General features: G+C 34.7%; 1 protein-coding gene across 1 annotated transcript; it reads left to right on the forward strand.

The window, feature by feature from the left end:
- Positions 1-13,318: 13,318 nt before the first annotated feature.
- Positions 13,319-59,936, forward strand: LOC149531623 (uncharacterized). The gene is made up of 11 exons (XM_089808376.1): positions 13,319-13,386; positions 13,539-13,626; positions 16,992-17,213; positions 17,358-17,480; positions 17,827-17,864; positions 17,959-18,115; positions 31,408-37,257; positions 37,407-37,544; positions 57,115-57,225; positions 57,350-57,492; positions 59,326-59,936. The coding sequence occupies exons 1-11, from the start codon at positions 13,319-13,321 to the stop codon at positions 59,555-59,557; spliced, it is 7,170 nt and encodes a 2,389-aa protein (XP_089664502.1). The 3' UTR covers positions 59,558-59,936.
- Positions 59,937-72,089: the final 12,153 nt, after the last annotated feature.

The raw sequence follows: 72,089 nt of genomic DNA on the forward strand, positions 1-72,089 counted from the left end.
TGAAGACCTTTGATAAGGAGTTCACAACTTTAGTTGAATTAGCAACAGCACAAGTGCATACACAACATGATGCATCACTACTTGACAAAGTATGCAAAAATGTTAGGAATGATATGAAAACCTTAGATGTATGTATAAAAGAGCTAAGAAATTTCTTATATGATGGTAAGAAGTTAAATGGATAGTGCACAGTATCTTACAATTACTTATTAGATTTTGATGGAAAGATCAAAGGCCATATGAGTGAGCTTTAGACACTCACTACTAGATTATAGCAAGAAGAGGTCAAAATTGAAGATTCTAAAATCAAAATTGAGAAGATTCATAATGCTATCAAAGGAATTGAGTCTAAAAAGGATAAGGTAGTAAGGATATTCTTTGTTCTTAGATAATATTTGACACCCAAAGTTGTCATTTTATAGAGGCAGTTGGAGGAATGTCTTGCAGTGAAGACATCCTATGACAAAATTGCTTATACTAACTTGAGCATAATTGAAGTGGCATATTATGCACTTTGCACACACATCAGTATATTAGATACAGTCCAAGACAGCTGGAAGAAGGACATAGAAGGCTGAAGATTGATTTTGTAGATTGTATATCCAAAATGACAAGTTGATCATCAACAAGAAACAAGTTTTGTGTTACATTTTTGACACCTTTGTCATTGATGTCAAAGGTGGAGTATTATGTAGATAAAATTGTATAGATGTAAATGTATGTGTAAGGGGGAGCTTATGTATGTATCAATGTAAAGGAGTAAAGGAATGTATGATCCATCAAAACATGAATAAAATTGTTATGTTTTGGAGGCATTTTTCGTAGTTACTTTATTTTTGTTTTTTATGTATGACATCATTTTGAGACTTAGCCAATTTTCGCAAATGTTTCCATCAATGCCAAAGGAGGGGATTTTTGAAAATATGGTCAAATAGATGTTTTGATGGTTGTCATTTATGGAAACATGTATTCAATAGTTCATTTATGCATTTAGTGTTAGAAAATTGTATAAGTGTTAGACAATTTACAATAATATAGAGAATGAATCTTAAGAGTATGGATGACTCATTAAGAGTTAGCTTATTCACAGTTAAGGAAAGTTTTGTGACACTGTCATGATGATGTGGCTAAGTGCACAAATGTGTACAGACAATATGGCACAAGATATGATTCAAATACTAGTGCAAGTATTTAATAGAGAAGAACAAATCATATCAGTAAATAGAATTGTTCAACTTGAGGAATCATTTTGGTTACAAAATAATTACTAAGTTATGATGGGCCAACTTTGTGGATATTAATCCATAAGTTATTTTATATCATGTCAAGCATGTGAACACATGAAGGTCGACTAAGCTGAATTTTGTGAATGTGCAAGGTATAAGTAAAGATCTTATATTGTGCAATTAGTGTAAAGTCGTGAGATGTTGTAATTGTGATGCAAACTATTATGAAAGCCTTATGTGATGCAAGATCTGATGTTTTATTAGAGCAAGTGTGAGTTACAACAATAAAGCAAGTATTATATGTATACCTATCTTGTGAAGAACTAAATTGTATTATTGCATGTTAGGGTAGTGGGCTCTTTTTGCGTACATTGTATTTGTTCTACCAACTCCTAATAGGTTTGAGGCTTCTAACAGAGACTCAAGACACTATATGTATTTCATAGACTCCTAACAGGGTCAATATCCTTAACAGGATCCTATTGTTTAGTGAATCATCTAGTGGGTATCATCCCCATTGGGGTTCTCTCTTGGCCAAGATTTCCCTAGTTAACAAATAATGATGTTATGAGTTATCTATGTGCATGGTTATATTTATTGCTCAAAATTTTTGGTTTACTTTCATATGCTAGTTATAAAGTAATTAACAATATACAGTTGTGGGAAAAAGTTTGGAGATTACTGATTCAATCCCCCCCAACTTCGTATTACCTATTTCTAACAACTGAAGCATAAGAAGAAAGATTGTTGGACTCTAAAGAACAAGGAGACAAATAAGAAGGAAACAAGGAAGAAAATACATTAATTAACAAATTTGAAGATGATTCTTTTCTTCTTTCCTTAGAAAATGTTAACAATTCATGAGTTTTAGAATCATGGATTTCATTTCATGCTACTCCTGATAGAGGCTATTCTCTTGATTATATCTAAGAGGATTTTGGGCTAGTTTATTTGGGAGATAATGAAGCCTCCTAGATTGTTGGAAAATGAAAAATTAAGATTAAGTTATTGAATAAGAATCATTGGCTAGTGCAAGAGGTAAGACATGCTCCAAGATTGAGCAAAAATTTAATTTCAGCAGGGCAATTGAGTAATGAGGGTTGCACTATTACTTTTAATGATAAAAATTGTAAGGTTTCAAAAGGTTCCTTATTAGTAGAAAAATGAGTGAACATAGTCACCTTACATCTTTGTACACTTCATATTGTTCCTTATACTTTAATTGTTTCAGAGAAAGATATTAAGAAATAATTGATGTAGTTGAGTAGGTAGGACAAACCATTGTTGTAGATTCTAAAAAAATATTGTGGCACAACAAACTTTTGCACATGAGTGAGAAAGGTATGAAATTACTTCATTCAAAGAAAGTTCTACCAGGACTTAAAATTGTCAATATGGATTTCTATAAAAGTTATGTCTATGGAAAATAAAAGAGAGTGAGTTTTGTGAAGAGTGGGAATGATAAGGAAATGAGAAATTAGCGTTTGTGTGTACAGATGTATGGGGACCACCTCATGTATCTTCCCTTGGTGGCTCTCATTATTATGTAACATTCATTGATGACACGAATTAAAAATGTATGAGGTAATTCCCTCAGACAAAAATATGATGTATTTATAACTTTAAAGAAATGAAAATGTTTGGTTGAGAATGAGATTGGTAAAAAGCTAAAATGTCTCAGATCTGATAATGGCGGTGAGTATTGTAGTAATGAATTTGAAGATTATTGTTCCTCTAATGGTATCCATAGACAAAAAAATTGTTCTAAGGATTCCAGAAGAAAATGGAGTGGTTGAATGCATGAACAAGACAATAATAGAGTGTACAAGGAACATGAGGTTGCATGTTGGTCTACCCTTAAACATGTAGGTAGAGGCTGTCAATATTGTTGTATATTTGATCAATAGAAGTCCTTGTACTCCTTTGGAACAGTGTTCCAGAAGAAGTATGGACTGGGAAGAAGATGAATTATTCTTTTCTTAAAACCTTTTGTTGTGAAGTATTTGCACATATAGATTCTAAAAATATAACCAAACTAGAAGCTAAGTCAAAAAAATTTATATTTGTTTGATATGAAATTGATGAATTCGGTTGTAGGCTTTTATATTTTGAAAATAAAATAATTGTAAGAAGTGGGGATATCATATTCAATGAGAAAGTATTATACAAAGATCTGTAGCAAAAGCATGAGAAGAATAAAAATAGTTATGTAACTTGTTGGATGATACTAAAAAAGATGATGTTCCAATACTTCCTTATGCTTTGCATCAATAGCAACGATAAATATCACAAACCCCACAATGAATGTTAGACAGTTGACAAGGCTAAATAGACCTCCAAAAAGATTTTCTCCCTCATTGTATTCTATTATATTAACAGATGCTAGTGAACCTGAATGTTATGATGAAGTTGTGCAAGCAAATATAAAGTTTTAGTGGGAGTTTGCAATTACAAATGAAATAGACTCTTTGTTGAAAAAGAAGATTTGATATTTATGTAGTTTGTCTATAGGTAAAATGATGCAAGAGCATCCAGAGGTATAAGGGCAATCCTGTGTCACCCAAAAAAATGTACTTAGACTTAGTTTTTGTTTCATGTCTTTATATTTTTGGATACCCATTTAGGTCAAATAAAGGTTCCAACTCTCACAGTTCAACTATCAGTGTGCTAGAAAATCCCAAAAAAATAGGAGCATGCAATTTGGCCATCATTTTGGCGACCTAGAAGGTGTGAATTGGCCAGATGAATGTAATTGTGATTTAGAGCATTCCAGAAAAAGAATCAGGTCAAAAGGCCCCATAGTTTGAAAGTTATTGCAGTTTTTTGGGTTTTGGAGACCTCCTAAGAATGCTTCAAAGTCAGGTTAGGGGCATTAAATGACCTCGAAAAGGGCCAAAAAATGGGGGATGAACTAAGCTAGTCCATAAGGCTATAGAGCGCTTCGAGAGCTTTCCAAAAATGTAAACAGTTCGTCAATCGGAGCTACGGTTCAAAAGTTATGCCTCCCGAAAGTTCGGTTACCGTTTCTAAATTCTTCTAGATTTGCGCCAACTTCTACTGCAGCTTCCAGAACCTTCTATTTGGTCGGTGGCTACCTACTAGCACTTTCTAGAATGTACTCCTAGTCCTTAACCCTTCGGGGTCTATTTAAGGAGATTTTTGGCATTGTAAAAGGTAGTTCGGAGTGGAGTTTGAGAGGAGGTACTGAAAGGAGAAATTATCTCCAGATTTATGCTATTGTAAGCCCTTAGGGCATGTTTTGAAGTTTATTTTCCTGTACTGTTTGTACTAGCTTATTTTCTCAGTTAATATAATTTTCCCTTTCTGTTGTGTCCATTCTGTTCTTGGGTTGTGTCCCCATCAAGTGGTATCAAAGCTGATTTTCCTGAGTGTGTAGACAAAACGCCGACTGTGAGGCAGTTTGCACCAGGACTATGTGGTTGTGGGTTCGAGTTAGAAGATGCCTCCACGAAGAGAGCATGGTAGAAGGGCCAGAGCTATTAATCCTGAGGAGGTTAGAGCCCTCCAAAGGCAGGTGCAGGCATTGCAAGAGGAGCTTCATAGAGGAGCAAATGTTGCCACAAGTGACAATAGTGAGGATGATAATGAAGAAGAAGTAATGGGACTAGAAGAGGAATTTGACGGGGAAGTTCTGAATCATGCAGAAGAAAGGCTTTTTAGGGCCATTACTAAGTTTGGGAAAAGACCTACAATTGAAGTGGGTGTATTTTCAGGAAATCTGAAACCAGATGAGTTGATCGATTGGATCAATGAACTGGAGGAATACTTTGAGTATGAGGATATCAGGGACCCAAATAGGGTTAAGTTTGCAAAGGCCAAACTGAAAGGCCATGCCAAAATATGGTGGAAAGAGGTTCAATTAGAAAGAAATAGAAGAGGAAAGGAGAAGATCACAACATGGGATCGCATGGTGGACAAATTGAAGAAGCAGTTCATTCCTGTGGACTATGAGCTTGATTTGTTTAAGAAGATGCATGGTTTAAAGCAAGCAGGAAGATTAGTCCAAGAATATACAGAGGAATTTTACCGACTCTTGATTAGAGCAGGACATGCAGAAGCAAATAAGGAGAAGGTTGCTTGTTATATCAATGGGTTGCGACCTAGCATCCAGGAGGAATTAAGTCTGGTAAGAATGACCAGCGTTGAAGAGGCATACCAGTTTTCCCTACGAGTTGAAGAGAAGCTGAATAAAAGGTTTGAAGGAAGACAAAGAGGGCGCGGTCAAGGAGGAAGGGGAAGCGGTAGGTCATCTGGAGGCCGCAATGAAACTCAAAAGAAAAATGAAGATGTGGGTACTAGCAGGAACCAGAGGAATGAGGGTTTCAACCGCTCCCATGATCAAGACTTTGGAAATCAAAGAGGAAGAGGTAGAGGACAAGGAAAAGGAAGAGGAGGCTTCCATGGTACCTGTTTCCATTGCAATGAAGAAGGTCATCGTGCCTTTGAATACCCTCAACGACAAGGAAGGACAGATAGGAGAGCTGAGGGCCAAGCTAAGGTTGCTCACGTGGATGAGGATGCACAATCATCACATTCAGAGGATGCAGAAAGAGGAGAGACCTTGGTAAATGAAAGAGTCCTACTAAGTGGTGAGATTGAACAAGGACAATGAAGGAGTTTTTTCTGTACCAGATGCAAGTGTGAGGATAAATGTTGTGACGTGATCATTGATGGTGGTAGCACTGATAACTTGGTATCAGAAGAGATGGTCTCTAAGCTGAAGCTCAAGAGGGAGAAACATCCCCAGCCCTATCGGATTTCTTGGGTAAAAGATGATCATAAGGTCCTGGTAAGTGAACAATGTTTAGTGAAATTCAAAATTGGGAGTTACCATGATGAAGTTCTCTATGATGTTATTTCGATGGATGTTTTCCATCTACTATTGGGTAGACCATGGCAGTTTGATAGACATGCAGTACATGATGGACATGCAAACACATACTCTCTAACAAAGGATGGAGTTCGCCACAAATTGAAGCCCATGAAAAAGGAAGATGAAAAGGTATGTAGCAATGCTAGGATTTGTCTTGTTGATGGAAGGAAGTTTTTAGATGGCATGAAACATCAGCATATGTGCTATGCTTTGATTCCTAGGAAAGATAAAGAAGGTATTAGTGAAATGCCACTTGAAGTTTCAGATTTCCTAGGGGAGTTTGGAGATATTATCTCTGATAATGTTCTAGATGGATTGCCACCAGTAAGGCAAATCAGTCATCAGATAGATCTGATTCCTGGAGCTAGTTTGCCTAACAAGGCTGCTCACAGGATGACTCCTACTGAAATAGAGGAGCTAAATAGACAGGTTCAGGAGCTGTTGAGGAAGGGCTTGATTCGAGAGAGCCTGAGTTCGTGTGCAGTACCTGCAGTACTCGCACCAAAGAAGGATGGAGAATGGAGGATGTGTACAGATTCTCGAGCTATAAATAGGATCACCATCAAGTACTAATTTCCTTTGCCAAGGATGGATGATATTATGGACTTCTTTAGTGGAGCTCAGTACTTCACAAAGATAGATCTGAAGAGTGGCTATCATCAGATATAGATTTGAGAAGGAGATGAGTGGAAAACAGCCTTCAAAACCAAGGAGGGTCTTTATGAGTGGTTAGTCATGCCCTTTGGATTGACGAACGCCCCAAGCACCTTCATGCGGCTCATGAATGAGGTACTTAAGAAGTTCTTGGGAAATTTTGTTATTGTCTATTTGGATGATATTTTAATTTTCAACAAGACTTTGCAAGAACATTTATTGCATATTCGTAGTGTCCTTGAAAGGCTAAGGGAAGAGAAACTGTTAATTAATCTAAAGAAGTGTAACTTTGCAAAAAGGGAGTTAGTCTATTTGGAGTTTGTTATATCACCTGAAGGTCTCAAAATGGAACTGGAGAAGGTAAAAGCCATCTTGGAATGGCCTACTCCAAGGTCTGCTACTATGGTAAGATCATTTCATGGTCTAGTTAGTTTTTATAGGAAGTTTATTAAGAATTTTAGTGGCATATGTGCACCCTTAACTGATACAATAAGAGGGGATAGAAAAGAGTTCAAATGGACTGTAGCAACTGCGAGAAGTTTTGAATTGTTGAAGAAGAAGGTAATAGAACAGCTTGTATTGGCACTTCCAAATTTTAGAAAGGTTTTCCAGGTAGATTGTGATGCCAGTGGCAGCGCTATTGGGGCTGTATTAAGCCAAGAAGGTAAGCCTATTGCATATTTTAATGAAAAATTGAATGATGCAAAGAAGAAGTATTCTGTTTATGATCAAGAATTCTATGCAATAGTTCAGGCCTTAAAGAAATGGAGGCATTATTTATTGCCAAAGGAATTTGTTTTGTATATTGATCATCAGGCATTATAGTACCTAAATAGCCAAGGTAAATTGAATCAGAGGCATATGAAGTGGGTAGAATTCTTGCAGAGTTATACATTTGTGTTGAAGCATAGAAGTGGAAAATCTAACAGGGTTGCAGATGCACTAAGTAGGAGACAGTTGTTACTTACAGTTATGCAGGTTGAAGTAGTTGGGTTTGATGAACTCAAGAATTTGTACCCCAAGGATCCTGATTTTGTTGAAGCATGGAAAGCTTGTAAAGAGCCTGTTGTTGTAGATAGAACCAAGTGGTTAGACTATTTGATTCAGGATGGCATGTTGTTCAAGGGTAGTCAATTGTGCATTCCAAGGAGTTCCATGAGGGAAAATCTGATTAAGGAGAAACACAGTAGAGGGATGGTAGGACATTTTAGTCGAGATAAGACCATTGCCATTCTTAGAGAACATTATTTTTGGCCTCAAATTTCACAGGATGTGAAGAAGTTTGTACAGAGTTGCCAGGTTTGTCAAGTTACCAAGGGGTTTAGTCAAAATACTGGCCTATATCAGCCATTGCCTGTTCCATCAAGGCCATGGGAGGACATAAGTATGGATTTTGTTCTTGGATTGCCAAGGACACAAAGGGGTAATGACTCAGTATTCGTGGTGGTTGATAGGTTCTCCAAAATGGAACATTTCATTCCATGCCACAAAACTCATGATGCTGTCCATATTGCAGACTTATTTTTCAAAGAGGTGGTAAGACTACATGGTCTTCCAAGGAGTATAATTTCTGATAGAGATACTAAATTTGTGGGGTATTTCTGGAGGACATTGTGGAAAAAGTTGAGAACAGACTTGAAATTCAGTTCCACGCATCACCCACAAGCTTATGGCCAAAAAAAAGTGGTAAAAAAAAGTTTGGGCAATTTGCTGAGATGTTTAGTTGGGGATAAGCCCAAGGGATGGGATTTGATTCTACCATAAGCAGAGTTTGCTTATAATAACTCTATAAATAGGAGTACTGGAAAATCACCATTCCAAATTGTATATGGGAATAGCCCAAGGACTGCACCAGAGCCGAGGAAGATAGAACACGGGGAGAGGACGAGTGCTGAAGTTGAGGAATTTGCTGAACATATCAAGCGTCTACATGAGGAGGTTCAGGCACACATAACCAAGATGAATCAAGAGTATAAAGCTAGGGCTAATCAAAGGAGAAGACATAAGGAATTTCAAGTAGGGGATCTAGTCATGGTGCACTTGCAAAAAGAAAGATTTCCAGTTGGTACTTACAACAAGCTAAAAATGAAGAAATTTGGCCCTTGCAAATTTTTAAAGAAACATGACTCAGGAAATGCATATGAGGTGGAGCTGCCAGATGGTATTCACATTTCTCCCATTTTCAACATTGCAGATTTAACAGAGTATCATGATGATGGTGCAGATGAGGAGCTGGTGTTAGAGCCATGTCCAATTCCTGCTTCTAAGAAGGAGGAGATAGAAGACATTCTAGATCATCGTGTGGGTAGGAGTACCAGAAACAGGTAGTATGAAGAGTATTTGGTCAAATGGAAAGGACGACCAATCGAGGACTCAACTTGGATTTCAGCAACTGAGGTTTCCCATTTGAAACTTCCTCTACCATTCATAAAGTGACAGGGTCACTTTTCAATCTACCCTGGGTGTCTGATGCAGGAGCATCCAGAGGTATAAGGGCAATCTTGTGTCACCCAAAAAAATGTACTTAGACTTAGTTTCTATTTCATGTCTTTACATTTTTGGATACCCATTTAGGTCAAATAAAGGTTCCAACTCTCACAGTTCAACTATCAATGTGCTAGAAAATCCTGAAAAAATAGGAGCATGCAATTTGGCCATCATTTTGGTGACCTAGAAGGTGTGAATTGGCCAGATGAATGTAATTGTGATTTAGAGCATTCTAGAAAAAGAATCAGGTCAAAAGGCCCCACGGTTTGAAAGTTATTGCAGTTTTTCGAGTTTTGGAGACCTTCTGAGAATGCTTCAAAGTCAGGTTAGGGGCATTAAATGACCTTGAAAAGGGACAAAAAATGGGGGACGAGCAAAGCTGGTCCATAGGGCTATAGAGCGCTTCGAGAGCTTTCTAAAAATGTAAACGGTTCGTCACTCGGAGCTATGGTTCAAAAGTTATGCCTCCCGAAAGTTCAGTTACCGTTTCTAAATTCTTCTAGATTTGCGCCAACTTCTACCGCAGCTTCCAGAACCTTCTATTTGGTTGGTGGCTACCTACTAGCACTTTCTAGAATGTACTCCTAGTCCTTAACCCTTCGGGGTCTATTTAAGGAGATTTCTGGTATTGTAAAAGGCAGTTCGGAGTGGAGTTTGAGAGGAGGTACTGAAAGGAGAAATTATCTCCAAATTTATGCTATTGTAAGCCCTTAGGGCATGCTTTGAAGTTTATTTTCCTGTACTGTTTGTACTAGCTTATTTTCTCAATTAATATAATTTTCCCTTTCTGTTGTGTCCATTTTGTTCTTGGGTTGTGTCCCCATCATAAAATGGCTTTAAAGAATAAATGTGTTTACAGGATGAAAAAATAGGATGGAGGTAAGAAAATATTTAAAGTCAAGTTAGTTGTCAAAGGATTTGCACTAAAAAGGGGCATTGATTTTGATGAGATATTTTCTCTCATTGTTAAAATTACTTCTATTCACATTATTTTAAGTATTATGGCTACTGAAGATTTACATTTGGAGCAACTTGATGTTAAAATAGCTTTTTGCATGGTGATTTGGATGAAAAAATATATATGGCACATCTGCGGGGATTTGAGGTCAATGATAAGAAGAATTTAATATGAAAATTGAAGAAAAGTTTATACAGCTTGAAACAAGCCCTTCGGCAAATGGAATCTTAAATTTGACAGTTTTATGTATGAAGATGGATACACTAAGTGTCATTCGGATCATTGTGTTTATTTTAAGAGGTTGGATGATGGCAACTACATTATTTTATGTTTATGATATGCTGGTACCTATGTCTAACATGGATCACATTAAGGGGTTAAAAAAATAGTTAGAACATTCATTTTCTATGAAGGATTTGGGGGTAGTAAATAAATTTTTGGTATGAAAATTTCAGAGATAGGAAGAACAAGAAATTGACTTTATCTTAGGTTGATTATATCAAGAAGATGTTACAACATTTCTCTATGGAGAATGCCAAAGTTGTTAGCATACCTTTGGCTATTCATTTGAAATTGACTAAGAAAATATTTCCAAAGACACAAGAAGAGGATGATAAGATGTCCAAGGTACCTTATGCTTCAGTTGTAGGAAGTTTCATGTATGTTATGGTATGTACTAGGCTAGATATTGCTCATGCTATGAGAGTCGTCAGTAGGTATATGTGTCATCTTGGGATTGAGCATTGGAATGTAGTCAAATAGATTCTCAGATATTTGAGAGGCACATCTAGTACATATTTACATTTTGGGGGCTCTACTACTAATTTATAGGGCTATGTTAACTCAGATTTTGTAGGGGATCGTAATGTCATGTGGAGTACTATAGGTTATGTATTTACTATTGGTGGGACAACAGTGATTTGGATTTCTTAGTTATAGAAAGTGAATTCTTTATCCACTACAAAGGAAGATTGTGTTCCTACTATAGAGGCAACCAAGGAGATGATATTGCTTCAATTCTTCATTGAAGAATTGGAACACCCATATAGTGACAATTATTTGTTTACAGATAGCCAGATAGTCATTCGTCTTGTAAGGAATTATTCTTTACCTTTAAAGACAAAGCACATCTAGTTGTAGTACCATTTCATTGGGTCAATTTTGGATGATGGACTATTAAAGCTAGAAAAGATACATACATATGATAATCCAGTAGATATGTTTACAAAGGCGGTGACAAGGAAATAGCTAACCTCCTCTTCAGCTTTAATTGATCTTCTAGAATGAACAAAATAAAAGAATAATAGAGTATGGTGTGGTTTTACATTCCAGTGGGAGCTACAAGTTTAACGGTACTATGATCAGTCTCCAAGTGGGAGGTTATTGTTTTGGAGTCTGATAAGTCTCCAAGTGGGAGATTGTTGTTGTGTGAAACCTAATCATACTCAGAGGTTAATTTTCTCCACTTTATTTGGCACGGTTTCCCCCTAGATTTTACTACTGGGGCTTGGAGGCAATGCCCTTAAGACAAGGTCAAGGGGAAGCGCCACTTGCGGGGTCTTGAGGTAGAGCCCCGAGTGCACTCCTCGTCGTAGTATATGGTGGGGTCGAGGGGCAACACCACCGAAGGTTCAATTGACTTTATTATTGTAAAAGACGTCGACAATTATTTTTTTATTGGACGACTTATTTTAGCCCTAATTTTGTAAGCAACAAAAATCTTTTATAAGATCGCTTAGGGTTAGGGATTTCATAATGTATGATGAGATTGTAGCTTCTTGCTAAGTTGTAAGGGATTCCACATTGTAATCAGGTTGTAATCACTAGATAATAAGAATATTGGACTCACTGTTGGTGGATGTAGCCCAAGGATTGGGTGAACCACATTAAATCTTTGAGTCTTGTGTTCTCTGTTAGTGGTTTATTATTTTCTGATATTGATTATATTTGCATGTAATTGTTATTTATGTCTCTTTAATCTTACCAATTATTTTATTTTACTAAACATCACTTGTTTAACCTAATTGTTAATACTTGTTTTCATATCGATGTTGAGTAGTTAGTTTTTATATATCACATCCTATATTTAGGAATTAGATATTTGTATTATCAATACATTCAAGTTTATATGCTTAATAAATTAGTATTATATCATTTTCTAAATAACACAAGCATTATGTTTAATATATTAATTTTAAGTTGTTCCATTGTTATACAGCGCAAACTGTGTTACGAACTCAAGAGGACACAGTTCATGAAATCATCACATCAAAAGATTCCAACAAAAATGTCTTCCATTCCTAAATCAAGTTATCTCCATTGTTTCAAAATAATAAATAAAATATATTGAATATATCTCCTCATATGTTATTCAATTTGACTTTTATATTAATACTTCATTTTAACATATCGATGTAAATATTCATCATAATAGTATTTACCTAATCTCTATACATATTTAGTTGTCTTCCATTCCTAAATCAAGTTATCTCCATTCTATCAAAATAATGAATAAAATATATTGAATATATCTCCTCATATGTTATTCAATACGACTTTAATATTAATACTTCATTTCAACATATCGATGTAAATATTCATCATAATAATATTTACCTAATCTCTATACATATTAGTTAACTATTCCATATGCTTTCTAACACAGTTATTAACCTTGCCATAATTGTTGTTTGAAACTAAAATTGTGTCTGAAATGGATCTTGTTCTCCCTTTCAAACATAGACTATATTACATTATTGTTTATTGCTACGAGCCTTTGAAATATACACCCGACAAGAACTGAGTTTAAGAGTTCCGCAGATTTTCAGACGTGAATGAGGAAACAACTCTGAACGCAAATTGTGGACGGCAGAAAATGTTGTCAAAGGTGGACTCAGTTGCTGTAATTATTATTATATACTCTGTTAACCCCAATTTAAATTTTGTATGCCGGCGGTCCATTGTTTGCTTTTCAGCCGGCCATCCAATTAGCCGTTTCCCTCCTTTGATATTGGCTCCATGTTCATCCGAACCAAAATAAAAACCAACACAAAATGTTTTAAAAATTACAAGAAAGATCAATGTGGCTTATTTGTTTATATGACCTTTTCTCGCCATATGAGTGTCGATATTGCCGACGAAATATCGTTGGGATCATCCCTTCCGAGGCAAATTCATTCAAAACGCAGAATAATCTCTCAAATTTACCTCAACATTGCGTGTGTTTGGGGAAATTTGGGGGTTGCCTCTTGAAACTATTGAATTCAGGGGATCAGATCATTTTATTTTGTTTTGGCTGGTAATGACATTATGCATTCAGAATGTCGAGACAGCAACGGAAGAAAACTAGAGCGGAGAAGCTTCCAGAGATTGTGGACTTCAGGTTTTTGCAGTTCCATGCCACAAAGGTGCTGTACTTGTTTCGGAACCCATGCATGTTATGTTTACTTAGCTTCTTTATAAGACTTAATATGATCAGATGAGGAATGGTGTGGAATTTCTTTCAGTAAGCCACTTGATTTTGCGAGCTTTGTATTTGCACTCATAGCTTTCATAAAAGGAAATCTTGGAGACTTTAGTTTGAAACTAGCATCCATTTAAACAATCATCCCGGCGAGCAATTATACTGTGGTTGGTCCTCCAGGCCACCATTTTTGGTATCTTAAAGTAATCTTATGTTATTATGTCATTAGGTTTTAGAAGTTTTCCAATTTATGTAATGAAGAAAAAGTCAATTATAAGAATAGCCATTCTTTAGAAGAATTTAATTACAAGAAGAGTCATTCATTACGTTGCAATGGTAATGGGAGCTTATCTTCACTAACTAGGTGATGAGGATTAATTAAGCGAGCAGAGTGAAACCTGAATTAACCAAGGGGCTGGAAAGGTAACACTTGTGCATAACGAGATGTGGATTCTACGGAAATCAGGTGAATCGAGAATTGGGAGTCAAGAAGAAGTGGTAAGGTTGTAGAGGAACAATTAAAAGGTGAATTCCAGTTGATCCCTGCTAACAAACCACAAACATGCAGTCCAAGCTTACACCGATTCATTTAAGGCATCCCACAATTTCACCCGAAAATTTTGCGAAGCCCTCCAGAAGGTGAACCTGGATCTAATTTAGTAACTAACTTTTAATTAACCTCAAGCTTACCCCAGTTAGCAGGCCATTTCTATCAAACCAGTGATCTAGCACCTCAATTTCTATATACATTGTTCGCATTTACGACTGCCAATAGCAATCTCAGGGGCAATTAAATAGGTCAGGGCAGAGGCAAAACTATGTTATAGTTCTCTATATGCTGATGAAAAGTGAGCATGTTTGATGTTTGCATTTAAGCTTTATATAACAAAAACACAAACAAGGTTAAGAACAACTTTAAGAATTCTGGTCTGCCCTATTGCTTATCTTAATCGCACGTAAAGCATATCCACATTATACTGTATAGAGAGAAGTGTTGTGCCTTTCGACCGGAATATTAAAGTGTGCATGTGCAGACATCAACTGGTAAGATATATATCTTTCCTTCCTCACTAGTATCATGTGATCTTGTAGCTCAGTGTGTTATTCTTCCGTGCAAAACATGGCGCCCACAATCATTTAGTAGCACCACAAGATTCAGCTCCAGTCTTACTGACTTCACTTAGCTATCGGTAGGCTTTCTTCACCAGTTTTCCCTCTTTGACGCCCTCCCTTTATACTACAATGGATAGTTGCCCTCAATTGCTAAAGCAGCAGAGCACATAAAAAGAAAGAAAGATAAGCGTTTTGTCCAATGGAACCTGAACAGATATCCCACAACCATCAGAGCCAGGGACTATAAATACTAGGGCCACCACACCACTATAGAGATAGGGTTGTCGACTTTAGAAGGACTGAAGAGACACGAGCAACACTAAAGCATGCCTCATTTATACAGGTGCACAGAGATTGATTAAAGTAGTTGTGCTAAGAATTGGAGAAAAAATAGCACTCTCTCTTTTATAGATAGTAGGCAGCCCTCTTTCAGACTTTCGATGGAGGTTGGTTGAGACGAAAGGAAGAAACCCAAATAAAAACAGTTTCACCTACCAAGTTCCGCCAATCCACCATCTAGACCTCTGTGAGGAATGCACTTTTATTGCCATTAATACAGGACAATCTTCCTCAACCTGAATGCCCCTTGAAAAGCTCAAACATTAAGAATTCGTTAGCGATGAATATATAAATTTACTTCGTCAGTAATCAAAGCAGTATGATTTTGGGCATTCCCTAATGAATCTATCATACGTCCCCTGCAATCAAAATCTATGGAATAGCATTTGTTGTTATTTTGATGTACGTTTTCCCCTTCAAATGTCTTGTTGCTGGCCTTCTTATTGTTAGCAGGGATAGTTTTGTTATTTCTAAATATAGGCCCAGACTGTATCAGACTTGTTCAGTCCATCTTAAAAAATGCCCTGTATTGGATCCGGACCATATCTGGCAGATCTATAAGTGTGTGCAATAGAAACTAGATCCAAGAAGTAAAAACTAGACTCTATCAAGGAATTCGAATGGAAAAGGAAAATGTTGTACACTCGTGACCTTGTGTAGTTTATTACAAATGGTAAAAGCCAACCCAACGACACTAATACTTTGGATTAAACCTTGCTCGACATATATTCATTTCCAGTCATTGTATCAACATCCTCTGTTAAGATTTCTATTAGGTCAATGTACATTAGGCAATCAAAGGTCTTTTGTTACAAATATGAAAATGTTACATTCTAAATATTTTTCAAGAAATCGTTTGGTTGTAGGTATAGGAATTAAGAATAGGAATGCATATTGAAAATAAGAATGGTCTATTTTTTGGAATGGACATAAGCTCATTTTAGGGGGCAAAATAAGAATATGTATTCCTATTTCCTATTTCAATTGGTGCACCAAACGAAGAATAGAAAAGTATTTCTAATTTTCTATTCCTATTCCAACAACCAAACGGACCTTAAAATTAAAAGGCCATCTGAAGCTGTGGTTCATGGAGGAGCTTCCGAACTACTTTTATGAAGTAGAGGTAACATAAAAAAATAGTATAAATAAGAATATTTTCTGATAGATAGGATCCCCTACTCTTTAATTTGTAGTATTCTGCAGGTGCATTGGGTTCCTCAAATCAGATTATTTTTTAAATTGCTTTGTATTCATTTTTTAATTATTTAATATTTATATTTATATTTTATTGAATGAATATGCAAAATAATAAAAGTCACCAAACTATTTAAACTTTTTAACTCAAAATATATAGTAGAATTCATTAAATTACCGACTTAAAAATATTCTCTAAAAATCTCAACGACACCCATCCAAATACAATCATCAAAATGATTGTTTGGAAAACAACACCCTTTAAATGAAATATGATTTGAGCCCTGGTATTGCAACGACACCCATCCAAATACAATCATCAAAATGATTGTTTGGAAAACAACACCCTTTAAATGAAATATGATTTGAGCCCTGGTATTGCAAAGACTTACTTCCAGTATGCAGTATGGATGATAATTTAGTACCACATATTGTAAAGGCCATATAATTTTGATGAATACAAAGATTTGTTTGCATTTATTTTTCGAACAAGCATTGTTGGATTTCCTTTATCTCAAGGCCTAGTTCATAAAGTAAGAGGATAAGACGCTGGGATAATTGTGGCATCTAGGGACTGTGAAGTTGTGAGATTCATAGGCATGAAAAGTGTGCTTATCATTCTGAATTAGTACTTGTGCCTGACCACCTTCCTTCCAATTACAGATTCCCAATGACTGGGACAAACTTGTTATCTCCGTTATTTCCGTGGAAACTGGAAAAGCTATTGCCAGAACAAACAAAGCAGTCGTGCGTGGTGGAAATTGCAAATGGTTAGAAGATGTTTCTGAATCTGTACGGTTTCTACAAGATGACATCTCAAGAGAGCTTGAAGAAAAACTTTACAAATTTGTTGTTTCCATGGTAGGTTACAAGACTGTACTTTGGGTTTGTGCTTTTTCACACTATTTCACTTTCTCATTCATATTCTGGAATCTTAGTTGCTTTCTTCCATTGTACGGGTATATATTCTTAAGATTGATATTTCAAGATTGTAGAACCCTTCTTATTTTCCTAACCTTGTTTATCCAGGGATCAGCACGGTTAGGCATTCTTGGGGAAGCTACTGTAAATTTGGCCGATTATCTGAATTCAAAGGAGTTAATCTGGATTAAACTGCCCCTGAGAAAATGTAATCACGGCACAATCTTGCATGTAAGTTATTGATTGTTAAATATATACAACATTCCTAGGCATTGAGACCATTAACAATTAAGTTGATTAACTGAAAGTCAGCCGCTATGAATATTACAATGTTAAGAAGCTGATCTTTACAACAAAATTTTAAATTAGTCAGATGGCATATGACCTTAGGGTATGGAACTTAATACATTTTTTTTTGTAAGGATGGCAGAGGTTGCATATTTTAATTTACCTTACAGAAAATGCACCCAGGTCCCAAACCTATTGACGCTAATTTCACACAAAGAAAATGACTGGAAGAAACAATGTAAACACTTAATTATCTATACAGATGAATTAACATCTTCATTTGTTACAGGTTAAAATACAATGCGTTACTCCAAGATCTAGCTTCAGGTGCGAGGATTTTTATTTAGTTATAAAGGTCCTTTATAATATCAAAAGTATTCTTGTGGATATGCTAAAATTGTATATATGCATTTAATGGCAGACAATCAGAATTCAGCAGCACAACTGGGAAGGAAGAGGCTGAGCAGGTTTCAGTCTTTGATGAGGAAGATGCTCGGTCTGAAGGCTCTGTCAGGAGTCAAAGATCACTTAATGGACAATCGAAAAGCACTTTTCAGCAAATGGAATCAAACTATCAGGTGAGATGTCAGGAACTTGCACATGTACAGAACAATAAATTGTGCTATGAAAAGGATGATTACTATGTGGTTTATAAAGCCTTTGCATGATTAACGTCTAAACCTCGGACCTGAAAATAAAGATTGAAAAGAATTCTGACCAGGCAACAAAAAGAACTATCAGATATTGACCCTACGTGATTGCAGGTTCTCTAAACCCTCGAATGTTATAGGTTCAGCATATTTACAAATGGTAGTGAAAAGCAATTTTCTTTTAACAATTATAAGAAGTGCATGCAACTGAACCTACAAGAAAAATCGTGGTGTTGAAATTATTTAGCTCTTACTTTTTGTTAGGAAAGCTATGTGCAGAAACATCTTTCTAATGTCAATTTATAAGGGAAATAAGAAAGATTTCAATGTTACTTCATCAATATTGAGATGCACACGAAAAATAAGAAAATAGAAAATACAATGTACACAAGATAAACAAAGGAGACTAGATTTAACGTGAGAAACTCTTTGGGGAAAAACCCACCACCCAAAAACCCCCGAGCAACTTTGTATTACAGTAGACAATTTACACACAACAAACTCTAGTTTTTGGATAGGCTCACAAGCTCAGATTGCCTTTACAATCAACTTGAATTTCACTTTTAACCCATTCCATTCCTAACAAATCTCGCAGACATTTATACACTTTGCAATTCATTATGGAATCTGGTGCATTAACTATCATAGAACAAATCGGTTACCGACAGCCTTGGAAGTCATCCATCCAGCAGTCAATCATCCATCCGATGGTCACTTCTTCAAGGATCAGATGTCTCTGGTCACTTGGACGCCTCCAATCATGCGGATGCCTTCAATAACATTCCCTTCGTCTCAGAACACTCCCTTTCCCCTGAGAATCTTCCTTCACCCTGAGAATCATTCTTTACCTTAGGACATTCCCTTCGCCTTGGGAATCTTTCTTCACCTCGGGACATTCCCTTCGCCTCAAGACACTCCCTTCGCCTTAGAAATCTTCCTTCGTCTTGGGAATCTTTCTTTACCTTGGGACATTCCCTTCACCTCAGAACACTCCCTTCGCCTCGAGAATCTTTCTTTGCCTCAAGAAATCTTCCTTCACCGTATGGTGCACCCAAAGTTTCCTCACCATAGTTTGAGCATTGTACAGTCAGAGTCATTCCTAACAGTTTTGTCGAATATTGTTTTCTCTATATGTTATTATTACTTTTACTTCCATTGCCTTTCTCATAATCAAGGACCAGATATCTCACTAGGACTGTCATCAAAAAAGTTGGCAACAACTGGAGACTTTGGAGAGCCCCTTGTGTGAAACACTCATTTTTTAAAATTAATAAACAATTTTAAAAATATTCTTCTTAAATTTGTACACATATTATTCTTTGCAAAACAACATAACAACATTGGCAATGTGTGTGTGTGTGTGTGTGTGTGTGTGTGTGTGTGGGTGTGTGTGTGAGAGAGAGAGAGAGAGAGAGAGAGAGAGACTAGTGAACACGAAACAACATTAACTAAATCTAATAGTTTCAACCTTAGCTACAGCTTCATCAAGGTGTAGGAGTGTTGTGGATGAAGGAATATAGCCACAAAATTCATTTAAGTGTCATTCCATTGTCTTATGACCTTATGAAAAGGACCCTTTTAATTCAAAAAGAAAAAATGTGAAATTATTAAATAAAGAAACAATTAGGAGTAGTAGAGTAAAGTTGTGTCCTATTCATAAGGCGTTTAAAAGGAAGCTACATTAGAGGATATTATGATCTCACATGTTAAATGAAGATATGCTTGCATAAACAAGGTCTAAGGGTGTGTTAATGTTAATACAACTCACAAAATTAACTATACCTATATTATCAATGATTGCTAGTGTTGGTGATGATATCCCACAAGAGAAAAGAGAAGGACTACTGGTAGTGAGAAGTTGAGGATGGTTGCAAAATATACAAGCACATGACATGGTGGGATCTTCCGTTGTCAAATTATTTTATGCCCATACCATCCCATATTATGTGGTACATTCTTACTTAAAACAAATTTCTAAAACTATAGCTTAAATGTTAGTCCCTCATTCACCTCGTAAAGAAAATAACTACTCAGTACCTACCTTGAAAAAGAACATTGTAAGGACCAATATTAGAAATCCACACTTTTATCTATCATTTTCTTTGAGCTATTAATTGTTTAAGGAAATGCAAGGATTTGGGATTTCAATCATAATTTAAAAAGGTTGATGCTTCAAGTGTTGTACACATGGTTATTAGTTTGGAACTCATATGCAAACTAGTTAGCATGACAATATAAGGCAGTTATGAGTACATTTTTTAGACCTCGTGTCATGTTCACACATTGAACAATGCATTGAAAGGCATAGAAATGATAGATTAAGTGGTGGTAGAAGGTAAATATAACACTTCACTTTCTCTCTTCATGATGTTTTCAAAGAATGAAGCTCTCAAACCTATGGAGACTGGATACACTAGGTCTTTTGTACGGTTGGAGAGAATTCTTGAATTGTGGGGGACTACATTTAATGACATTGAGTTCAAAGTGAAATAGATAGCATATTACAAATATTATTAAAGGTGAATCCTACCAAATGAAAGATCCTTGGTGATGATTGGTGATTTATTTTGATGTAAATAATTGTTTATTTTAGTCTTAAATTTATGATTTAAATGTTTCTAATTTTATAACTTGTTATTTGATTTGGATTCTTGAGCCTTGTTCTTTTCTAAAATACTTGTTTGCAAATATTTTTGCTCATTCATATCACCTATCGTATATATTAGATTTGTTGATACATGCCCTCATAATGTTGGAGAGATTTACAACATATTTGACTACATGAGAGGGTGGATGAAGCAAACAATTTATAACGAGATCTAATTTGGAATTTTATGAGTTGCATATTAAGCCCATTGTGATTCAATAATGTAATACTATGAACACCCCACTTCATATGGAAACTTTTGCTCTAAATCATAAATGGTATGCACAAAACACTAGAAGATTGCCTATTGCAATAACCAAGAGGTGAAAGAAGTGATAAAGAAGGCTTTACAAAAGATGCATTTGAATGAAGAGTTGGTTATGCTTTGCACAAAATGACTTAGAAATGTTAATAAACAAATAATCCCTAATGGAACCCTCCTTGTCTTTGTCAATATATCATGCAATTCATTCAGAGGCATAATCGATGTGAAAGTGAAATGCTTCAATTTGGACCCTACATATAGATTAGTTCGATTGATTCTAATAGTTTTAAGCAAAGATCTCTATTGTGGATGATGAACTAGTGTTGTGAATTTATCTTTATCTATCTTGTCTTTGTTATCTTTCTCATCTTTATTTTTACTTTCTTTATCAATTTATTGTTCAGTTTTAGCTTATATGTGTGTTTATCAGTTTTATTTTCTATTGTTTAGTATTTATTTGGTCGAGATTTATCCCCTTGTCCTACTTGATTGCTTTTAGTAGGTATATTGTGTAGTGAGATGGATTGAAACAACAATAGTAATATGAGAAGAAAGGGGAGGTAAGATTTGACTAATTATAAGTATGGAAGGAAAATATATAAAGTTGAAAAATAATGAGATCTCTAATCCATTTAAGCAAGTTCTCACAAATGATGAAAGGTTTAGATTGATGAATAAGTTTCTTTTGAGAGAGCAAGTAGAGATACAAGTACCATTCAATGACTAGAAGTAATAGTTGTCAAGCAAGGGGAGTCTCCATTAGTTCTCGATATTGAAATACACTTGGTGTTAAAGAATGAAGAGAAAAGACTCATGAATGTTCTTATATATGCATATCTTTTTCCTCAAATTCTACCATCTAAGAAAAGCTTTGCTGATTAGATTGGATTTGTTTGCATAAAAGAATTGTCTATATTTTTCCCTTTGTTACATGAAGCAAAAATAATAATTTTTGTGTGTGTTTTTGAAATAGTAATATGTAGAGAAGATTGATCTTAAAACAATCCTAGAACATGTAGGTCAAACTAAATAAATGAGATTGAAATAAATTGGCAAACTTGTGGATAAACACTAGACAATATACTAATTTAAAATGTTCTTGTTAGATTCACCAATTTATCAGAGCTGCAACCCCTATACAACAACTTTATTAGTGACGTACAACAACTAACTCATTACTTAAAACATACAAGTGCAAGCATGTATTGTATTTTATCTATGTTCTAATACACACTTTATTCATAAACCAAAATGATTTGTAGGTATAGTCACTAAATTTGAATATGACTCTCATAGGATCTTTTTGTTTCAATGGCGATATGTCCAAGGAAGATGAAATATCTAGGCCTAACATGGAAATCACAGAGTTGGCAATAAACATTTATGTGTTAATATTATTTCTTATTTTTAAAGAGTGTTCCCAATAGTATGATGTATCATCTTAAGTATTTTAGTTGATAACCTTTAATTGCCCAACCCTTCTAAAATGAACCATATATAGTTGTGACTAGGTTAGATGTCCTTGCCCCAAAGTGGGTAGAAATTATTCCTTTAAACCTTTAGATTTAAAAGATTAAAAAGCATATTAGCTTGTTGGGGATAGACCTATGGATATTAAATTGGGGTTAAATAGAAAATATATAAATTTAAAAGATTGAAAAGTAGATTAGCTTGGTGGGGATAGACCAATGGGTATTAAATTATGGTTAAATAGAAAATATATCAATAGTCTAGGAGGTAAATGGATCAAATATTTGAGATAAAAAGAAAAAAAGAAAAAAAAGAAAAAAAACCCTCCTAGCACACTTTAAAAAGTTGTATAGAGTGGGGTGGAACTCCCCATCCCTTATAAATCATTTTATTGTAATGAGGGTTACAAGTTGAAATGTGGGGACTAGATGACCAAGGCAAAACATTTACAGTTAGGTCTTTTTACAAATCTTAATATGCCTTTGACCTTTTATCATTACAAAAGGTTAAATATGTAACATTTATCTTGAATAATGCACTTAAGCTTATCTCCAAGTTGTTATTATCTTTTCTACAAAATATTCTAAAGGTAAAGGTGGTGTTGCTATTGATCTATTGAACCCATAATAGCATAATTTGTTGTGGATTATCTATGTCTACCATGCAATATAATTGTTTGATTTCACTTGTGATTCATGGTAAAACCTTCATAATATGTTCCATACACACTCCTAACTATTATAGAAAAAGGGTTGATTCTTGTTTTGGATGGAAAATCATTTATCTAAGGTTTCATGGTTTTGGAGGTGATTTTCCATAATAGAAAGAAATTAGTATAAGCTTGGGAATTCTAGATTTGGTTTGAAAGATAAAAATCTCTTCAAGTGTAATCCAAATTATAAAGAGATAGGAATATTTGATCCCCGGTTAAGTTTTAAGGATAATAGTAAATGGGTTTAAATCACCTGGATTAATTTTCTAGAGGAGCAATATGACTAGTCTTCTCTAGAGTTTACCTTGACATAAATCTTTTGGAGGTCTATCTAGTTGTTAACAATAATGCAATGCAAGTCCTTCCAAGATCAATCTTGTAAAATGTGTTTAATTAGTATTTGGATCTTGTCTTTTGTGGTGATATAAATTGATTCCGAAATTGAAAGTTTGAAGAAGGTTGTTGATGTTGTTGTTTCAAAATTTCTAACAATGTATGATAATTATTAAGCTAGTTTTAGAGCCAAATTAATCTTTTTAGGAGAATTTCATCAACACCAAGAACCAACTTAATAAGTCTATTTTTGTGAAAAACTATCATTGCAAGCAATGTATTTATAACACCAATTAAAATGTCATTTTCCATGTAAAATGAAATGTGTTGAGCTTCAAATCCAAGCTTACTTGTTTTAACTATGAGATAAAGTTACAAGTTATTCTCTCAGTTTCCTCAAGTTCAAGAACATAGGACACTAATATTGTCATCAATATTGATGGTGTATTGACTAGTGATATATAATATCAAATTAAAATTGTTTTTTGACTTTGACCGACATAAATTCACATCAAATGTATAAAGGGGGGAAAATGTTGGAGAAGCAATTAGAAAAAATATGCCTTATAAGTTAAGCAAACTTATTTTAGATAAAATTGAATGATATGTCCCTAATCAATGAGATCAATGTTGTAGCCATTTCACTAAAAAATATAAAGTGCTAGGATATAGTAGAAACCTAGTTGTATTCTACAAAAGGAATAAATGATGTAATGGTACTAAGAGAAGTTTCACAAAGAGACCATTTCAGCTAAAACATTGGGTAAAAAGATCAACAAGACTGCAATTTCTTTTGAAAGAGGAAACACATGTCAATTGAGAAAATAAAGGCATCCATTTTTGTTAAATGAATTTGTTAAAATATTGGCTTTACTATTTTGCAATGGCTTCTCTCAAATCATTGCCCCCTCTCAAATTGAATTTATGAAAAGGTTTATTTTAGAAAATGGATTGACTAGTTAGAAGGAATGTGGAGCCATAAAAAAACAAGTCAAGATTTTTGTTAGATCAATAGAACAAATGATAGGATTGAATTAGATTCTATCATTTTGGTAATGAAGTCTTTAGGTTTTGCCCAAAAAAATTGCAAATACATGTTGAGGTGCTTTACAAGGATTTTCCTACCAAGTCGACTTGTCAATGGGGAATTATCATAGACTATCACCCTCTAACTATTTTGATGTACTTGAGTTTACATATTCTTCCTTTTGTTATTGCAACTTAAGATATACATTTTTTTTAAATATAGGTTATTGTAAAAGTTTTCCCTTCAAAGAGTATGTGAGTCTTTTTTGTGTATTATATATATTTTAACAAAATACACATCATAACAAGTTTGTTAGGGTTGTATGGACCCTCTACAACTAAAGGTTTTTTCTTCACCAACTTAATAGAGCAATGTCCTAGTTGAGTGCAATGCAAAACCCTATGGGAACGCCTTAGTAAGATTGATTTATTACTTCACAATACCTTTAGACATCTTAAGATACCATGGAGACAATTTTGACTATTTTTTCATGTTAGCGTTTTAATTCACACTTGTTAATGCAACATAAAATGTAACAATGTTTATGATAATATTGTTCTTCAAATTTGAAGTGGATGCTAAGAGAAAAATAAAACTTAAGATCATATTTGATCAATATGTACATGTTGCTTAGATATTATGCATGTGTTCAACCTCTAATGTGCATTTTTTGTTCATAATACATACATTTTTATTATTTTGAAGCAAAAGTAAACCCCTTGATGATGACATTCTTACAATGATAAACTAAACTAAAAATTTGAAATGTAAACACACATAAGGATATGATTGATTGAAACTATGATAGCAAAAAAAGTTTGGGAGATAATTGACAATTAAAAACTATAACATTTTTTAAAACGAATTGGGACAAAAACATATTTTAAAATGGTAGAAAAAAGGACAAAAACTACTTAATTTTTTTTTAGAGGGTATTTTCATGAAATAGAGATGTAGAGAGTGAATAAATTATGGAGTTTAAGCAATGAATTGTAGAAAATAGGATTTTGTTTTGATTAAGTAAAAACAAGTTTTGAAAGGACTCGAAACCTTGTACAAAGGGATAAGAAAGATATAACAATGACGAACATAAACCAATTGTGGAAAACCACCTGACAAATTAGAGGGACACATCCAAGTTCCCCACAAGAGGGAAAACAACCCAAGAAACCATAGACCATCAAGTTTTACATTTTGGTCCTGACTTTTGAGAACGTAAAGACATCAAATGAGGGTTTGGTGGATTTACCTTTTTTTCCTTTAATTGAAGTCCATCCATCCTCCACCTTCCTAGAAAATAGGATTTTGTTGTTTATGTCCACTTTACTAATTACATTGCATTGCAAAAAGCATATTTGATAGTGCACAACTAGTAACTAGTTGGTAACAATTGACACAATTTAATTACAATACAATTTGGAAAAAGTCAACCTATAAACTAATTAAAAATAGAGTTCTAAAAATTAAAAATGGCCAATGGCTCTTACTAGTACAAATAAAGCTAGGCTATAGGGTTGCAAAACTTGATGTTAAAGCTCCTAACCTAGAGCCTTTCCTATGCCATTCAACCTCATGACTATCCAAGATTGACAACATGATCTCTAAATCCTCAAGATAAATAAATTTAATAAAAAGGTTTTCCTTTCGTTGATGAAAACTCATACATCAAAAGAATGGGGATCAACTGGCAAATATTTGTAATTTAATAGTACTTACAAGTTAAAACAATGTAAAAGAGAACAAATATTAAAAGTTGTGAAAGGGAAATTGTATCACCAAGGAAGCAATTGCCAAGTTTAACTTAATAGGTGTTTAGTCAAATAAATTATGATAGAGCAATAGAAAATGTTTCTAATCATAAATTATGATAAAGTAATAGAGAATGCTTTTGAAATAGAATCTTACATCTCAAAAGAGCATAAATGTAATGTCCCCTTTTGGGATGATCTTGGATCTTTCCCTAAAATCACAAATTTTGTTGAAATAAGGAATGTAATATAGTTATCAAGATAAATCCTAGTTTAATGTTAGGAAATTGAGATCACTAGCTCACGCAAACTAGGAAACTATACATATTTCGACTTGGATTACGTTTAGAATAAAATACCATCAAGAGATAAGTAAGATTGACTAACAATTTTCTCAAGAGAGTTAATTAAATACCATACTCTTAGGGCTTCTATTCCTTTGCTCCAAGTAATTGATTGAGTGATTTGATAAGCTAGGTGATTGAAATCTAGGTATAAATGAATAATATTGATCAATCCAAATAGTGTAAACTTCAAAAACTATACATAAATGAAAGGAAAATTTTGCGGTGCCCCTACAACAAAATTTGAACCAAAATAGAGCGATCTATGTTGTTTTAGGTGTCTTGGACTTGCTAGATGGGGTTTTGAACATTTGGAGACTAAATTTGGGACCCTAGGAGCTTATATAGGCCTCCTCCCAAATTTCAATCAATTCCATGAGGACAAGCTCACCCAAGTGACATTGTCCTAGACATGGTAACCCTAGGAAACCTTGTCCAAGTTTTGGTGCTAAAATTTTATATATAGATCTACAACTATAAGCTGAGTTGTTTTCTTCTTGACACATCTTTTGGATCTTGTAATTGAACCTAGACATGCACACAAAAGGAGAAAAATGGTGCTTTGAGATGTATAAGTGTTAGTCTTAGTCAAACCTTAGGTTGGGACTCAACCCTACAATGTTTAGGAATTGAAATATAAATCTAAATTTTAAATGTTTGAATGTACAAGTTTGAACTGAAATTATTATACCTCCAATTGATGTTGAATACTCTTAGGATAAGTCCTTCATGTGTTGATGCAATAACACCATAAAATATTATGAAATCATAAATAAAACAACATTTGAAGGTTCCTCGGTAGCAATCTCAAAGTGTAATCACTTTTTGGCTAACTTGGAAAGACAATAAATTTGCATCAAAGGTGGTTTTGGATAGGGTACGATTGCCATGTTACGAATCACAATCCTGAAACTTCAGGAAAAAAACATTTGACTAGGTCGCCTCAACCAACATAGTTTGGACAAGGTTTCCCTAGTTGATGTAGTCCAAAATATTTTTTCTTGAATTTTTAGGATTATTCATTTATGTTAGGGTTAGGGATTCACCAAAAACTATAAATATAAATACATATACATATATGTTCTTAATAATCTTATCCTACTTAGATAAACCATACAACTTTTTGATCTTAGAAATTAAGCATCAAGGTTATTCCACAACATTTTAATACAAGTCTCAAATTTTAACCATTGATTTAAAATTGCCAAGGGACATGCACACTTGCTTCTAGGGTAAGGGAAATGCTCTTATGTATCCTTGATATAGAATCAACCATTGTCTCCCATGTTTATAAAAAATGAACTGCTATGTCCAAAACTCATTCTTGTGTCTTAAAATATCTACTTCCAATCATACACTACATGTAATGGAGTTTCTCAAGGTGCATAACACACACACACACACACACACACACACAAATTCAATCACAAACTAATTAATTAATATCAAAATCAATTATTAATTTAATTAATACAAATATATGAAAATAATCATATTTTTTAATGGATTTTTTTAATTAAATATTACAAAAAATAGATTTCATTAAAATTTTAACATTTTCATTTTTCTATTGGGGTTAGTACGTGTTAGTCCAAATTTTTTATTATCTTAGAGCTGATACAAGATATGTCCCTTAAAATGAATAATGAAAGAAGGTAAACCTTGATAAAATGACTCCAGGTAACCTAGGACCTTCAAGTGCTGGGTGTGAGAAGGTGTACTTTGACATAAAGGCTCCAGGTAACCTAGGACCTTCAGGCACTTGGTGTGTGATGAGAGATTAAGAAGGGAATATTTTGAAGTGTATACTAAAAAAATTAAAGAATGGAACCAACAAGATGGTCGACTTTCAAGCAACTTGGATCATGTTGAGAACATGAAAAAAATTGAATTTCAGACAAGTTCACCTTGAAGGAAAAACTCCCAAATCATCAATAACGTGATTTGAATCCCAAATTCTTGTGGCCTTTTTGGCATCTGATATAAGATTTCAAGGATTTTTGTACTGAACATATTTATCAAGAAAAAAATTCAATTGTCAATCACTTGGCAAACTAGGCAATATATACATTAGAGGACAAGGGAATTAATTTGGCTCATGTTCATTTTGTTTCCATCATTTGACTTTCTTCTAATGCATCTAAGTGTGATGCCTAGTCTCATACTTCAAATTTGAGATTGCTAATTTATGGACATTGATTTTGGTTTATAACTATACACTGCAAACTACCTATTCTATAGGTCTAACATTGTTGTTGTGAATGTTTGCACTTATGTTTCCCTAGAGAATAGAGAAGACATACTTCACAAGAAAAAGACAATATATTAAGATAGACCTATTTTTCGTAAGCAAAATGGAACAATTAAAATAATAATAAACCCTTTTTTAAAGAGAAAGTTGGTTTCTCTAGCATGTCTTAATTCTACACTTTTTGTGCAATTATTGACTCTAATACATTTTTACTACTTCTAGACCATTTTACCTCCATAGCATGTCTCTTACATACCCTATGCGTGTACCCAAGGTTGTGGATACATTTGTCTAAACCCATTTTTGAAGATGTGTCTATGTCGTATAAGATCAAGTACAAGACCCAAGTCTAGTCCCTCGTAACTGGACCCAAAGTTTGTACCTAGGTTTGTGGATTCTTCCTACAAATGTCTCTAGGGACACCCAAGGTTTATGCCCAAGATTTTGGATTCATTCCAAAAATGTCCCTTGGGCACCCAACATTCATAAATATGATTATGGGTTCATCTCAACTATGTCTAGGTATGCTTAGAGTTCATCCTTGAGACTATGTATCCTTCCCAAGTACAACCAAATGAGTTCATCATGTGTGTTTAAACTTGCTTACGAGGACATAACCATAGCAAACATGATCGAGCATGGGTCATGAGTCTAGTCCCTCTTGAATACACCCAAGGTTGTGAATTTATCTTAGATATGCTTCTTAGACACACCTAAGACTCATACTTTCCAAGGACCGTAGACTCTCGGCTACATCCAAGAAGGAACAAACCCAATGTAAAAATTCTATGTACATCTAGATATGCCTAAGGTGATGGAAACGTCTAAAGCATAAACTAAAACATAACTCTTACCAAGAGAGACACTTCATTTTTTATTTCTAACTTCCAAATATATCCCCTTAATAAGATTTAGGTTTTAGTTTAGCTTTAGCCAATAACCAAGGTGATTCAAAATCTCCAAAGACACACCCTATGCATACCGAGCCCAAAAAAATAACACTTTTTCAAGTAACATATTTTGACGACCAAATAATTGCGCTTGAGCTCTGTCACATGTTTACTAAGGAATGTTTCTTTAACTGCAGTTAACCTCAATATTTTATTCTCGTATATGTTCATAAGAGGTTTTCTCTACGTAAGATTTTATTTTGAATTGTAAGCAATATTTACGACACATTTTTTACTTCATACACTCTAAACTTGTATCCTATAAATGCTGCTTTAATCAATCCTTGCGAGTTTGCACATTAGGTTGTAGATTCTACGATTCATTCAATTACAATGTTTCTAGATTCTGAGGACAAAACGATTTCCAAACAAACTCAAATGACAGAATAATTAGGTCCCCGTGTAGGAAATACAACAGAAAACAGAACATATACAGATACATATGGTTCTTTGGTTAATTAGCTTATGGGCGGATCAAATGTCTAGCTGCAGTTTTCGAATCCTTTGTAATTTCTGGATACATAGCAGTCTATGTTTGTTCAATGTTCATATTTAGCCGCGGGTGGCTTATTGGGACCTCTGAAGGCTACGTACATATTTATATTGATAGATATAAGGGGACCAACTCCTGCCGTACTGAAGCCAGAGAAAATTAGCCCAAACAAGTAGCATAGCAACTTTCATGCATATAGGTTTTAGGGGAAAAAATAAAATAAAGATTGTACACTTATTAAGACTTCTTGTATGATTCTAGAGTTGATGAGATGTGACAGGGTCCTCTGTATCCGAACTCTTTTACCTCTACAGGAAATTGCAATGTGAACTCCATGGGGTATAACAGAGATATCAAAAGTGATTCTACAAATTTAGTATGTAGGTAGACCAGTGTGTGTATATTATAAATCTCTCGTTAGCTCTACAATGCATGGTACACATTGCAACCTGTTCCTTGTGTTCCGTGGTTGTTGATGAGCCTCGTTGATTTCAGTAGATTTAAATTTTTAACCTAGTCTTTTGCTTGTTCTTTTTTTATTGCTACCTTAAAACGGTTCTATTGCCACCTACTATGTACGTAATCATAATATATTTAAATAATTATTGTAGCACTTCCTTTTGAATTGGTGAAAGGCCATTAAAAGATATGCAAGTCTGCCGCTATGATCAGAATTTTTGCAGGAAAAAGTTTGAGGCAAGTTAGGCTCGGACCAAATGTACCTTTGACATTTTTTTCAAAATTACAATAACATAATGATTTTTTTCAAAAATATTGGTGTGAATTCGTGTTGATTTCAATGGTAAATAGCAGAAAATAACACAAAATCTGCAAAATCACATACCTTTGTTCTATTAAAATTTTTGACTTTTGGGGAGGATAGCCCGCGCTGTTAGGCTCTTCCTTACGATTCCATTCAATTTTTAACAGAAATGAAATGTGATATTTGGTCTGACTCTAAAATTGAGTTTGATTTGTAGGATGCTGATTATTTGGTTGGAGCTCTACACCACGGCCTGAATTCATTAGAATTATCAGCTACAGAGACTGCCACAAATGGAAATTCCAAAGGATTTGCACCTGGAGAGCAGGCTTCACCCTCAAGTACTAAAAATTCTTTCCACAAAAAACAACAATCAGCGGGTCTACAAGATGGCATTGAAAAATACAAGGCAGGAAATGGAATGGAGCAATACAGAGGGCGATTATTTGGGGGAAAGGATAGTGGAACAGTTGAGTACCCTATGAATGGATCATTTGACAGAGAAACTTTAGGTTCACATGGGAGTTTTCAAGATGGCTTACAAAATGGTAACAAGAGCTCACTTGTGGGAGGCCTGGCCATTGGGAATGGTTCTTCCAATGAATTTTTAGATGCTGCTGAAGTAACCATTCAGGAACTGCGAAAGGAATCTATGATGTGGGAACGAAAGGCTCAGAAATTTATTTTAGAAACTGAAACTTTGAAGCAGCAGCTTGCCGAACAGCAACGACAGCATAGAGAAATAGAAATGCAGTTTTTAACAACACGAGCCGAGCGGGACAGTTTTAAACAGGAAGTTGAACAGTTACAATCAGCATTGCAGGTCTACATTGAGAGCGAGAAGGGTGCAGGCAATGCAAAGTCTGAAGTGCAAGATGCGAAGCGTATGGTTAAAGAGTTTGAAGATGAGATAAAATTTCATAAGGAATCCAATGCCAATTTGAATTTACAGCTGAACAAAATTCAAGAGGCAAATACAGAGCTGGTTTTTGCTCTACAGGATCTAGAGGAGACAATAGAGCAGCAGAATGTAGAAATAGAAAAGCTTATGGAAACAAGGGAAAGATACCATGACGTAGATAACTCAAAATGGGAATCTGAAGAGATGAGACATTATGCAGATCTGGGCATCAAATTCTCTGACGTTGTGGTTGAAAGGGACAATCTAAAGAAAGAGCTCGAACAATTGAGATCAGTAGTTGAACATAGGATACCAAAATATAACATCCAAACAAGAGAATCAAATGTCAAAGATGCTGTTCCAGAATCACGGGAGGATATAAAAAATGGGGAATTCAATAAAAATGTCAGTTTGAATGGACAAAATTCCCTGATTTTATACGAGCAGTTTTCATCTACTGTTCCTGAGATTGATGAACAGATGACAGACCAAGACAATGAAACAGCAGAATGGATGCAAAAGCTGTCATATCAAAAAGAAGAGATTAGGACACTGGAGAACAAAATAACTCCTTCTCCCAGTAATCATTCTTTGAGAGAGGTCACGGTATACATGGATGAATCACAGCAGGATCAGCATCAAGATTTGATGACTTTGAAACAAGATATGAATGAGCTTGAGAGAGATTGTAAGGAACTGACAGATGAGAATCTTGAGCTTATTTACAACTTGAATGAATTAAAAAGGAATCTGGTATCAAAAAATGCATACATCACTGAGTTAGAAGGGAAACTAAGAGCACCTTCATTTGAGTCTACTTTGCCTGGTTTTAATCCCTTATACAATACCGAATTCACGAGCATAGAAATGTCACCCTGCAGCTCCCCAAGTCGAGTTATGAAAGTTCAGAATGATAGCTCTAATTTGGGAAATAAATTTAATACCTTTGAGGAGAGGATTCTTCAATTGGAAAGTGAGCTAGAGAATGCTCATGAAAGAACTGCTAAAATGGAGCAAATTTTAGCAGCTTCCCTTATTGACTCTCAAGCAACAAATATTATGGAACAACTCACTGGACCCATTCAAAAAGGTCAGACTCTGGAGTTAAAAGATAGTGATGGCAGAATCTTCATATATGGGCTACCAGCTTCAGTCACTCATTTAAATGAAGAGGTAGATGCCTCTGAGCATCGGCACAGAATAGAACTTGCCAATATGGAAAAATTTATGACTGAATATCAAAGTCAAGTAGTGGCACTTGAAGGTCAAAAACTGGAGCTGGAATGTAACTATCATAGTCTAGTGTTGGAGATTGAAAGCCAGAAATTGGAGTTGGAGTGTGTGTTAGACATCTTCAAGAATCGAGTATGCAGCCTGGAAAGTGAAGTTATAACAACTCAGCAAGAGACAATTGAAAGAGAAATACAGTTGACAGTCAATTATGAAAGCTATCTTGAAGATACAGTAGCCCGAGCAGAAAATGAAGTTGCCAATGTCCTACAGATGGTTCAAAATCTTGAAGCAGACAAATCGAAGCACATGATTCAGATTAAAACACTCAATGATAACCTTTCTGACCTAGAGAAGAAGTTGAAGAGGACTGCAGATTTATCTAGGGTAGAAATTGCCAGCAAAGAAAAGTTAGTTAGTGATTTTCAGTACCAAGTAATAAACCTCCAGAATCAGAACCGTGGTTTGCAAGATGAGCTGATTGTATTGACTAAGAAAAATTGTGACCTGGAAAATGAAATTGAGACAGCTGAAAAAGAGATACTTAAAAGAGAAAAAGATGTAACATCTAGCTATGAATATATACTTCAAAGAACTGTGGAAAGAGCAATCAGAGCAGAATATGATCTGGCCAATAGCCTTGAAAGAGTTAAATCTTTTGAGAGCAACAAGGTCAAAGATGCAACTATGATAGATGATTTTAAAGTGCAAATCAGCCAATTACAGAAAGAACTAAAATCATCTGAAGAGGTACATGGTACACAACTTGTCTCCTTCCAGAATCAAGTAACAAAGCTTCAGGGTGAGAACACCATTTTTGAAAATAAAATAAGCATATTGAGTGAGAGAATTTGTGAACTAGAAAATGTAGCAGAAAAAGCACAGCAAGAAGCAATTCAGAGAGAACAAGAAATTGCTAGTAAAGAAAAATTACTTGGTGACTTTCAGCATCAAGCAATTGACATCCAGAATCAGAACAATAGATTACAAAGTGAGCTAAATGTGTTCAAGGAGAGGATTTATAACCTGGAGAGTGAAGTTCAAACAGCTCAGCTGGAAAAGGTCGAAAGAGAAAAAGAGATGAGAGCTGCCTATGAATATAAACTTCAAAGAACGGATGCAAGAGTGATCAGTGCAGAAACTCATCTGACTGAAAGCCTTGAAAAGATCAAATCTTTTGAAAGCCGCTCTGCCAAGGATACAATTATTATAGATCAGTTAAAAATGCAAATCATCCAATTACAGAAAGAACTAAGATCAGCAGAAGATGAACATGCCACACAACTTGCAGGCCTGGAAATGGCCCTAAGTGAATTCCATAATCAAGTAATGAAGCTTCAAAGTGAGAATGACATTTTGGAAAATAATGTACAAATATTGAAGGAGAAAATTAGTGAATTGGAAAATTTAGCTCAGAGAGCTCAGCAGGAGGGTCTAGATAAAGTAAAAGATCTATCTGTTGCACATGAACTTAAACTTCAAGCTAAGGAAGAACGAGCAAGAGAAGCAGAAGAAGAGCTTGCCAAACTTCTCAAATCAATTATTGAATCTGATAATGCAAGGCATAAAATGGGTGAAATCATTTCTGAACAGCAGAACCAAGTAAAGGCCATTGAAGATCAATTTGCAAAAGTACAAGATGAACTTACAATTTCTCTTAAAACCATAAGAGATCTTGAAGCAGACAAGGCCGGAATCTCTCTTGAACTCTCAAATGAATGCCAAAGGAGACAGAGTGCTGAAAATGCAACAAGTAGTTTGGACCGGCTCAATCAGGAATTACAAACAAGGATTCAAAATATAGAAAGCGAATATGTGGAGAGCAATTTGCAATTAAATCAGCTTGAGAAAACACATTTGGAACAACAGAGACAGTTAGATAGCCACTTTTTGATTGAAAAACGTCTACAGGAAAACATAAAGGAGCTTGAGATTGTTAAAATGAAACTACATTCTGAGATTGAGAATCTCCAACGAGAAGAATGTTTCAGTAAGTCTTGTATCCAGGACTTGAATTGTCAGTTATCAGCATTAACAGTAGAATTACAATCTCTTAAGTGTTCCAATCAGACTTTAGGCATTCAAGCCACAGAGTTACAAATGGAAAATGCTGGTTTAGAAGAGAAGCTGGATGGTGCACGAAAAGAAAGCAAATCTGCAAGTGACCGTCTGGAAAATCTTGGCAAGCTTCTTGAACAGCTAAGAGCTGATGCAGAGTCAAACTTATTGGCTAAGACTAAACTTGAGAAGAGAGCCATGGAAGTAGAACAGATTAAAGGAGGACTTGAGAGTCAGTTAAAAGAAAAAGAAAAGAAAATTTCTCACCTATTAAAGCAAGTACATAATTTAGAGATACAATTGACTTTTTCAGAAGAAGAACGCAATTTCTTCCGACTAGACCTTGAGATTGCAGAGGCTACTTGCTTCAATCTCCAGACCGAGATGAAAATGGTAGAGCTTAATCTTAAAGAAGAAAATGTTAAACTACTTCAGGTTCTTGATGAATCACAAAGTAAGTTGTCTGCCACTGTAGAAGAGGTAGACTCTTGTAAGAGGGAGCAGCAACTACTGGAATGTTCACTAGAGAACCTTACAAGAGAATATACTGCAGCTATGGAATTAAATAAAGAACTCAGAGAAAAGTGCTCAAATTTGTTTGAATCTCAAAACAATGTAGAACAGCGCTTCCAGAAGATGATGGCAGATATTTCTATTTCATTCAACCAAATCAAGTCTTTAGAGTCAGATTTGTCCATCCTGCAGAGGAATGTGGAAGGGGAAACGGGAATTTGGGCTCAAAAATCAGAAGCATATCAACTTAACACAAGAGAGTATGAAGAGTCTTGTATAAAAGCAGATAAAATTGTTGGCCAATTATATCCAGATAACGAAACTGTATTGAAGAATTTGCAAGAGGAAGTCCAAAGCCTTTCTAAGCAGGTTTACTTAGTACTGGAGGAGAAGGAAAGGATCCTAACTGAAGCTCTGATTGAAGCATCAGGTCTTCGTGAAGCAAAAAAGAACCTTGAAGATTCTCTGCATTTACAGCTGGCAAATGTTAAAGACAGTGAAGCAGAGCTTTTGCAAGTTAAGCATAAGTGTGAAAGTGAAGTTCAAGACTTGAAGCTTGAAGTTGATGTTGCCAGGAAAAAGGAAGAAGAGCTGCATTTCAACCTTGGACATGTAAATAGGCAGCTGGAAGATACAAAGGTCAGAGAGGCTGATCTTCAAGAAAAAGTTCAGGGGGTTGAAGCAATTGAAAATGAAAAACAGAAGATTAAAGCTGAAAATACTATCCTAAAGGAAAAGGTTGATCAATTATTAAGCCTGAAGGCTGAAACCAATGGTACTGAAGATGAAAAACAAAAGCTAAAAACTGAAAATGATAGTCTAAGGGGACAGATTACTCAATTGATGGACCTGAAGGTTGAGACTGATGCTCTCCAAAACGTAGTTGAACAAGTCAGAGATGAGAAAACTACTTTGCAACATCCTTTACATTCTAAAGAAGTTGAGGTTGAAAGGTTAAAGGCTGAGAACATTTTGTTAATGGAAAAGTTGGCAGCTACCATGCAAAGACTTGCTGAGGTTGATAAACTCACTCAAAGAAATGCTGGACTTCAAGAGAGAACCCTTGGCATACAGGATGAACTCAGTGACAAAGAAGTGGAGCAAAAGAGCAAATCTGTACAGATCCAAAATCTAAGTGGTCATTTACAGTGGGGACGACATGATCTAGAAGAGGAGAGAAATGAGAAATATATAAATAAAGAAAACTCATTGGGGTACTTTCTGCAATTGAAAGTAGATGACATGTCCAAGTCCAAAGAGATTTTGCCTGGTTCATCAGATTGTGAAGTGAGATGCACCTCTCCTCCACAGGATGAGGATACGGACCAATCAGCCAAACTTAGTGACAGAATTGTGGCATTACAGGTAAGTCATTTATAACTTTTTAATAACTATTGTTACCTTATTAATAGAAACAATAGCAGACTATAGAGAATATTTTTATGTAATATGAACATTTACAAGGTGGAGGCTATTGTATCGGTTAAATTTCTCACAAGTCTTGTGATGAGCAGAGTGAGTTGGAAACATGTATCAAGCAATTCGAGGAGAAAGAAGAAACTCTAATCACAGAAATTCAAAAATTGGAGGAAATGAATCATCAACTTATGCAGGCGAAATTAGACTCGGATACAGATCAGTTGCAAATTGAGGTAAATTACTTGTGTCCATTTTCTCTGGGTTTCGCTAGTTGGAAACATCCCAAATGGAAGTGCTCATAGGTTTTTCTTGCTCACACCATTTTAATTTGCAGTAGTAAGCCTATGAATATTTGTATTTAATATTTTACAGAAAAAAATTAGTTCCCTTAAGATGCAACTTTTGTGCAGTCCCTCCCGTTACCCTGCTTTGCTTTTCTTTACTTGTGAGTCTTCTCTTGTCTGTAAAAAATATTTCCATAATAATATGTTGCACCCCCCACCAAACTCAATGTGCATACTTATGTTTCCATTTGTTGTCAAGGGCATAGTCATTATTTTTCAATGAAATCCAACTTGTAGTTTTCCAATCAGCTTGTTGTAGTTAGTGCAAAATGACATCTTGTATTTCATGAAGTTGTTTGTATCTATTTATTATTCACTTGTTGGCTTGTGGGTATTTATTAGAAGTTGTCATTGGCTATGCATACTTGGAAATCATCAAGTTAATTAAATAGTCCTATAACAGTAAAGGCAAGTAAAATGATCATTGTCTGGTCATCTCTAAGGTAATATGCGTAAGAATTTCATATGTATAAAGATATACTATTGTTGCTCAATCTGGTATGCTGTTATTGACAAGATAAATTCTTATCCAATCACACAAGATGTTACAGCTTGCTTTTAATTTGTAGAGATTGGCATTGTCTTGGATAAATAGCCAAATATAGAGGTATGTCCATTACAAATGCATTTGCTTCAACAACTAATAAAAGTTTCTAACACTATACTTGATCAGTTCCTTTCAAAGCTTGACTGTTGAAGACTTCATGAGGAATGCAATTAGACGTATTCACTTTATTTTACCAATTTTATACTATTGATGCAATTTTTCTCAACTAAAAACCATACTGTGTATTAGAAATGAGGTAAAATTATATAGTGCAATCTACAATGAAGCTGTTGTGATTAAGTTGCAGGCCAAGAAGAAACCATAAAATAGACATATAAAAGAAGATTTACAATCATACAGGATCACAGGATCCGTGTCTTAGAAAGTCCTAGACAAATGGAAAATATAATGCTGTATAAAAGTATACTCAGAAACCTAGAGGAGTTCTTGAAAAGGAACTTGAAGAAAACTACTTCACTCTGTTCCTGTAATGGAGAGGTGAGATAGTCTTTGGATGTTCACTACCATATCTCCTTTTGGCATTGCCCTAAGTTTGCCCTAGAATCACAAGCTCAATAGAAACAAGAAATGTTGTATTGTTAGGGATTAAGTTTACCAAAAAAACTGTTTAAGCAAGATGAATCCTGGTCGAGATCCTGCAATCATGTCGGAGAATCATTGAAAATATAATTCATAAAACCAATCATTTCTACTAGCGTTGAAGAACAAATAGCATATTGCACATGTATATGCATAATCATCTTAGTTTGAATAATCATGAAATATCTATAATCCATTATTGGAGTTCAACCATAATAGGGCTTGGATGGGGAGGCATGATAGGTTGCTTGAAGCAACCCTCACACTAAGTCCGAGAGCGTATATACCATCTCCTTTAGCCACATGTGGCAGGCCCCTAACCATCCATCATGAGGTGGCATACTTAATTAGAAAGCTTCTCTCTTCCCTCCCTATTCATGCCACCTTATTCATGCTCCTATCATTGAGACTTCTTTAAATTCATTTCAATAATCAACCATTGTAGCAATTGCGAGGGGAACCACAATAAGGTGCCTGAAGTATCCCTCTCATCTAAGCCCAAGGGAAAGATATACCTTGATCTCCTTGGACCATGAGATAAGCCACCAACCATCCATCATGAGGTGGCATACTTAATGAGAAAGCTTCTCTCTTCCCTCCCTATTCATGCCACCTTATTCACGCTCCTATCATTGAGACTTCTTTAAATTCATTTCAATAATCAACCATTGTAGCAGTTGCGAGGGGAACCACAATAAGGTGCCTGAAGTATCCCTCTCATCTAAGCCCAAGGGAAAGATATACCTTGATCTCCTTGGACCATGAGATAAGCCACCAACCATCCATCATGAGGTGGCATACTGAGAAGATGATCTCATATCAGTTTTCCCTCCTTGTATTTTCCTTCCTCAGCTCCACATGATTGCTTGCAGTAATTTGATGAATAAATTAGAAAATCTAAATATTTCACAATATATAAGAAAGAGTAAAATATATTATCATATTGCATACAGCCATATGAGAGATTATATATCAAATATACTATCATGTTATCTACACATTATTGCCTTCATCATTATGTGAGGAGTTATCTATAAGGCATCACCATACTGCATATTACTGAATTCACAAAACTGATGCTGAAGATTGTGAGTTGCCTGAAGTAAATATATGATCTTGATCCAAATCCTTGATGTCTGTCAATCGCTTGATGTCTAATGATAAACTGAGAGATGCTGAATGGTTGATGGATTACTGGTTTTCTGAATGTAGATTGTATAGATCAGTTCTGATCTTCTTAATGGATTGTATAAAGTGCTGAAGCTCCTCCATGGATGATAGGATTGTAACAGCATCGAAGGTGTTGTTTTCCTATATTTGGAGTGAAAAGGCCAACAGTCAGGAATAAATAGCATTATATGCATGCAACCAATCAACATAAATTACCACAATCACATTATGAAATCTGAAATCAGCATGTATGTAAATTGTTTGATAAAATAACTTAATTGGGGAGGTCAGGGATTGTGTTGAATTGGGTTAGGGTAATAGTGGTATCAAAGTTGTGCATCTTGCCAGCCTGAGGATGTGGGGATAAACGTAGTATGAGCAAAAAATACTCATCATTACTGCCTTAGCTGAAATAACTCGAATCTTGGCTTAAACTAGAAATGTAACAAATGAATTTTCATATCGAAAACAAAGATAGTTAAATAAAGAATTTCAAACATTCAAAGATAGACAACTGAAATCCTTTTCATATGACATTAACTGTTTTAACAATTAACTGAAATAACCACAATCATATCAATGTTCATCTGGAAATAACTAGTTTAAGGATTAACTAAAGATAACTGTATCCATGATCATCTAAAATAACTAGATTAATGATTAACTAAACATAACTGTATTTATGATCAACTGAAATAACTAATGTAACGATCATCTGAAAATAATTGTATTTATGATCATCTGAAAGTAACTAGATTAACGATCATTTGAAAATAACTGAACTATCCTTTCTACATACAAGTAAAGTAAATGCATATCAAGAAAAGAAAGAAAGAAAACATACAAGTATCATTCGGAGGATCTTTAGCTGGTTGTGCAAGCTTCGGCTTGGTAAGAGGAGAAGCATTGACATAGGCTTAACCTCCCAAACTCGGACCATACTTATCCCCACACAATCTATTAAATTAGAAAGGCCCTCTCTACCTTAGGATCAGGCTTGGCATGTTCTTAGTCAAGCCACCTGAGCATCCTAGTATTTAGAATGTCCACACAGTTATGAAACGGATATGCTTGCACTAGCACCGTTGATTAGATGGAAAACATGCCTATAAACTACCTTGGCCAAGGATTTCCGATGGGCTCAACAACCCGATCACCACCACTCGACTTGACAACAGGTTTCATTACAGGGATGGGCATGAGCTGTTAAGTAAGATTTATTTATTTAGTATCAAGTTTGATTTTTATTCTCTTTATCCTTGTAGGATTTCATCTCACCTCTTCACCTTTTCCATGGCTAAACAACTGGTGAGTCCTAGGTGTTTTGGATTCTTAGAGCAATCGGCTCTATTAATTTATGGCAAATGATTGCTTACAGCATTTCACATTTTGTGATTAAAGACTTGCAAAAATAAACTCTCTATATTTAACTTCCATTGGCTAATAATTTATGATTCCATGACTTGGTACTTTACTATGAATCATAATAACATTTTCCTATGATTATTCAATAAATGAATATAACTTGCAATCTATTGTTATGGAATTGGAAAGCTTTATTGGTTATGAAAGGAATATAGCAACATGGAAGACTGGTCATTCACATGAGTTGGTATATTTGCCTAAGCTTTGCTTGACACTAGATATCTGCCCTTCTTCAATTGATCTCTTAGTGTATAAAGGAGGCTTCAACTTCAGAAGGAAGAAATATGTATGGCAGCATGTACAAAGACATCAACACTTATATTTGTAGAAAATTACGAGTTGACAGAGGTTCGAAGGTTATGAAACTGGAACTAAGAGCATGGAAATTATGTGACAGAATGAGGGAGGAGTCGGGTTTAAAGATGGAGTTGATTTGAGTATGATAGTCGGGTGGAAAGGCGGAATGTAATTACTGAATGTATCGTAACACAACAAGGTAGTCGAGTGTAATTTTAAAGGATGTCCGCCTTCCATACATGGCTTCAGCTTAAAGGAAAGAGTCATGCTTTCTTGGTTTCCATAACATAAAAGATTATTTGTTAATTCAAATTTGGCAAGTGTTCAATTGATTGGAAAGAAAGGAAAAAAATAAAAGGGATGGAAGAAAGAGTTGGAAAAATTATAATTCAGTTTATTTTTATAATATATATTTACATAGGTTCATGTAAATATATGAATGGGGTGACATCATTTTGTTAAGTTATTATAATATAATGGTGCCATTTCATTTATATATATATATATATATATATGTATGTATATACATATATATTATAATATTATGATGGAAGATCAATTAAAATCCCTTGAGGTACGTTTTATATTTTAATTAGATTATTTTATGTTTTCTTAGATTATTTTCTTAATAGCTCATGCTAGTCCCTCAAATGTATCCTATGTTCAATTGTTGGGTCCTTACCAAAGAAGTTTAAGGTCATACCTACCAATCCTGATAACTGAACTAAGCGAGCATCCCATTCTGATGATCCCGTTTAGCAATGCTTCTCCCCTCTTCATCTTCTCCTGCAATCACTCATGAAAACACTTCCGACATAATAACAATTCTATAATAATTTTATATAAACATTTTAAAAGACTTTGAATTATTAATCATAATTTCAAAATTAAGCATCTGCTAATATCAAATTACAGTTGATGGTTAACAACCATCTTCATTAATAGTTAATACAACGTATATAAATAACTACCTATTTCACATGATCATGAAAGAATAATTCTATTAAATCCAATAGTTATGAGCAAGTTTAAAATTAGGTCAAAATTTTGGGATGTAACATACCCTCCCCCTTAAATTTTTCATCGTCCCCGATGAATATCACAACAACAATTTAAACAATACCTAATCAGTTTAATTTAAGAAAAGAAAGGAAATGTTCAAATTCCAACTCTAGAGAAAAGATGAGGGTATTTTTGAAAAATTTCGCGATAATCCTCCCAAGTGGCATTGTCCTCTACATACTGATCCCACTGGACCTTGCATTGTGTCACCTCCCGATTTTGTAAGCGTAGCTTACGCCTTCGAGTTTTCAGAGTGGTTCTATTTCTACCACCCCTAGTTCTCGCACCTGTAATAGGTTCCAATCAATTATATGGTCATGATGAGTAATGTATTTCTTAAGGTATGACTCATGAAAGACGTCATGCATCTTGGCAAGGGCTGGTGGTAAAGCAATTTTGTAAGCTACTGGGTTCACAATTTCCAATATTTCAAAGGGTCCCACATACCTTGAGGCTAACTTGGCATTCTTACCAAATTTGATAGTACTCTTCTGAGGTTTTACCCTTAATAGTACTTTTTCTCCAATTGAGAATTCTCTAGCTGTTCTTTTTGCTATTGAATAACTCTTTTGTCTATCATTAGCTTCCTTCAATCTTTGACGAATCTAAATTATCTGTTCTTCCATTTCTTTAAGCATCTCAGGTCCAATAATAATTCTATCTTCCAAGCAATTCCAACTGACAGGAGTTCTACATTTGCGGCCATATAAAGGTTCAAAGGGAGCCATTTTAATGGTAGACTGATAGGAATTATTATACACAAATTCTACCAAAGGTAAATATGTTTCCCACTGGTATTGCCGATCCATACAGTAAACTCTCAAAAGATCTAATACCTAGTTTACTCTTTTTGTTTGACCATCTGTCTCAGGATGATAAGCTGAACTGATGTTTAGTTTAGTACCTAGTGGTGAAAATAATGTTCAAAATTTATAAGTTATTCTAGCATCTTTGTCTGAAATAATTTTCTCTAAGATTCCATGTAATCTAAAAATTTCTTTCATAAATTTATGAGCAATTTTCGGTGCTCCATCAATTAGATTTCCTGGTATAAAATGAGAAACTTTTGTCAATCTATCAACTATTGCTAGAATGGTACTGTGTCGATTTCGTGTCATAGGTAATCCTTGTACAAAATCCATAGAAATTATTTGCCATTTCCATTCTGGTACATCATTAGGGTGCAAAAGGCAAGCTAGGTATCGATGTTCTGCTTTCACTCTTTGGCATTCTAAACATCTTGCCACAAATTCTATTATCTCCCTCTTCATTCCTTTCCAAAAATATAGAGGTTTTATATCAGATAACATTTTAGTTACCTCAGGGTGTCCCAAATATGGCGTTGAATGAGATTCTTCCAGAATCATTCTTTGAAATTTAGTTTTGTTGGGTACATAAATCCTGTTATGATATCTTAACAATCCATCCTCTTCTAGACTAAATTCTCAATACTTGGAATCTTGTGGGTCCTTGATATGTGCTAAATTGATCTTTGCATAAAATTCATCATGCTCTAGATTTTGTAAAATCTGGTGCTTTAATCTGAAGTTTATTGTAGCCATTGCAGAAATGTGTCTTCTCCTACTTGAGGCATTTGCCACTTTATTTTCCTTGCCCTTAATATAATTTATGTTGAATTCATAGTCTGCTAAAAATTTCAGCCATCTTCTTTGTCTAGCATTTAGATTTGGTTGAGTGAAGATATATTTCAGGCCATGATAGTCAGATCATAGTGTAAAAGGTTTTCCAATCAAATAATTTCTCCAAATTTGAAGAGCATATACAATAGCTACTAATTCTAGATCATGAGGTGCGTAATTCTGCTCATAACTTTTCAATTTCCTAGATTCATATGCAATTACTTGTTCATCCTACATCAGCACACCTCCTACTCCTTCTCCTAATGCATCTGTTATAACTACGAATTCCTTTTGTAGGTTAGGTACTTGTAGTATAGGTGTTGTAGTTAGCTTTTCCTTCAAGTATTCAAAAGTCGATTGACATTTTTCTGTCCATACAAATTTCTTTCCCTTTCTCTGAAGTGATGTAATCGGGTAAGCTATTTTGGAGAAGTTCTTGACAAATTTTCTATAAAACCCTGCCAATCCATAAAACTTCTAACTTTTGTCACATTTTTAGGTTGTGCCATTCCTTAATTGCTTTGATTTTTGATAGATCTACGACTATTCCCTAAGCTGATGTAATGTGCCCTAAATACTGAATTTTCTTTTGATAGAAAGCGCATTTAGACAAATTTCCATATAATTTATGTTCTCTAAACCTTTGTAAAACTTTTTCCAAATGCTCTTGATGTTCTTCCTCATCTTTTGAATAGATTAGAATATCATCTATGAAAACTAGCACAAACTTATCTAGGCAATCTTGAAATATACTATTCATTAAGTTCATAAAAGCTGCTGGAGCATTGGTTAACCCAAATGGCAACACTGTAAATTCATAATGTCCATACCTAGTTCTAAATGCAGTTTTGTGAATATCTTCGTCCTTAATACGAAGCTAGTGATATCCTAACCTCAAATCAATTTTTGAAAACATTGTTGCACCTTTCATTTGATCAAAAAGATGATCTATTCTTGGAAGTGGATACCGGTTCTTGATGGTAACCTTATTGAGCGTTTTGTAATCTATGCATAATCTCATGGTCCCATCCCTCTTTCTAACAGACAACACTAGGGCTCCCCATGGTGAAATATTGGGCCGGATCAATTTCTTGTTTAACATATCTTGTTGTTGTATTTGCAACTTCATTAATTTTGTAGTAGTCATTTGATATGGTGCTCGAGAAATGGGTTCTGCTCCTAGTATCAAATCTATCGTAAAATCAAAGACTCGGGAAGGTGGTAGATCGGGGAGCTCTTCAAGGAATACATCTTGATAATTTTTTAGATAGGGATATTTTTTTTCGAAAGATTCCTTTAACTTTTCTCTGATCTCCCCATCTTCAAAAATGTAGTCATCTCCATATGTGGTGTTTTTAGGTTCTCTCATGTCCTCAACTCTTACTGCAAATATCTCACAACATTTCCTTCCATATTTCTTAAGTTGCATGGCAGATATCTGTTTTGATTTAATTTTATGTTTAATCCCTATAATACTTGTGGGTCTACCTTGATCATCCAAACAATTTACAGTTTTGGCAAGACAATCCACCTTGGCTTTATGTTCACTGAGCCAATTAATGCCTATGATAATGTCGTAAGACCCAAGAGGTGCTACATACAAGTTGAATTCCATAGAGAAATTTGAAAAATCAACCTGAGCCTCAAATAGACACTGCTCTACCTTAGCCCTTGACTAGTTTGCATATTCAACTGTCCATGGTTTTGCCATAAAACTAGATCTCTTTGGAAATCTACTTAATAGCTTAGGCGATATAAAACATTTAGAGACTTCTGTCTCTGTTCTAAGAGGAGGTGATGATTGTGTTTTCTCATGGTTATGCCCCATCTGGGCTGCCATCTCATTCATTCTCCTTTCCATATTATCCAACTTCAGTTGCGTTTTTTGCAAAATCTGAAGTAGCAAATCAGTGGATGATTGTGTGTTTTCACGGACCATGTCATGATCTGCAATGTTGTTGCTGTTCATTTTGTTTGTTTACTGGTTTAACCTGTGAATTTTACAAAATTTGCGTCAATTTATTGAATCTATATATACATATATATATTTTTTAAGTGTACCTACAACAAAAGAGTTTTGCGAATGCATGAAACACATAAATTAAACCAATTTATTTAATTAACTTAACACTTTGCTGCTGCATTCATGGCAGCCTTATTTACAAAAATTTCCTCTATTAAGGATGTTTACATTATAAAATCTAATCTTGCTTCTCAGCATTCAACTCTAACTCAGATCTATACATATCCCGCACCATCCAGGATCTGTGGAAATGCAGAAGAGAGTTGCCTTGATGGGAGTTCCAGTTTTAAATTAATTTGTTCCTATATGCTGCTTTACTAGCGGGAGTCCACTTGACTCTTTCTTTCTTCATTGGTTGCAATGCTTGGTTCAAAGTTTCGTTATCTTGGGTCATGGAGCAGCAAGTATAGTCAAAATTTGACATGTTTTTAATTAAATTAGGGAAGATGGGATGTCAAGCCTTCTTGCGGGGCGTTTTACGTACTTGCATCCTGTACAATTATTCTAAAAAATTTCAGGTTTACATAGAAGGTAATATGCCCTAGGTTCAGTGTTGAACCTAGCGCTCTGATACCATATGTAACAAATGGATTTTCATATCGGAAACAAAGATAGTTAAAAAAAGAATTTCCAACATTCAAAGATAGACAACTGAAATCCTTTTCATATGATATTAATTGTTTTAACAATTAACTGAAACAACCATGACCATATCAATGTTCATCTAGAAATAATTAGTTTAATGATTAACTAAAGATAACTGTATCCATGATCATTTGAAATAACTAGATTAACGATTAATTAAACATAACTATATTTATGATCAACTAAAATAACTAATTTAATGATCATCTAAAAATAACTATATTTATGATCATCTAAAAGTAACTAGATTAATGATCATCTGAAAATAATTGAACTATCCTTTCTACATACAAGTAAAGTAAATGCTTATCAAGAAAAGAAAGAAAGAAAACATACAAGTATCATCCGGAGGATCTTTAGCTGGGTGTGCAAGCCTTAACTTGGTGAGAGGAGAAGCATTGACATAGGCTTAACCTCCCAACCTCGAACCATACTTATCCCCACACAATCTATTTATTTAGAAAGGCCCTCCCTACCTTAGGATCGGGCTTGGGATGTTCTTAGTCCAGCAACCTGAGCATCCTGGTGTTTAGAATGTCTACATAGTTATGAAATAGACATGTTTGCATAACTAACGCCACTAACATCAAGTGATCATTAGATGGAAGATATGCCTATAAACTACTTTGGCCAAGGATTTCCGATGGGCTCAACGACCCGATCACCACCGCTCGACTTGACAACAGGGTTCATTTCAAGGATGAGCATGAGCTATTAAGTAAGATTTATATATTTTATTTTAAATTATCAAGTCTGATTTTTATTCTCTTTATCCTTGTAGGATTTCATCTCACCTCTTAACCTTTTCCATGGCTAAACAACTGGTGAGTCCTAGCCTCCTAGGTGTTTCGGATTCCTAGAGCAATTGGCTTTGTTGATTTATGGAAAATGATTGCTTCCAACATTTCACATTTTGTGATTAAAGACTTAGAAAAATAAACTCTCTGTATTTAACTTCCATTGGCTAATAATTTATGATTCCATGACTTGGTACTTTACTATGAATCATAATAACATTTTCCTATGATTATTCAAGAAATGAATATAACTTGCAATCTATTGTTATGGAATTGGAAAGTTTTATTGGTTATGAAAGGAATATAGCAACATGGAAGACTGGTCATTCACATTACCTGGTATATTTGCCTGAGCTTTGTTGGACATTAGATATTTGCCCTTCTTCAGTTGATCTCTCAGTGTATAAAGGCGGCTTCAACTTTAGAAGGAAGAAATATGTATGACAACATGTACAAAGACGTCAACACTTATATTTGCAGAAAATTCCGAGTTGACAGAGGTTCGAAGGTTATGAAACCGGAACTAAGAGCATGGAAATTATGTGATAGAATGAGGGAGGAGTTGGGTTTAAAGATGGAGGCAATTTGAGTATGGCAGTCGGGTGGAAAGGCGGAATGTAATTACTGAATGTATTGTAATGCAACAAGGCAGTCGGGTGGAATTTTAAAGGATGTCTGCCTTCCATACACAGCTTCAGCTTAAAGGAAAGAGTTGTGCCTTCTTGGCTTTCGTAACATAAAAGATTATTTGTCAGTTCAAATTTGTCAAGTGTTAAATCGATTGGAAAGAAAGGAAGAAAGTGTTAGAAAAATTATAATTCGGTTTATTTTTATAATATATATTTACATACGTTCATGTAAATGTATGAATGGAGTGACATCATTTTATTAAGTTATTATAATATAATGGTGCCATTTCATTTTTATATTGATATGTATGTATATACATATATATTATAATATTATGATGAAAGATCAATTAAAATCCCTTGAGGTACATTTTATATTTTAATTAGATTATTTTATGTTTTCTTAGATTATTTTCATAATAGCTCATGTGGGTTCCTCAAATGTATCCTATGTTCAAGTCGTTGGGTCCTTACCAAAAAAGTTTAAGGTCATACCTACCAATCCTGATGATTGAACTAAGCGAGCATCCCATTTTGATGATCCCGTTTAGCAATGCTTCCTCCTTCATCTTCTCCTGCAATCACCCATGAAAACACTTCCGCCATAATAATAATTCTATAATAATTTCACATAAGCATTTAAAAAGACTTTAAATTATTAATCATATTTTCAAAATTAAGCAATTGCTAATATCAAATAACAGTTGATGGTTAACAACCATCTTCATTACAATTAATACAACATATATAGATAACTACCTATTTCACATGATCATGAAAGAATAATCCGTTAAATCCAACAGTTATGGGCAAGTTTAAAATTAGGTCAAAATTTTGGGATGCAACAGGAAATAAGAGGCAATTGATGCAAACATTGGAGATAAAAATCAATCTGATCCTAGTACTAGAGATGCACTTAATGATTTGGCCAGGGTTCAACAGAACTTATAGGAGAACATTGTCCAAATGTGCACCATGATGACTTGGTTCATCATGAACATGAATACTAATGAGAATAATGCAGGACCCGATGGAGGGATTGATGGATGCGGAGGTAGATTAGTTAATTAATAGGAGAGAGTTGCATCAGCCATCCATTGATGCGTAACTTTCCATCGAGGAATCCTGCGATGGAAAATGAACCAACACAAGCAGAGTTGCAGGACCAAACCTTCCAAGATTGGAGGAATTTGGGTTCGAAAATTCAGGAATAGATTTCTTTTCGGGAATACATGGATATACGAATGAAATAGATGCTAAAAGAAGATCACACAATTAAGAGATGCAGAAGAAGGTTGGTAAATTGTTCATTCCATATTATGACAAGTCAGACAAAATGTCAGCAAGAGGATGGGTACGGAAGTTGAAAACATATCTTTAATTAGATCCTATGTCAGAGGATAAACACCATCAAATATGCAGCACTTCATTTGGATGGTATCATTCACAAATGGCACCATCATGGGATGGTCACATTAGGCCATAACTAGATTAATTCTCATGCCAAATTCATAGAATGGTAAAGCAATTGTTTTAACTTTTAACGAAAAGATTCTCAATTGCATTTCAATGAGTTAGCGCATCTCAAATAATGGAGCTCTGTAGATGCTTACATTGCGCATTTTCAACAATTATAGTATTTGGTGACTGACATTTCAGAGCAACAGTTGATCGCGCTATTCATAGATGGACTGCCCAATCCATTGAAGGGTTGGATTAAGGCCCTTAACCCTTCTACATTATAGGATGTGATTAAAGAGGCAAGAGCCATGGAATCTTCAACTTCAAAGGTTAGAAATCGGTCAAAGGCAATGCCGCCCTAGGATTAAAAGCATGATGATAAATTGGGTACAGGAGTCTCTAATCCATGTAAACCTATACCTCCTAAGTTAGATTTTGATTCCAGGAGCAAGCTGCGGAAGAATAAATTTTTTGTTTCACTTGCCATGAACCAAGTCATAGGGGCCTTGGAAAAGGAAAAATATACTGCATCAAGGTCATTTCTGATGAAGAGAACATGGTAAAAGATACTAGCTCAAGAAGTGAGCACGAGGAGGCACGTGGTACCATTGCCAGCCTATCAAGGGGATCTACACATCATTCTTTCCAAGTAAGAAGAGTAGTAAAGGGACAAAGGTTGATTACAATGTCATTGATGATGATCTCATAGTGAGATGAAGAATTCAATTTGAGGACATTCCAGGAATTAAAATCAAGATGGCAAATGATTCAAAACAAGTTGCAATAAGATTATACCACAGCTAAACATCCAGTTAGATGGTCCCATACTTGTGATTTCTATGTGGTTGGGATTGATGAGACATATATATGATATTGGGAATTCTGTGGTTGCACTATCTTGGTAAATACAGTCAAGATTTTTAAACAAGACAGTTGGAGTTCACTATTGACTGGAGGAAGGTAGTGTTGAAAGCATTGAACGATGTCCTAGAAGGTAGTGGCAACGAAGAAGTCAAAAGCTTTGCTTGCACATTTCAAAATCATCTTCAAGCTATGTCTTTCTGCTATGATATATTTTCATGATGGTTATTCGTTCTTCAACTTTGTTGTAGAATCAGGAAATGTGGGAATTAAATTAGCGCAGTGAACTTCGAACAATAACAAGAGACAACATGGTAAGTTTGTTTCCATTTGATAAAGATGATTATTTGACTAATTTTCAAGACGGGTAAGTAGATAGCAGTTGTAGATATGCAGCGCAATGTTTCTGGTGAGAATTCATACTGGCCTCTAAAATTAACATGAGATCTTGGTGCCGGATTGCTTGTAGATGAGTAATCTTGAGCTCATGTCCCATTTTATATCTCAAGGTTAAAATAAAGAAAAAATAACCAAATTTAACTATATAAAATTGAGATAGAGGAGCATCTCTACCAGCAGCACCACTAACATCAGTGGACCCATCAGCAGCAGATACAGATCCATAGCATTACCTCAAACAAAAATAAGAAGCTTCTATTATATTATCAAACTGAAGTGGCTTTAGGCTTACATTAACTGAAGTTATTATCCAATATAAATTAAAAGGTAATATTAAATAACTGACCTAAAATGACTTTAGGCTCAAATAATTAAAGTTACTATTTAATCGTGACTCTCCAGAAGAAGATGATATGATTAATGGTTTCTTTTCCATTTGATTTAAGAGTGTCCCAAATTTTATTTCTTTTGTCAGAAGCCTGGGAAAGAGAGTGAGATATGTAGGTTTGGAAGCCTGAAAAGAATAGTGAGATATCTGTCCTAAAGACGGTCAGCGAAACATCAACGGCTCCTTTCGTTGTGCTTAAAAAGGGGTTTGTGGGGAAACAGGCAGACAGAAGATATGACATTCTCATTCGATGGTATGCTAGAGTATCCAGCTCCAAATTAAATATTAATGGATATACATCAATACATTAGCTGGGTTTGACTCTCTGCATTGATGAAGTGGAAAGTCAGGAAACTTATCATAATTGGGTTTCACTTATATGCGTTTCGATGGCAGTCATCATTAACTTTTTCTATTGATCGATCACAGAGAGAGATTTCCAAGACATCACACATCATTTTGAATTTGGGCGGAGGATTTTGAGTTCTGGACATGACTCAAAAGAATATTATAACATAGAAGATTACTGAAGACTTCATGATCAAGGCATGGATATTAGGTAATCAACTACTTGATGTTGTAAATACACAAAAACTTTGTTTGCCAGCAACCAATGTTCATCCATATTTCCACTTTTAACGGGAGTCGTGACATAGAGCCGTTTTCTTCGTATCGTGACAATTTCTTTTCACCGCAGGATATCTAGAATGGTCGTGAAATTTGAGCTAGCACCATCTGCATCCAAAGTCAGCTCTTCTACCTACGTGGGGTCCTTTGAAGATAAGGGAAACATATATTGCATGAGCAGATAGATAACTTGTACCGAAGCAGTTGATGTTTGAATCGGTTAATATATTGCAAATATGAATTTGGCTGCTGCTATTTTCTCTCGGGTTTGTTTTTAGCTAAGAATATATAATTAAAGCTATTAGATTTTGACAATTTATAATAATGATGCCGTAATTTATAGATTTTTTATCTGGAAATTAAGGCATCAATATGTTAAATCACGCTTTGTAACCCATCAAAAGAATATATATAGTATTCTATAAGGTGCTGAAGCTCCTCCATCAATGATAGAATCGTAACAGCACTGAAGGTGTCATTTTCCTATATTAGGAGTGAAAAGGCCAACACTTGGGAATGAAATAGCATTAAATACATGCCACCAATCAACATAATCTACCACAGTTGTTTCATGAAATGTGAAATGAGCATGTATGTAAAATGTGACAAAATAACTCAGATGGGGAAATCAGGATTTGTGTCGAACTGAGTCGGGGTTATAATAGATAGTATTTATTACATTTATTTCCTTTGTGATAGGTGTTGGTGTTTGAAAACGTTACCCATTTCCAATTACCCTGATGAAACAAGATGCATCTAGGGGCAGCTAACTCCCATTATCGACACATCCATTCAGACACCAGGCCAACTATAAGGCTATACTCCTTCTGCACTTCAGGCTCTGCAAAACCTAGGTGGGTGAATCTATAGATTCCTTATATGGTACCAGTTATCAAAGCATACACTGAATCTAATACAAAGCAGATTGAAACCCCTAATATCTCCTAATGGCTTATGAAACAACACAGATTCTACAAAAGCTAGGTGCAAACCTATATTATTCATAAACTGAGTGAGGGTTTAAACTTTAATGTCCACTTCAACATGAAGGGAAAATGATTGATTTATATTGAGAAAAGACAGCATGTCCAATATGCAACAAAAACTTAATGATCCTACAAATGACCAGTGCCTTATCCATTTGGGCAATCCTATACTCCAGAATTATGCATCCTTGAACATTACTCAACATATGGCATATGTAGAAACATTCATGTTCAGTCTGTTCACCTTATGAATCAGACAACAACATCCAATATAACCCCATACTTTCACGCATCCTTTTCAATGAATCTGCAACCCTATCTGAAACCACAAGCAGTTATATGACTCCTTGAGTCAAAGGCAAGCAAACCTCAAACATACAACTGAGCAATTGCAAATAGGTTCAAGATCTTTGTTCTTGAACATATAAAATTACAAATTCAACAAGAAAGGAGACAGAATTATATTGAAATTCAAAACGTTCTGCACATTGTATTTATCTCCTTGAAATAAGTACATTAGGAATGCATAAAACAAGATACAAGATCACACTACTGTATCAGAACTATCTATGAAATCCATATGCTGTTCATACAAGATATGCTGGGTGTGTGGCTTTCACAGCCTGAGCAGAGCTCTAAGAACTGGAAAAAGAAAACCAACCAACAACCTTTTTTCAGAGAAGAAGACAGAATATGTATGGAGAAGGCAATTCCCGGATTTGATTTGCAATTGACACTTGTCTATCTAGAAAACCTTCTTAACAGGTTAAAACAACTCTTTAATCTTTCCCCTCAACTGGTGAATCAAATCTTTTCATTTTACCTCTCAAGAGCATCAAATATCTCAGCAACCTAATGATGAAATAATGTAACTGATTTTGATGAAAAAAAAAAAGAACTCAATGTAAAAAGTGAAAATCAGTTCACAGTGACCTCCAAAATGCAAAAAAAACTGCTGAGAGTTGATTTTTCTCTATATTCAGATCCCGAAAAGCTTTTAAAATTTCCCTCTAACCAATTTTGATGCTCCAAAATCAAGTTTGCTCATTCTGTCGCCAATGCCCCAAGAAACAAAAATTGACCTATAACTCGAACTGGTGAGCACCTATGCAAGAACCAACCTCAAATTCGGAAAATTCAGATCTTCCTGGTTCCGATCGTATATTGGAGTGCCCAATTTGGTTAAAAATTGCCCCAGATAATGCCTTTTGAAAATCTCAGTCCTGTTCATGACTTCCATGTAGTTTTGCAAAAATTTTAACTTTTATATAGTTTCAAACTATATGATAAGTGAAAATTTATTTAAAAAATCTACCCCACGTGATCTTTTAGAAAAAAATTTAAATTTTTTTTTTTTAAAAAACCTTTGAAAATTCCACCATATGTTTCACTCGGGTCAAACTTGGTTTGACCATATCGCCATGTGTCACGTGCTAATTCGCTGATTTGACTCTTGCCGGATTCTTGAGTTTTTCGGCGACCTCGCTATGTCGCTAGCCGGATTTTTTGAGATTTTTCGGCAAGCGACATAACGACCTGCCGGATTTTTGACTTTTCCAGCCACCTGTAAGTTGCTGACGTCATCATTTGGGCATGCATTTTCTTTCAAAATTTACTTCATTCCTTCTAGCCGACTGGGACCCATGTGCACTAGCTTTGGCTTTACAAAAGCTTTTGTGTTGTTGACACTAAGCATTGGTAAAGATTTGTATTTAAATAATCAAAACTTCTTTCCCACAATGAATATGGGATAAAACAATTTCAATGTTTTTTTGCTGTAGTGAATAGCTCCCTTGTTCATACATGGATCATGTGCCATCTCTGATGGGCCTCCCCATTGTGTAAATTCTTGCACTTATCCTCACATGGCCCCTCTCAAAAACGTGCATTGCTGCATTATTTGCTGCCATGGACTTGCCTTTTAATTGTGGGGCTCCATTCAGTGTGTGAGATGCATTTTTCATGGTCCCTGTGCCAAAATGTGGAGCCTTTTGCTGTTCCTATTGCCTCGGACAGTGGCATTTCCTTTTGTAAGCTTTATTCTGCTCTTTGGATGCCCTGCAACATATGGATGCCCCAAAAACGTGGGCTGCTCTGTGATTTGCTCCAACACATGGAGTTCCTTGCTGGTTATCTTATTTAAAACATGAGACTCTCAGCTGGTGCTTCCCTTCTTCCTTGCCTGTGGATGAATGACTCTTTTCTTGGTGATGCCTCTGTTATGGCATGAAAGCCCTCTATTTTGCTCAATGCATCTGCACATTTTCTTAGTTTTCTTCTTGTGTTAAAACATTATATTGTCAAAACAAATAGCACTTCACATTTATTTGATTCTTTTATCATTGAGAAAAAGTCCAATCTCGTACATTTAGTGAACTAAGATAATGGCAATGACTATAGTGAAGCATTGTAATGATTGTATGTAAAACAATCAATTTAAAATTTCATTTTAAATCATTTCCGCACTAGTGTGAAATTTGTGTCTGAAGGCCCGCCAGGTGGCCGTAAAAACTAACTCAATCAAGTAACCAGGCCATGAAAATCGGCATGAGTGTTCAATCCTGCATACTCTATCACACTGCAAATTTTCAACCCATGATGGATTCCCAGTCAAGAGATTTTAATTGCCGAACATCCATACTCAATTACTCTGCAGGCAAACAATGTTAAAAAACATAAACTGGGCTCGGGTTCGGCATTATAAACTGGGTTATTGATCACTTGGGGTTTTGAAAACTAGGATATAAGTTCTTTGCCATGAAGAGGATATAATTCCATGTTTTGGGCTCATGAAGAATCACAGGGCACATTTGGCGAATTTCCGAAAATAGGCACTCGGAAATTTTAACTGGCAAATGTGTCAAAAAGTGATTTTTGGCAAATGTACGGACATAAGAAAGTATGCAAATGGATTCATCATGACTTAAGAACTGGCATACTTCAAGGATTTCTAGGACACAACACAATGGTACAATCCATTTAGGCTAGCCAATCACAGGATTAAAGTTATAACATGTCGAACAGGGGTACGGATCAATCTGGATACCTTAGCCGTAACAAAACAATGCAAACTGGGTTTTTGATCATGTTAGCAAACTGATCAAATGGATTCGACATGATCTCAAAATTGGAACATATGAAGTGTCTTACCCCTAGAACACAATGCAAAAAGAATTTTTTCATTTGGGTCAACTGGGTCAAAGATATGATTGGTCGAACAGGGCTTCCCAGAATTGTGAACTACTAGTTAAATGCACAAAACAGTAAATGACCAACTTTGCGGGGTGCAAAACCTAGTCAAACGGATTCGAAATGATTTGAAAATTGAAACATAGGTTCTCTATTATGGACACTAAACATCCCCAAAGTGACTAGTCATGAAACAGTCCTGGGTAAAAGATATTCAGATGCAAACTGGGCCTCTGATCGCTATTTGACACTTGGTAGAATTGCAAATTTTGACACTAGCTCAAAATGGGACTTCACAGAATGATTCGGGATGGCAAAATAACATTGTGGATCATATGCATATGTCAAATGAAAGGTGTTAAGCCACTCAAACACCATCTAGGCCTCAAGCTACCAACTGACCACATGCATAAAAGGCACTTTAGGACATGATTTTCCAAAATTTTCAAAATGTGACTAAAATGAAGCATGCAATTTTCAGTCCCAACAATAGGGAAGAACATGTATTCATACATGCAGTCTAAAGATGGACTATAGTTAATGTGAATCACTGAGAATTGTTTAATTATTTTTCACAATCTATTGCTTTGACTTCGATTATTAGGATGTAAAACATAACTTGATTAGAAGATATTTAATTTCCTTCATCTCTTCCAACACCATTTGTTGGTCTGATAGTGGATGTCAATGTGTTTATCTGTGAATTTGAGCAGCTTATAAGATTGCAAAAGCAGAACTCTGATTTGTTGCAGAAACAATATGAACTTTTATCAAAGCTAGCCGCACACGAGCTCCTCCAAAAAGAAGTATACAGGCTCCAAGAGGTTTCCATACGATCCTTCACTTGTATTTTTCATCCTCTATAGGATGATTTCTATGCTTTTCATTGTATTTTTAAATAGTTATTTCCTCTTGGAACTTCAAATGCTAGTGCCCATAATCTTTCAGGAAAATAAACAGCTTGAGACTCAACTTACAAGATTCGTGGAAACAGCAAAGGGAGGCAACATACTGGAAAGAGTTGTTGCTATGGAAGCAGAATTAGTGGAGGCCTTAGAGGCGAATAGCATGTACCAGATACAGCTCCAAAGGTAATGAACAATTCCACGTGACTTTCATATGGGTCATTGGGTACTATAGATAAACCATTCGAATATTTAATATGATCTCTTTTCTTGACAAGTACACAAATATTATCTACAAACCTTCTGAGGGAATGATTTGGAGCCCTAATGTGACATGCACCCAAGGACAATATTCTATTGAATTAGGCTTCAAAGATGTTGGAAACTTAACTTTGTTTTCTCTATTACATTTGTAATTTTCATTGGCAAGGGATAGGATTATGTGCTAGGCAAATATAGATTACATATGGAAATTAGCATACCACTTGAACTATACTGTTTTTATTCTGCAGATAGTAATCATGCCTTGAGCATAAAATAACACAAAGCAATGGACTAAAGAAACCAACCTGCATTTGAAGTCTTATGTGACATGGTTACTCAAATCTTCATTTAGAAAGTTTGGGACACCAGGTTGTGTAGGAAATAACATAGGTTGTTTCTTTTAATAATCATTCCCTTCAACAGTCTCCTCACCCACTGAGAGAAACCATGGTTCAATTTCCTTGTCAAGAATGGAATCAAATCAATTAAGGATTTTCTGTTCTTCCATTACACCCCACCCGCATTGGAAGACATGTCCATTGTGATAAACACTCTCTGACCTCTTCAAGACATAGGAGATAGTAGAGGGCATGACATAGGAAGTCGCTTCAAATTTTCAAAAGGACACCCAGACAGTGCTGCATTGGAAGGAAATAATTACCTGAGCTTTGTTTCAAGATTCCTTCGTAAACCATGGATTGTGAAGACTACACTAGTCATTTTTTACCTTGAATAAAAAATAATAGTCAAGTTGAGCTTGTTTGCAGTAAATTTCAGTTCATGCTAGATTAGGTAAGTACAGAAGATTTGTTATGAGTATAATCCTTTGGGCAGTCCCATGGGGTACATGCTGCTTGAGTCAAATTCTTTCTGCCATGTCTGCTGAAATCAATTGCTAGGGGCTGTGTTTCGTAATAACTTCTACCATCTTCCTTACATTATTTAACGCCTAGCTTTTAATCACAATTTATACACGTGTGCTTGATCATAGTCTGAGAATTTCATTGCAATGTGATCAGTAGATAGAATAATTTATGAAGGGACTGGACTCACAAAATGAGGCTTTATATGTCACAGTAAGGCCTAATGGGTTGTGCTAGTCCTATGAGACCACCTCGTTAGCTGTTGGATTGTGTCATTAACACAACGAGCTCCATCACCAAATTTCTATGGCTATTTGTTGTTATTATTATTCATGGGCGTAGTGTGAATGTTAAGCATGTTATGCAGCGAGGATTGCACATTAGTAGGCTTTTTCTTTAGGCCCACTTAAATGAATATTTCGTTTTACAGTTTACTCCTTGGGCTACTATTTCACCCTAGTTGTCTTGACTCCCATCCTATTAGTATGTGTGTCCTCTTTCATTTTAATCCCTTTTTTGCATCAACTTCCAGGATTAATGGTTTTCATCTCATGAATCTCCATGTCACAAAGATCTGAGGGATTGTATGGGCCCACCTTGTGTGCTTCCCTTGTAGTCTTCAAGGACTTGTTCTCTCCATGATACCTTGTCTTTTCTCTCCGAGTTTGATATTAACAAAACCATATTATGTTTTGAGAGATAATTTATTTTGTTTTCTTAATTCAATTGGATTGTTGTTGCTTGTAATTAATTGTTTGGTCTAATATACTAAACCTCTTACTATTAGCCTCTTTTCTCACCCAACCATAGGGTATGCATTTTAATTTGATCAACATTAATGTTTTTAGAGCTATGACATTTAGAATTCATATTTCTCTGTTTCATCTTCCAGTTTCTTACAGCAGGAGCGAAATGTTCATATAACCACCCTTCAAAGTTATGTACCAATCGATCAAATAGTTAATGATCTGGTAGCTTATAAGAGAAAGAATGCTATTCTTGAAGCAGAATTGAATGATTTGCGAGAACGTTATTCAAATCTGAGCCTGAAGCTTGCAGAAGTTGAAGTCCAGAGAGAGGAATTAGTAATGACAATCAAACGTGCAAATTATGGCAAAGGGTGATATGGATATGGCTAAAGATGATCGAGTTTCTAAATTCACCATAGTTTCTCACCTACCCCTACTATTTTTTGGTTGTATTTTGAAAGGAAAGATTTGAAATTTACCAACCTTTATGTTATCATTTATTCTGCAACAAATTTTGGTTCTTATAAACTCGAGCTGGAGTTGTTTTTTTGTATGATACATATTCATATGTAAAGTATTACCAACCATCTTTATTGAAGAGAAAAATTCAGAAAGCACATTACAGTAGCTTCTAGCTATCCTAAGTAATAAGATACTTCTATGTTCATATTCAAAAAGAGTATTCTCTAAAGGAAAATGTGGACAATGATTACCTGCTTATCAATTAATTTGATATGGCTACTTTCCTGGCAAAGCAATTTCTTGGTTTCAATAGTAGTGGCAATACTTCTGATGTAGTTGGATTTCTTGATGAAATCCACTCTACCGATTATAAAATACAAAACGTTAGTATAGACTGTTCTCGCTCATTTTATGTCATGGCTATGGATGTTTTTGTGAGGATTAAAGTGAAATTATTTTTAAAAATGAACTTATAATTTCAGTCCTAGCCCCTTGTCTGAAAAGTACATAGAATCAAAGGAAAATTTGAATACGTTATGTCATAAATCTGTTAAAATTCAAAACAAGCATATGCAGAGACAGCAAGACCAAGGGGAAAACAAACATTTACGAAGGCTCGTCAAAGGCCAATATGAACATAAGTGACTGGCAGGACCGTGAAAAGTATGATTAGCGTTATAAATACAAGTAAAATTGTCTGATCGGTATTTTCTCAGCTTTTGCTGTTGAAATCACTAACGGATGATGACAGTCAAGAGAAGTAGAAAAGATGGAGAGATCAAAAGCGAACATCATATTTACTTTAGAGACCCTCCAAATAAGGGCACGCTGATTGCAATTGCCACTACCCATATTATGTAATGAATTGACAATTAAAACAAGTGTACAAACGAGTTCCATTGTCTCTGCCTCTGCACCTCTGCACAATAATGACTTTGGATTTCTAATTACAAATTTTACACTCCATTCCTGTCTTCTCCTCTTCTATCTAAGGGCATCCTTACCTCTTATAATTGCTGCCCATACTGAAGAACTCTCCTAAGCTCTACTATTCTCGTGGAAGCCAGAAATCTAAAAGTTGATCTGCCTTTATTCCATTCATTGTCTATGTTTCCATGCACAAGAACGTCTTGGAACTTAAAATTGGAATTATGACATACTATTCGCCACACAGTTTCATGTTCATTGACGAAAACAATAGCTATTTCGAATAGGGAGAAGACATTGGTGTTATAAGAAGGGACCGACTTACCCCACGTGTTATAATGGCAACGTCTAATGCCAAAATGCATCTTATAGAGACAATTTATTTGTATTTGTTGTGAATTTTAATTTATAACAAATATAAATAAATTGTCTGATCAGCTACATTTCGGTCTCTTTATAGTCATTCCATGTTATTCATTTTTGGTTCACTTTTGAATTATGAATTTCAAATAAATTTAAAAACTAATTAATTAAAATTTATTAGTATATATTATTGTTATTCAATTTTCATGCATGTTCAAATGGAGTAAAGGATGCATGTTTATCACTTTCAAGTTATACTCAGAATTGCTAAAAAGGAAGCATTTTTATTCATATTGAAATAATATACAATGTTTTGTATTATTCACCATGATGGTACAATTGATGTTTACAAGTGTGGATTAAAGATGTTGAAAGTAAATTTCTCTTACACATTTGGCTGTAAGAGTAGTCTTTATCTATTGATATATATTCCTACTCTATTGAAATGAATAACATGAAAGAAGTATAAAGAGAGGAAAGGTCACGAGCACCAGACATTGCCTGTAATGCCTAATCGAGTTGCATCCATTCACTCCATCTGTTCGTTGCCTTGAACTGCGTCATTTTCATGCATCTGATCCCTATATTCATGAAGAAAGATAGGTTAGATCCAATGAATATTAACAATGCTAGTACCTTGCTTCACCTCACATTAACAATCTTAACATGCTACTCATCTTAGCAAAATAAAGACATAAATCAGTAGAGAAAGATGACAATTATGATAAATGCTTTAGTATTAACATGTTTGTTTCCTGTACAACGGATCATAACAAATTGAATTAGTATTGATGATTGATTCATAACAAAAAAATAAAAAAACATTAAAGGGACAAGTCATTTTGATTTGAAACCTTTTATTTTTAATATAAAAATAAAATAAAAAATGAAAGATCAAAGGGATGAACTAAATTAGCTTTGAAACCTTTTGTTTCATAAAATTTAAGTTTTAGATTTACATTAAAAAAAAAAGAAGGTTGAAAGCTATAGGAGGAGTTAATGATGGACTAGTGAATGCTACAACAAGTATAAATGAAGCAGAGAAGAAGAGCCCTGAAAACAAATATAACAAGAAATGCATGGTTGTGTATACAAAAGGAATTCAGCAAATGCATCAGCTATGACTAGTTCAAATTTTGAGAGGAGAGAGATGTGAATGTGATATTTTGTCTTTGGCATCTTTTTCTCAAATTTTCTAGGCTATTATGCAGAGATATTGTTATTTGAGTCTTTGATCATTATACATTTTTTATTAGATTCAACTTTTGGAGTAAAGGATTTGGTTGTATGCTTTGTGGTGATTGATGTTATTCAGTTGGGTTTTATTCATAAGCCTTTTGGGTAATGTTTCATTTTGCATCTTCCATGTTTGATATCTATGTTTCATAGGTTTTGAATTGTGCTTCCTTGGTGATATATTTGATTGCAATTTATTCCCTTTCATATGTTCATATTTTAACCTTCTCTTAAAATATTGATATGGATTACCAATTCTTTCAAATTATGTTTTCATGATTATCTGTTGAAATTGTTCATTGTGTTACAAGTATAACAATAATTTGCATTAGCAATTCTGGTGTATCACCTTAGTTTTCATCATTTAGGTTTTCCATTTTCAAGTTTACATGTTTACCCTTTTCCATACAAATTTCACGTTTTCATTAGCACAGGTGAGATATCAGATATATCAAATAGGAACCGAACTAGAATCTGGAGGTTTAATTAGGTAATAGGTTACTTGTAACCTCTGGTTGATCCAATGTTTTTCCAAAATCACTGAGGGTTTCAAAGCCTAAAGCAATTAGGGTGCAAATTTTGGAGAACAATTTTTGGCACGCCTGGTGGGACACTTGCATTATTTTTTAGGAAGTTACTATTGTTTTTTATATGAAAACAATAGGTTTAATTATTGTTTTCTCAAGGAGTTCAAAATCTACATATCTGGCAACTTCATGGGAAATAAAAGTGTAGATCAATGCTATTAATGAAAAAAGTACAAACTAGAAGCTCAAATACATTTGAATATCTGCAGCTTGAGACACCTAAAAGGCATGAGAGAACTCTTTTTATGAAAAAACCAACAAAGAGGAATCAACAATCAACACTAGATACATGAGTTTTATCAAAGGAAAAGTCATACAAGTAAAACAAAATAACAAGTTTTTAGCAAGTCCAACTTGTAGAATTGAGCCTTTTAAATTAGAAATTTTTGTTACTTTTACCAATACAACAACAAGCTCAATTTCTACAACAAATTTGTTTTCAAAACCATTTGTAGTTTCAATACACCAACAATAGATCAATTATCAGCCACCATTGATGGCATTAGCAAGAACTTTTTCTTTTGTGCCCTTTAATCAAGGGAGTCTTTTAAATCTTCAACAACATAATGACATCCCTTTGACAACCCTAAAAGGGGTACTGTATTTCACTAGAGAAGGCCAAACTACAACTTTTGAGTATGTTAGAGATGTAGCAACTCTTTGCAATGTTCATCATGTAACACAAGAAAATGTAGTAGTAAGATTATTGGTAACTTCATTCAAAGGAAAAACATTGAAATGGTTCAGAAGCTTATCGATGGCTTCAATAAGCACATGGGATGAATTGGGTGATGCATTCACCAAGTTTTTTGAAGATAAATCTGATCACTTGTCACTAGTAGATTGGCTAACAACTACAAAAAGGGCTCCACAAGAGAAGATGACTGATTTTAACACATGTTTTCACAAAATGTGGGATAGGATACCTGTTGCTATTAGACTAAGAGTTGATCATGCATTTTTGTATTATTTAAAGAGTTTGAACAATGATATTTATGTGATGATTCAATCTATGGGAGGTACTACATTGCCACAATCATTTTCTATATCAGTATGGGTAAAAATCAACCTTACTCGAGTAGCTAAAATCGCTCCTAGGACTCATATGCCTATTTTTTTGAATATATAGCCTAAATATGCCTTTACAAATGTCATCATTCAATCCATTACTAGTCATTTCCAGGCAAGAAATAGTGGTTGCAGGACCTTCTCAGGACCTGTAAGAGATTAACCAAAGTCAACAAAAGATCGAAAGCTTAATGCAAACATTTGGGAATGAATTGGCTAACCTAAAAAAACAACAATTCTATCCAAGGAAACCCTTTCAAGCACATCATTTTGCTGCAAATCAAGGATATCACCAGTAGAATCATGGCTATTAGCAACAGAATCAAGGATTTCAACAACAAAACCAAGGTCAATATCAGAATAGGCAAAATATTCAAGGGTATAATGTTGGAAATTGACATAATATAAATCAGAGGCCATATAGACCTTACAATCCAACACCCCTTAATGTTGTGAATTTGGTACAAGATATAGTACCTATGCAAAACAATATGGCTGTTGAATATGAGTTATGTTTTTGATGCAATCAGCCCCATAGCCAAGCTACATGTTCAAATGGTATGATTAATCATGCTTTGATGGTGCAAAATGCTACAAGTATGTAGCATACACCTAAGGCTAAAATAGAACATCAATAAGATATACCTCCTATAAATGCTTCATTCTTAAACTGGCAAGGGGATGAGTTTTGTAGTCTAAATGGTAATGATCCTAAAATTGTTGTTTATTCTAGAAATAAAAAGAAAGCTCTTGACAACCAAAATATCAGCAATGACAATAATACAAGTAATGCAACTATTGCCAAATCATTTAAGCCAACAAATGAACAAGTTCCACAAGAAACTCTTCCAAATACTAGGATGAAGCAGCAACAACAAACACAACCTATTGTTACAAAATCATAGCCTAAGGTACATACAACTATTCCTTTTAATGTTGTTGAAAATATGAAGAAAATGAATGTATCTATCAATATGTGGGATTCTTTGGCAATTCCTAGTCAAGTTGATATTTTGCAATTTGAATTGTCAAATAGGGGTAGTGCTAGTGAAATTATAACAAGCATTCTATTTACAAATAATGATGAAAATAGCAGCAAACCAGTGATTCCAACTATCAAACCTTCTCCTTTTTATGTATAATTGATTATAGGTAATAAGTTGGTTCACAATTGCATGATTGACAGTGGAGCTACAAGCTTGGTCACACCTAAAATGGTAGCAGACTAGTTAGGGCTGAAATATCAACCTTTGAAGAAAGGTGTAGTATAGCTAGATGTGTCATCCATCCATACAATAGGTGCCATTAAGGATGCTAGTTTAACCTTACATGCATGTCTAAATTTTTCAATACCTTTGGATGTTTACGTCATAGACCTTCTGCCATACTTTGCATTATGTTTATCTAGGGACTTCATGAAAAAAATTGGTGGTTACTTTTCATTAGATTGGTCGCATATGTTCTTTAGGTCAAGATATGGTACTAAAATCATAATCAAGTTTGAAAAGTTAGCTAGGAACCATATAGAACCTTATGTCCTTGCTGTCATTAATGCAAATCAGATGTCATTTGATTGTGATGAACTTGATGTAATAGATTCCAAAACATGTATCAATGGTATTCTAGACATTTTATTTGATGAATGAGCTAGTAAAAATGTTTTTAACAGTCAAAACAATGTTATTCATGATGTTTTTGATAATTGTATGATACTGGATCAAAATTAAAAAATCCCAAATGTGGTCAAGGATACAAATTAGATTAATGAATAACAAAAATAGGTATGGAAGATGTATTTTGATAGTTCACGAAGTAAAAATGGTGTTGGTGGAGGTGTGATGCTAGTATCACCTCATGATGATAAATAATTTTCTACTTTTCGATTTTCATTTGCATGTTCTAACAATGTTGTTGAGTATGAAGGTATGATTCAAGGTTTGGAATGGGCAAGAAAGAGGAAAATAACGTGCTTATAAGTTTTTGGTGACAACGAGATGATTGTAAACTAGGCTAGATGTTTGATTTCTATTAAAAATGATACTCTAAAGTTGTATAAAAATAGGGTATGGGATATTATTGAAGAATTTGAAGCTTTTAATATAGTATCCATACCTAGAGCAAAAAATTAGGTTGCTAATAGACTTGTAGTAGTAGGTGCACAATTTGATGTTATTGAGGATATCACAAAAGAGAATGAAAAACATCATGTGAAGGTAGTAGTTAGACCTTCAATACCAGATAATAATTTAAATTTGCAAGTTTTTGATTTAGATGAGCAGATATTGAATTACTTATTGCAAGAGGATGTGTTTTTAGTTTCTAATTAGGATAGATTCAATCACCAGTATGGTGATCAGGTTATACAGCTAAAAAGGAACAAGTTACCAAAAGGTTTGGTTACCTTAGAAACTATTTTTAATCTGGATGACTAGGTAAAGAAGGATAAAACCAATTTACTAGTGAAGGAAGAACATTATGAAGAGCTGGAAAATTTTGAACAGAAATGACTAAAGGTTGGTAAGATAAAATCAAAGCAAGAAAAATAGTCTTTTATTGAATTATTCCAAGAATTTAACGATGTTTTTGCATGGGATTATCCTGATCAGCAAAGTTTTGACCTTAAGTTAACCCAACATATTATAGAATTTGAGCCTAATGCTAAACCCATAAGACAAAAGCAGAGACTTGGGAATCCTAAGTTGGAACGTTTAATGCTAAAAGAGTTGAATAATCTTTTAAAAGGGGGGATTGTTTGTCCTATTAAGCATATTTCTTGTGTTTCTAATATAGTTTTCGTAAGGAAGAAAAATGGAAAGATACACTTGTGTATTGATATTAGGGACTTGAATAGGGCTTCACTGAAAGATAGGCACCCCTTACCCTCTATGGAGCAAATTTTATAGTATGTTTTAGGTTTTGAAAGGTTTTCTTTATTAGATGGATATTCTGGTTACAATTAGATTTTGGAAAAGGATGAGGATCAGTTTAAAACAACATTCACTACAAAATGGGGAACTATGGCTTATAGGAGAATGCGTTTCAAATTATATAATGTTGGAGCTACGTTTCAAAAAGGTATAGATATGGCTTTTGGAAACTTAATGTATAAGATGGTACTAGTATATTTAGATGATTTTACAATTTTCAGCAAGGAGGCTAAAGACCATATTTTTTTTTATCTGAAACAAGTATTGGAAAGATGCAGAGAATTTGGTATTTCCCTTAGTTTTAAAAAATCTATAATTTTTTTTCATGAAGGAAAACTTCTTAGATATATTACTTCAAAACATGGCACCACTATAGATCCTGAGAGAGTACAAGCAATTTTAGAGTTACCATTACCTAGCCATAAAAAGGGGTTGCAAAGTTTCATTGGTAGGATCAATTTTGTGAAGCATTTCATACCTAATATTGCAATATTTTGAAGCCTTTAACAATAATGTTAAAGAAAAATATTGTTTTTAGTTGGACCAAAGAAGGGAGACGTTGTTTTGAAGTGATTAAAAAGCCCTTGCCCGCTGCCCCTGCTTTGGTTAATCCAAATTTTATCAAAGATTTTATTTTATATGCTTATGGCGGGTTTGAAACCATTTCAACAATGCTGGTACATAAGAATGCTAAAGGATTTGAGCAGCCTATTGCATTTTTTAGCAAATGTTTGCAAGATTAGAAACAAAGGTACAACTTTGTTGAAAAACATATACTGGTTGTCATTAAAAGTCTAAAAAAGTTTAAACACTTGGTTTCTAACAACACGATTCATTTATCTTGCTGGGAGAAAGGTGAGTTCCAAATCTTTATTTTGGACCCTATTGTTGATTTTTCTATGTCTTCCATTCAGTTTACTCTTGTGGGAAAATTTTTGGGGGCTAGATCATATATAGATACTTTGAAAAAATGATAAACAAAAATGGGTTAGCCGTGGTGATGTTGATATAACCCCTATGTTGAATGGCTTCTTCTCATTTATTTTTAGTTGTAAAGAAGATATGAATATGGTTCTCTATGGAGGCCCATGGTCATTTGGCAAAAGTACTCTCATTATCAAAAAATGGGAGCCAAATATGGATTTAACAGATGCTTTCTTCTTAACCACACCAATCTGGGCTAGACTCCTTGTCCTTCCTTTAGAATTTTGGCATGAAGATATTTTTAAAGGAATTACTAGTTCATTTGGGGAATTGGTTGCTATGGATCATGCAACGGCATTGAGATCTAAACATCAGAGTGCCAGACTATATGTGAAAGTGGCAAATTTGAATCACCTCCCAGAAAAAGTGGAACTAATTTCAAAACTAGGGAAAAGAATACAAGAAATTGCATATGAAGATCTTCCAAATACCTGCTTTACCTGTAAAAAATAGGGTCATTGGGTGAAAAACTATCCCAATAAAGATAAGAATAATCCAAAGACTGAAAAGGAAGTGAAAAAGAAAGAAGTAAAAGTTCAGAAGAAAGTTTGGAAACCTAAAGTCACTCATAAGAAAGATATGCGGGATAAATTGAATTTGGAATCTCAAGATGCTGGCAAAATGTCAAATTTGGCTATGAAAGAAAATTTGAACATTGAAAATAAGGGGGATGGGACTATGTTGGAATTTGTGTTACTTAAGCATAATATAGAAGATATGGTGGATTTGACGAAACAACTAGTAATTTATTAAAAGATTGATGAAAATTGGGAAGATCTAGTTGAGATGGGTGAATTAGACGAGGGGGAAATTCAGTCTGGCTCTAGTAAACTGATGGAGCTAAGAGATTCTCAAAATCTCCAGTTGATCGAAAATTAGAAAATTGCCCCAATGTCTCTTGAGACGCTTGTGTGCAAAGAAATTGTTCCCTTTAGGAATGATTTTGAGCTTGAGGAGATAAAGGAGGAAGGGAAGGATCCTAAACATAAACTGAGTCAAAGGAAAAAGGTTGAAAAGAAGAGTAATATAGCCCCCAAAGGAGTGGAGACTAGAAGTAGTAAATTGGACCAGCAAGCCAAGGTGAAACCAAATGTTGGTACTCTGGACAAACTTGGAAGGAAATCTTCTAGGAGAACTAGAGAAATAGAAAGTATGCAAAATATTGTTGATGGTAGATAGACAACTATTTTGGATTTTACTCGTAAAAAAAAAATGAAAATTATCACTTGGAATATTAGGGGTTTGAATAGTACCCATAAACTTGATGTTGTTAGGAATTTTGTTAGAGAGCATAAACCGGATTTTCTACTATTGCAAGAAACAAAGATGGAAAAGGATAAAGCTGAACAAATTAAATCTTTTAAAGATTATTGGTTAAAAGCAAGTAGTTCAGAAGGAACTTCAAGGGGAACCCTAATGTTATGGAAGAAAACTTATTACTCAGGAACTGTTGTGAATGCTAGTAAACATTTCATGGTGGTTAAAATCACTAATATTGACCAAAATAAGGATTGGTATATTATCAATATGTATGCTCCAAATATTAAGAACCTTAGGAAAAAGGTTTGGGACACTCTCTCTTATATAAAGAGTAAAGATTACTCTTGGCGATGGATTATTATGGGAGACTTTAATGTTCCTATTATGATCATGAAAAAAAGGGAGGAAGTGTGAATCAGCTGGAAGGAAGACTGGATCTCATGGATTTCATTTATAAGGAGGGTTTAATGGATATGGATCTTTATGGAATTTAGTTTACCTAGAGTAATAAGAGGATAGGTAATGACTGCATTTAGGCTCATCTAGATAGAGCTCTTATTTCACTTGATTGGACTAAAGAGTTTATTTGCAAACTGGAAGCATTTCAAAAACTTGGGTTAGATCATTTCCCTTTGATTTTTTCTGTTGATAAAATTAATCTCAAGAAAAACTTTCCTTTCAGATTCGAAAAAATGTGGATGCAACATCCACAGTTTGAAAGTAAATTGGTTGAATGGTGGAATATAGATGTTGAAGGTATTGCTCTTTATAGAGTAGCCTCAAAGTTAAGAAATGTTAAAAAGGAGGTTAAAATATGGAATAAAAGATGTTTTGGTAATATCTTTGAGAGCAAAGCAAGTATTAAGGATGATATCCAAACTATCTAGGACAACATATAGAAGGATGGGTATACTCCTGACCTTGTTAGAGAAGAGAATGAAAAATTGGTTCAATATCATGATATTATTATTAAAGAGATCTATTGGAGGCAAAGATCCAGATCGATCTAGCTGAATGAAGGAAACAAGAATACTAGGTTTTTCCATCTTTTTACTTTGAAACATAGAGCCAAAAATCGTATCTCATATCTAAAAAAGAGAGATTTGAAGATTACTGAGGAAAAGGATATTATGGAAGAGATGGTCTCCTTTTTTCTTCTTTAATATCAGTTGATCCCAACATTGATCCTACTCACCAAGCTAATCTTTTAAAGGTGATCCCACCTTTAATTACTGATGAACAGAATAAATTTTTAGGCTCCATTCCTAAGGAAGAAGAAATCTTAAAAATTGTCTATTCCTTAGGAGGAGACAAATCACCAAGACCAAATGGTTTTCCTATGTTCTTTTTCTAGAAGACATGGAACTTGGTTGGAAAAGATGTTTGTGATATTGTCAAGGAATTTTTTGGGGCAAAAAGAATTCTTAAGGAAATTAACTCTACATTCCTATGTCTAATTCCCAAAAAGACTAGGGCTGATTCTCCAAACCAGCTTAGTCCGATTAGTCTCTGTAATTCCTTTTACAAGATTATTTCAAAAGTCCTCACTTCTAGGTTGCTATTAGTGCTTCTTTCTCTCATTGTTGTTCAACAAAATGGCTTCATCCTAGGTAGGCAAATTCTTAATTCTGTCATTGCTACTCATGAGAATATTCACTCTTTATCATTTTTTAATAATCAGGGGTTTATCATGAAAGTTGATATTGCTAAAGCCTATGACAGAGTTGAATGGACTTTTCTTGTTAAGATTTTACAGGCCTTTGGGTTTCATCATAAGATTGTTAGAGCTATTTATCAGTTGATCTCGACTACTTCTTTTGTTTTCCTATTCAATGGTTGTTCTTCTAATTTTTTTAGTCCCTCTAGAGGTTTGAGATAGGGAGATCCTTTATACCCTATTCTTTTTGTTATTATGGCTGATTTTTTGGGGAGATATATTAGGAAATTGGTTCAACAAGGGGTTATTAAAGGTTTGTAGCCTTCTCAACCTCTTACTTGTTCTCATGGTCAATTTGTTGATGATATTATTTTCATGGGTAAATCTGAAGTTAAGGAAGCTAGAAACCTCAAGCAAGCCTTGAATTTGTAGTCCTCTACCTCTAGTCAATTGGTGAATTGGAAAAAGAGTGATTTGTTTTTTATTAACACCCCTATCCCAAGATAGAACAAAGTCACTAAAATTCTTGGGTGCTCAATAGGATCTGTTCCCTATATTTATTTGGGTCCAAAAGCTCTTGATTCTTTTTGGGAAGATCTCATAAAGAAATTTAATAAGAAGTTGGTAGGCTAGAAGGGTAATCTTTTGAGTCAAGCTAGTAAAATTACTCTCCTTAAAGCCTGTCTCCAAAGTATTCCTACTTATGCTTTGAGTCTTTTTAGAATACCAATGAAATTTGTAGATACTATTGATAAAATTCAAAGGATTTTTTTATGGACTGGAACTGAGGAAAAGAAGAGAATGGCTCTGATTGCATGGGATCAAATTTGAAAGCCTATCAGGGATGGTGGATTGGGAATCAGGTCTATAAGAAGTATGAATAGAGCTCTTTTGGCAAAACAAGGCTAGAGAACTTATCATGATGATAAGGAATGGAGTACTATATGGAAACATAAATATCTTTTTAATGCCAACTCTTTATCTGATTTCCTATCATCTCTTGATGCACTTTCTCCATCTGCTATTTGGGGAGCTATTCAAGGAACGAAGAAGACTTTAGCCAAAGCTTGTTCATGGAAAATTGGAAATGGAAAAAGGGTTAGATTTTGGGAAGATTCTTGGTTAATGGATCATCCTTTGATTGAGGACTTTGAGGATACTACTCAAGTTGACAGATGTAAGTAAGTGTTTGGGACTTTTGTAGGACATTACTGGGATAACAACACTTGGGTTAACCTGCTTGATGTTGACCAAGGTTTTTATAATATCTAGATAAGTTTGAATGCCTTTCCTTTGTATCCCCATCAGGAGGATAAGATGATAGTGAATGCTGATCATAGTGGTTAGTTCAAAGTTTCTTCTGTATTTAAATCTAAGGAGAAAAGTAATCAACCTTTATGGTCTCAAGCTTGGGTAAAGGGTCTCATCCAAAAATA

Source organism: Cupressus sempervirens, chromosome 11 (genome assembly GCF_028749045.1).
Source record: "Cupressus sempervirens isolate cs-2001-9-10 chromosome 11, ASM2874904v1, whole genome shotgun sequence".
Lineage (NCBI taxonomy): Eukaryota > Viridiplantae > Streptophyta > Pinopsida > Cupressales > Cupressaceae > Cupressus > Cupressus sempervirens.

Bases quoted from the DNA above. Each gene is read 5' to 3' on its own strand.
- LOC149531623 (XM_089808376.1), top strand. From the start codon at position 13,319: ATGACCTTTTCTCGCCATATGAGTGTCGATATTGCCGACGAAATATCG. The intron at 13,627-16,991 runs GTGCTGTACTTG...TTCCAATTACAG, and splicing joins TGCAGTTCCATGCCACAAAG to ATTCCCAATGACTGGGACAA. The intron at 37,545-57,114 runs GTAAATTACTTG...GAATTTGAGCAG, and splicing joins CAGATCAGTTGCAAATTGAG to CTTATAAGATTGCAAAAGCA.